The sequence below is a fragment of the Astyanax mexicanus genome, unplaced genomic scaffold (genome assembly GCF_023375975.1).
Source record: "Astyanax mexicanus isolate ESR-SI-001 unplaced genomic scaffold, AstMex3_surface scaffold_31, whole genome shotgun sequence".
Lineage (NCBI taxonomy): Eukaryota > Metazoa > Chordata > Actinopteri > Characiformes > Acestrorhamphidae > Astyanax > Astyanax mexicanus.
In genome coordinates, this window is record NW_026040041.1 from 3,841,533 (window position 1) to 3,913,621 (window position 72,089).

A 72,089-nucleotide genomic window follows, 5' to 3' on the forward strand; every position below is an offset into this window, starting at 1 on the left:
GAGGTAGATGTTTGTAATAAAGTGATGTGAGAGTTGAATATGAGGTAGATGTGTGTAATAAAGTGATCTGAGAGTTGAATATGAGGTAGATGTTTGTAATAAAGTGATCTGAGAGTTGAATATGAGGTAGATGTGTGTAATAAAGTGATCTGAGAGTTAAATATGAGGTAGATGTTTGTAATAAAGTGATCTGAGAGTTGAATATGAGGTAGATGTGTGTAATAAAGTGATCTGAGAGTTGAATATGAGGTAGATGTTTGTAATAAAGTGATCTGAGAGTTAATTATGAGGTAGATGTTTGTAATAAAGTGATCTGAGAGTTGAATATGAGGTAGATGTTTGTAATAAAGTGATCTGAGAGTTAAATATGAGGTAGATGTTTGTAATAAAGTGATATTAGAGTTGAATATGAGGTAGATGTTTGTAATAAAGTGATGTGAGAGTTGAATATGAGGTAGATGTGTGTAACAAAGTGATCTGAGAGTTGAATATGAGGTAGATGTTTGTAATAAAGTGATCTGAGAGTTGAATATGAGGTAGATGTTTGTAATAAAGTGATGTGAGAGTTGAATGTGAGGTAGATGTTTGTAATAAAGTGATCTGAGAGTTGAATATGAGGTAGATGTTTGTAATAAAGTGATCTGAGAGTTGAATATGAGGTAGATGTGTGTAATAAAGTGATCTGAGAGTTGAATATGAGGTAGATGTTTGTAATAAAGTGATCTGAGAGTTGAATATGAGGTAGATTTGTGTAATAAAGTGATCTGAGAGTTGAATGTGAGGTAGATGTGTGTAATAAAGTGATCTGAGAGTTGAATATGAGGTAGATGTTTGTAATAAAGTGATATGCGAGTTGAATATGAGGTAGATGTTTGTAATAAAGTGATCTGAGAGTTAAATATGAGGTAGATGTGTGTAATAAAGTGATCTGAGAGTTGAATATGAGGTAGATGTTTGTAATAAAGTGATCTGAGAGTTGAATATGAGGTAGATGTGTGTAATAAAGTGATCTGAGAGTTGAATATGAGGTAGATGTGTGTAATAAAGTGATGTGAGAGTTGAATGTGAGGTAGATGTGTGTAATAAAGTGATCTGAGAGTTGAATATGAGGTAGATGTGTGTAATAAAGTGATCTGAGAGTTGAATATGAGGTAGATGTGTGTAATGAAGTGATCTGAGAGTTGAATATGAGGTAGATGTGTGTAATAAAGTGATGTGAGAGTTGAATATGAGGTAGATGTTTGTAATAAAGTGATCTGAGAGTTGAATATGAGGTAGATGTTTGTAATAAAGTGATGTGAGGGTTGAATATGAGGTAGATGTGTGTAATAAAGTGATCTGAGAGTTGAATGTGAGGTAGATGTGTGTAATAAAGTGATCTGAGAGTTGAATATGAGGTAGATGTGTGTAATAAAGTGATATGAGAGTTGAATATGAGGTAGATGTGTGTAATAAAGTGATCTGAGAGTTGAATATGAGGTAGATGTGTGTAATAAAGTGATTTGAGAGTTAAATATGAGGTAGATGTTTGTAATAAAGTGATATTAGAGTTGAATATGAGGTAGATGTTTGTAATAAAGTGATGTGAGGGTTAAATATGAGGTAGATGTGTGTAATAAAGTGATCTGAGAGTTGAATATGAGGTAGATGTTTGTAATAAAGTGATCTGAGAGTTGAATATGAGGTAGATGTTTGTAATAAAGTGATGTGAGGGTTGAATATGAGGTAGATGTGTGTAATAAAGTGATCTGAGAGTTGAATATGAGGTAGATGTGTGTAATAAAGTGATCTGAGAGTTGAATATGAGGTAGATGTTTGTAATAAAGTGATCTGAGAGTTGAATATGAGGTAGATGTGTGTAATAAAGTGATCTGAGAGTTGAATATGAGGTAGATTTGTGTAATAAAGTGATCTGAGAGTTGAATATGAGGTAGATGTTTGTAATAAAGTGATCTGAGAGTTGAATGTGAGGTAGATGTTTGTAATAAAGTGATCTGAGAGTTGAATATGAGGTAGATGTTTGTAATAAAGTGATCTGAGAGTTGAATATGAGGTAGATGTTTGTAATAAAGTGATCTGAGAGTTGAATATGAGGTAGATGTTTGTAATAAAGTGATGTGAGAGTTGAATGTGAGGTAGATGTTTGTAATAAAGTGATCTGAGAGTTGAATATGAGGTAGATGTTTGTAATAAAGTGATCTGAGAGTTGAATATGAGGTAGATGTGTGTAATAAAGTGATCTGAGAGTTGAATATGAGGTAGATGTTTGTAATAAAGTGATCTGAGAGTTGAATATGAGGTAGATGTGTGTAATAAAGTGATCTGAGAGTTGAATATGAGGTAGATGTTTGTAATAAAGTGATATGCGAGTTGAATATGAGGTAGATGTTTGAAATAAAGTGATCTGAGAGTTAAATATGAGGTAGATGTGTGTAATAAAGTGATCTGAGAGTTGAATATGAGGTAGATGTTTGTAATAAAGTGATCTGAGAGTTGAGTATGAGGTAGATGTTTGTAATAAAGTGATCTGAGAGTTGAATATGAGGTAGATGTTTGTAATAAAGTGATCTGAGAGTTGAATATGAGGTAGATGTGTGTAATAAAGTGATCTGAGAGTTGAATATGAGGTAGATGTGTGTAATAAAGTGATGTGAGAGTTGAATGTGAGGTAGATGTGTGTAATAAAGTGATCTGAGAGTTGAATATGAGGTAGATGTGTGTAATAAAGTGATCTGAGAGTTGAATGTGAGGTAGATGTTTGTAATAAAGTGATCTGAGAGTTGAATGTGAGGTAGATGTTTGTAATTAAGTGATCTGAGGGTTGAATATGAGGTAGATGTGTGTAATAAAGTGATCTGAGAGTTGAATATGAGGTAGATGTGTGTAATAAAGTGATCTGAGAGTTGAATATGAGGTAGATGTGTGTAATAAAGTGATATGAGAGTTGAATATGAGGTAGATGTGTGTAATAAAGTGATCTGAGAGTTGAATATGAGGTAGATGTGTGTAATAAAGTGATCTGAGGGTTGAATATGAGGTATATGTGTGTAATAAAGTGATCTGAGAGTTGAATATGAGGTAGATGTTTGTAATAAAGTGATCTGAGAGTTGAATATGAGGTAGTTGTTTGTAATAAAGTGATCTGAGAGTTGAATATGAGGTAGATGTGTGTAATAAAGTGATTTGAGAGTTAAATATGAGGTAGATGTTTGTAATAAAGTGATATTAGAGTTGAATATGAGGTAGATGTGTGTAATAAAGTGATCTGAGAGTTGAATATGAGGTAGATGTTTGTAATAAAGTGATCTGAGAGTTGAATATGAGGTAGATGTGTGTAATAAAGTGATTTGAGAGTTAAATATGAGGTAGATGTTTGTAATAAAGTGATATTAGAGTTGAATATGAGGTAGATGTGTGTAATAAAGTGATTTGAGAGTTAAATATGAGGTAGATGTTTGTAATAAAGTGATATTAGAGTTGAATATGAGGTAGATGTGTGTAATAAAGTGATTTGAGAGTTAAATATGAGGTAGATGTTTGTAATAAAGTGATCTGAGAGTTGAATATGAGGTAGATGTGTGTAATAAAGTGATCTGAGAGTTGAATATGAGGTAGATGTTTGTAATAAAGTGATCTGAGAGTTGAATATAAGGTAGATGTGTGTAATAAAGTGATTTGAGAGTTAAATATGAGGTAGATGTTTGTAATAAAGTGATATTAGAGTTGAATATGAGGTAGATGTGTGTAATAAAGTGATCTGAGAGTTGAATATGAGGTAGATGTTTGTAATAAAGTGATCTGAGAGTTGAATATGAGGTAGATGTGTGTAATAAAGTGATCTGAGAGTTGAATATGAGGTAGATGTGTGTAATAAAGTGATATGCGAGTTGAATATGAGGTAGATGTTTGTAATAAAGTGATCTGAGAGTTGAATATGAGGTAGATGTTTGTACTAAAGTGATCTGACAGTTGAATATGAGGTAGATGTGTGTAATAAAGTGATCTGAGAGTTGAATATGAGGTAGATGTTTGTAATAAAGTGATATGCGAGTTGAATATGAGGTAGATGTTTGTAATAAAGTGATCTGAGAGTTAAATATGAGGTAGATGTGTGTAATAAAGTGATCTGAGAGTTGAATATGAGGTAGATGTTTGTAATAAAGTGATCTGAGAGTTGAGTATGAGGTAGATGTTTGTAATAAAGTGATCTGAGAGTTGAATATGAGGTAGATGTTTGTAATAAAGTGATCTGAGAGTTGAATATGAGGTAGATGTGTGTAATAAAGTGATCTGAGAGTTGAATATGAGGTAGATGTGTGTAATAAAGTGATGTGAGAGTTGAATGTGAGGTAGATGTGTGTAATAAAGTGATCTGAGAGTTGAATATGAGGTAGATGTGTGTAATAAAGTGATCTGAGAGTTGAATATGAGGTAGATGTGTGTAATAAAGTGATCTGAGAGTTGAATATGAGGTAGATGTTAGAGGTGTGCCAAAAAATCGATTCACATAAGAATCTTGATTCTCATTTACTACGATTCAGAATCGATTTAAAATGTCCCAAAATCGATTCTGAGGGGCGGGTTTTAGACTGATTTTGGGCTGGGTATTTTTGTTGGACCTGGCAACCCTGGGGATAGCGCTTGTCCTTTCAAACGGAGATCTTCCAGACACACACAGAGCGTAGGTGTTTGAGAATCACCGGTAAGATGGCAGAACAAGCACTATATTACATTAGATTAACGTGTAGTTTCAATGTTTTATGGCAGAATGCTTCATAACAAGCATAAAAAAGATCGCTAGTAGTTAGTTTCAGTAACTGTTAGCTAGCTAACTAGCTAACTTTCCAGTTCCACCTTAAATAACGCTACAGGTGGCAGCGGGCTGCAGCATTTAAGGCGGAACGGAAAAATACAATAAGCTAATCAGAGCTAATTTCAGCTCCTCATCACAGAGGAATTAAGGAATGGACCATATGAATTAATTTCTCCACCTCCTGCCCCCTTTCTGAAGAAATACAACGACCTTAAATTAACTAGTTAATCAGCAGCTGCTCCTGAACTTTAGCGCTCCACTGCTATCATCACATCAGCCCAGCAGCGTCACCTACACACCACCGCTAGTAGCCTGGTAATAAAGCAGTGTTATTTATTATTTATTTATTGTTCATTAACGTCATTGTGATATCCCAGTGATTCCTCTGTCACTGAGGACCCACATTCCTGCACATTTTATTGTTTTTGTAACACATTACCTGCTCCAGGACCAGTGTATATTATGGAGGGTTTTTTTTCAATAAGATTCATAAGCCAGAAGCAGAAATTTTTATAATTCAAATCGTTTTGAATCAAAAATCGATTTTGAATCGAATCGTGGCCCCCAAAATCGGAATCGAATCGAATCGTGAGATAGTAAACGATTCCCACCCCTAGTAGATGTGTGTAATAAAGTGATGTGAGAGTTGAATATGAGGTAGATGTTTGTAATAAAGTGATCTGAGAGTTGAATATGAGGTAGATGTTTGTAATAAAGTGATGTGAGGGTTGAATATGAGGTAGATGTGTGTAATAAAGTGATCTGAGAGTTGAATGTGAGGTAGATGTGTGTAATAAAGTGATCTGAGAGTTGAATATGAGGTAGATGTGTGTAATAAAGTGATATGAGAGTTGAATATGAGGTAGATGTGTGTAATAAAGTGATCTGAGAGTTGAATATGAGGTAGATGTGTGTAATAAAGTGATTTGAGAGTTAAATATGAGGTAGATGTTTGTAATAAAGTGATATTAGAGTTGAATATGAGGTAGATGTTTGTAATAAAGTGATGTGAGGGTTAAATATGAGGTAGATGTGTGTAATAAAGTGATCTGAGAGTTGAATATGAGGTAGATGTTTGTAATAAAGTGATCTGAGAGTTGAATATGAGGTAGATGTGTGTAATAAAGTTATATGCGAGTTGAATATGAGGTAGATGTTTGTAATAAAGTGATCTGTGAGTTAAATATGAGGTAGATGTTTGTAATAAAGTGATCTGAGAGTTGAATATGAGGTAGATGTTTGTAATAAAGTGATCTGAGAGTTGAATATGAGGTAGATGTGTGTAATAAAGTGATCTGAGAGTTGAATATGAGGTAGATTTGTGTAATAAAGTGATCTGAGAGTTGAATATGAGGTAGATGTTTGTAATAAAGTGATCTGAGAGTTGAATGTGAGGTAGATGTTTGTAATAAAGTGATCTGAGAGTTGAATATGAGGTAGATGTTTGTAATAAAGTGATCTGAGAGTTGAATATGAGGTAGATGTTTGTAATAAAGTGATGTGAGAGTTGAATATGAGGTAGATGTTTGTAATAAAGTGATTTGAGAGTTGAATATGAGGTAAATGTTTGTAATAAAGTGATCTGAGAGTTGAATATGAGGTAGATGTTTGTAATAAAGTGATGTGAGAGTTGAATGTGAGGTAGATGTTTGTAATAAAGTGATCTGAGAGTTGAATATGAGGTAGATGTTTGTAATAAAGTGATCTGAGAGTTGAATATGAGGTAGATGTGTGTAATAAAGTGATCTGAGAGTTGAATATGAGGTAGATGTTTGTAATAAAGTGATCTGAGAGTTGAATATGAGGTAGATGTGTGTAATAAAGTGATCTGAGAGTTGAATATGAGGTAGATGTTTGTAATAAAGTGATATGCGAGTTGAATATGAGGTAGATGTTTGAAATAAAGTGATCTGAGAGTTAAATATGAGGTAGATGTGTGTAATAAAGTGATCTGAGAGTTGAATATGAGGTAGATGTTTGTAATAAAGTGATCTCAGAGTTGAGTATGAGGTAGATGTTTGTAATAAAGTGATCTGAGAGTTGAATATGAGGTAGATGTTTGTAATAAAGTGATCTGAGAGTTGAATATGAGGTAGATGTGTGTAATAAAGTGATCTGAGAGTTGAATATGAGGTAGATGTGTGTAATAAAGTGATGTGAGAGTTGAATGTGAGGTAGATGTGTGTAATAAAGTGATCTGAGAGTTGAATATGAGGTAGATGTGTGTAATAAAGTGATCTGAGAGTTGAATGTGAGGTAGATGTTTGTAATAAAGTGATCTGAGAGTTGAATGTGAGGTAGATGTTTGTAATTAAGTGATCTGAGGGTTGAATATGAGGTAGATGTGTGTAATAAAGTGATCTGAGAGTTGAATATGAGGTAGATGTGTGTAATAAAGTGATCTGAGAGTTGAATATGAGGTAGATGTGTGTAATAAAGTGATATGAGAGTTGAATATGAGGTAGATGTGTGTAATAAAGTGATCTGAGAGTTGAATATGAGGTAGATGTGTGTAATAAAGTGATCTGAGGGTTGAATATGAGGTATATGTGTGTAATAAAGTGATCTGAGAGTTGAATATGAGGTAGATGTTTGTAATAAAGTGATCTGAGAGTTGAATATGAGGTAGTTGTTTGTAATAAAGTGATCTGAGAGTTGAATATGAGGTAGATGTGTGTAATAAAGTGATTTGAGAGTTAAATATGAGGTAGATGTTTGTAATAAAGTGATATTAGAGTTGAATATGAGGTAGATGTGTGTAATAAAGTGATCTGAGAGTTGAATATGAGGTAGATGTTTGTAATAAAGTGATCTGAGAGTTGAATATGAGGTAGATGTGTGTAATAAAGTGATTTGAGAGTTAAATATGAGGTAGATGTTTGTAATAAAGTGATATTAGAGTTGAATATGAGGTAGATGTGTGTAATAAAGTGATTTGAGAGTTAAATATGAGGTAGATGTTTGTAATAAAGTGATTTGAGAGTTAAATATGAGGTAGATGTTTGTAATAAAGTGATATTAGAGTTGAATATGAGGTAGATGTGTGTAATAAAGTGATTTGAGAGTTAAATATGAGGTAGATGTTTGTAATAAAGTGATCTGAGAGTTGAATATGAGGTAGATGTGTGTAATAAAGTGATCTGAGAGTTGAATATGAGGTAGATGTTTGTAATAAAGTGATCTGAGAGTTGAATATAAGGTAGATGTGTGTAATAAAGTGATTTGAGAGTTAAATATGAGGTAGATGTTTGTAATAAAGTGATATTAGAGTTGAATATGAGGTAGATGTGTGTAATAAAGTGATCTGAGAGTTGAATATGAGGTAGATGTTTGTAATAAAGTGATCTGAGAGTTGAATATGAGGTAGATGTGTGTAATAAAGTGATCTGAGAGTTGAATATGAGGTAGATGTGTGTAATAAAGTGATATGCGAGTTGAATATGAGGTAGATGTTTGTAATAAAGTGATCTGAGAGTTGAATATGAGGTAGATGTGTGTAATAAAGTGATATGCGAGTTGAATATGAGGTAGATGTTTGTAATAAAGTGATCTGAGAGTTGAATATGAGGTAGATGTTTGTAATAAAGTGATATTAGAGTTGAATATGAGGTAGATGTTTGTAATAAAGTGATGTGAGAGTTGAATATGAGGTAGATGTTTGTAATAAAGTGATATTAGAGTTGAATATGAGGTAGATGTTTGTAATAAAGTGATGTGAGAGTTGAATATGAGGTAGATGTGTGTAATAAAGTGATCTGAGAGTTGAATATGAGGTAGATGTTTGTAATAAAGTGATCTGAGAGTTGAATATGAGGTAGATGTGTGTAATAAAGTGATCTGAGAGTTAAATATGAGGTAGATGTTTGTAATAAAGTGATCTGAGAGTTGAATATGAGGTAGATGTGTGTAATAAAGTGATCTGAGAGTTGAATATGAGGTAGATGTTTGTAATAAAGTGATCTGAGAGTTAATTATGAGGTAGATGTTTGTAATAAAGTGATCTGAGAGTTGAATATGAGGTAGATGTTTGTAATAAAGTGATCTGAGAGTTAAATATGAGGTAGATGTTTGTAATAAAGTGATATTAGAGTTGAATATGAGGTAGATGTTTGTAATAAAGTGATGTGAGAGTTGAATATGAGGTAGATGTGTGTAATAAAGTGATCTGAGAGTTGAATATGAGGTAGATGTTTGTAATAAAGTGATCTGAGAGTTGAATATGAGGTAGATGTGTGTAATAAAGTGATCTGAGAGTTAAATATGAGGTAGATGTTTGTAATAAAGTGATCTGAGAGTTGAATATGAGGTAGATGTGTGTAATAAAGTGATCTGAGAGTTGAATATGAGGTATATGTTTGTAATAAAGTGATATGAGAGTTAAATATGAGGTAGATGTGTGTAATAAAGTGATCTGAGAGTTGAATATGAGGTAGATGTTTGTAATAAAGTGATCTGAGAGTTGAATATGAGGTAGATGTGTGTAATAAAGTAATCTGAGAGTTAAATATGAGGTAGATGTTTGTAATAAAGTGATCTTAGAGTTGAATATGAGGTAGATGTGTGTAATAAAGTGATCTGAGAGATGAATATGAGGTAGATGTTTGTAATAAAGTGATCTGAGAGTTGAATATGAGGTAGATGTTTGTAATAAAGTGATATTAGAGTTGAATATGAGGTAGATGTGTGTAATAAAGTGATGTGAGAGTTGAATATGAGGTAGATGTTTGTAATAAAGTGATGTGAGAGTTGAATATGAGGTAGATGTTTGTAATAAAGTGATGTGAGAGTTGAATATGAGGTAGATGTTTGTAATAAAGTGATGTGAGAGTTGAATATGAGGTAGATGTTTGTAATAAAGTGATGTGAGAGTTGAATATGAGGTAGATGTTTGTAATAAAGTGATCTGAGAGTTGAATATGAGGTAGATGTGTGTAATAAAGTGATCTGAGAGTTGAATATGAGGTAGATGTTTGTAATGAAGTGATCTGAGAGTTGAATATGAGGTAGATGTTTGTAATAAAGTGATCTGAGAGTTGAATATGAGGTAGATGTGTGTAATAAAGTGATCTGAGAGTTGAATATGAGGTAGATGTTTGTAATAAAGTGATCTGAGAGTTGAATATGAGGTAGATGTTTGTAATAAAGTGATCTGAGAGTTGAATATGAGGTAGATGTGTGTAATAAAGTGATCTGAGAGTTGAATATGAGGTAGATGTGTGTAATAAAGTGATCTGAGAGTTAAATATGAGGTAGATGTTTGTAATAAAGTGATCTGAGAGTTGAATATGAGGTAGATGTGTGTAATAAAGTGATATGCTAGTTGAATATGGGGTAGATGTTTGTAATAAAGTGATCTGAGAGTTGAATATGAGGTAGATGTTTGTAATAAAGTGATCTGAGAGTTGAATATGAGGTAGATGTTTGTAATAAAGTGATCTGAGAGTTGAATATGAGGTAGATGTGTGTAATAAAGTGATCTGAGAGTTGAATATGAGGTAGATGTTTGTAATAAAGTGATCTGAGAGTTGAATATGAGGTAGATGTTTGTAATAAAGTGATCTGAGAGTTGAATATGAGGTAGATGTGTGTAATAAAGTGATCTGAGAGTTGAATATGAGGTAGATGTGTGTAATAAAGTGATCTGAGAGTTAAATATGAGGTAGATGTTTGTAATAAAGTGATCTGAGAGTTGAATATGAGGTAGATGTGTGTAATAAAGTGATATGCTAGTTGAATATGGGGTAGATGTTTGTAATAAAGTGATCTGAGAGTTGAATATGAGGTAGATGTTTGTAATAAAGTGATCTGAGAGTTAAATATGAGGTAGATGTTTGTAATAAAGTGATATTAGAGTTGAATATGAGGTAGATGTTTGTAATAAAGTGATGTGAGAGTTGAATATGAGGTAGATGTGTGTAATAAAGTGATCTGAGAGTTGAATATGAGGTAGATGTTTGTAATAAAGTGATGTGAGAGTTGAATATGAGGTAGATGTGTGTAATAAAGTAATCTGAGAGTTAAATATGAGGTAGATGTTTGTAATAAAGTGATCTGAGAGTTGAATATGAGGTAGATGTGTGTAATAAAGTGATCTGAGAGTTGAATATGAGGTAGATGTTTGTAATAAAGTGATCTGAGAGTTGAATATGAGGTAGATGTTTGTAATAAAGTGATCTGAGAGTTGAATATGAGGTAGATGTTTGTAATAAAGTGATCTGAGAGTTGAATATGAGGTAGATGTTTGTAATAAAGTGATGTGAGTTGAATATGAGGTAGATGTGTGTAATAAAGTAATCTGAGAGTTAAATATGAGGTAGATGTTTGTAATAAAGTGATCTGAGAGTTGAATATGAGGTAGATGTTTGTAATAAAGTGATCTGAGAGTTGAATATGAGGTAGATGTTTGTAATAAAGTGATATTAGAGTTCAATATGAGGTAGATGTGTGTAATAAAGTGATCTGAGAGTTGAATATGAGGTAGATGTTTGTAATAAAGTGATCTGAGAGTTGAATATGAGGTAGATGTGGGTAATAAAGTGATCTGAGAGTTGAATATGAGGTAGATGTTTGTAATAAAGTGATCTGAGAGTTAAATATGAGGTAGATGTGTGTAATAAAGTGATCTGAGAGTTAAACATGAGGTAGATGTGTGTAATAAAGTGATCTGAGAGTTGAATATGAGGTGGATGTTTGTAATAAAGTGATCTGAGAGTTGAATATGAGGTAGATGTTTGTAATAAAGTGATCTGAGAGTTGAATATGAGGTAGATGTTTGTAATAAAGTGATCTGAGAGTTGAATGTGAGGTAGATGTGTGTAATAAAGTGATGTGAGAGTTGAATGTGAGGTAGATGTTTGTAATTAAGTGATCTGAGGGTTGAATATGAGGTAGATGTGTGTAATAAAGTGATCTGAGAGTTGAATATGAGGTAGATGTTTGTAATAAAGTGATCTGAGAGTTGAATATGAGGTAGATGTTTGTAATAAAGTGATCTGAGAGTTGAATGTGAGGTAGATGTGTGTAATAAAGTGATGTGAGAGTTGAATGTGAGGTAGATGTTTGTAATTAAGTGATCTGAGGGTTGAATATGAGGTAGATGTGTGTAATAAAGTGATCTGAGAGTTGAATATGAGGTAGATGTGTGTAATAAAGTGATCTGAGAGTTGAACATGAGGTAGATGTGTGTAATAAAGTGATATGAGAGTTAAATATGAGGTAGATGTTTGTAATAAAGTGATCTGAGAGTTGAATGTGAGGTAGATGTTTGTAATTAAGTGATCTGAGGGTTGAATATGAGGTAGATGTTTGTAATAAAGTGATCTGAGAGTTAAATATGAGGTAGATGTGTGTAATAAAGTGATCTGAGAGTTGAACATGAGGTAGATGTGTGTAATAAAGTGATCTGAGAGTTGAATGTGAGGTAGATGTTTGTAATAAAGTGATCTGAGAGTTAAATATGAGGTAGATGTTTGTAATAAAGTGATCTGAGAGTTAAATATGAGGTAGATGTGTGTAATAAAGTGATCTGAGAGTTGAATATGAGGTAGATGTTTGTAATAAAGTGATCTGAGAGTTGAATATGAGGTAGATTTGTGTAATAAAGTGATCTGAGAGTTGAATATGAGGTAGATGTTTGTAATAAAGTGATATGCGAGTTGAATATGAGGTAGATGTTTGTAATAAAGTGATCTGAGAGTTGAGTATGAGGTAGATGTTTGTAATAAAGTGATCTGAGAGTTGAATATGAGGTAGATGTTTGTAATAAAGTGATCTGAGAGTTGAATATGAGGTAGATTTTTGTAATAAAGTGATCTGAGAGTTGAATATGAGGTAGATGTTTGTAATAAAGTGATCTGAGAGTTGAATATGAGGTAGATGTGTGTAATAAAGTGATGTGAGAGTTGAATGTGAGGTAGATGTGTGTAATAAAGTGATCTGAGAGTTGAATATGAGGTAGATGTGTGTAATAAAGTGATCTGAGAGTTGAATATGAGGTAGATGTTTGTAATAAAGTGATCTGAGAGTTGAATATGAGGAAGATGTGTGTAATAAAGTGATCAGAGAGTTAAATATGAGGTAGATGTGTGTAATAAAGTGATCTGAGAGTTGAATATGAGGTAGATGTTTGTAATAAAGTGATCTGAGAGATAAATATGAGGTAGATGTTTGTAATAAAGTGATCTGAGAGTTGAATATGAGGTAGATGTTTGTAATAAAGTGATGTGAGAGTTGAATATGAGGTAGATGTTTGTAATAAAGTGATCTGAGAGTTGAATGTGAGGTAGATGTTTGTAATAAAGTGATCTGAGAGTTGAATATGAGGTAGATGTTTGTAATAAAGTGATATTAGAGTTCAATATGAGGTAGATGTGTGTAATAGAGTGATCTGAGAGTTGAATATGAGGTAGATGTTTGTAATAAAGTGATCTGAGAGTTGAATATGAGGTAGATGTGGGTAATAAAGTGATCTGAGAGTTGAATATGAGGTAGATGTTTGTAATAAAGTGATCTGAGAGTTGAATATGAGGTAGATGTTTGTAATTAAGTGATCTGAGGGTTGAATATGAGGTAGATGTGTGTAATAAAGTGATCTGAGAGTTGAATATGAGGTAGATGTGTGTAATAAAGTGATCTGAGGGTTGAATATGAGGTAGATGTGTGTAATAAAGTGATCTGAGAGTTGAATATGAGGTAGATGTGTGTAATAAAGTGATCTGAGAGTTGAACATGAGGTAGATGTGTGTAATAAAGTGATCTGAGAGTTGAACATGAGGTAGATGTGTGTAATAAAGTGATATGAGAGTTAAATATGAGGTAGATGTTTGTAATAAAGTGATCTGAGAGTTAAATATGAGGTAGATGTGTGTAATAAAGTGATCTGAGAGTTGAATATGAGGTAGATGTTTGTAATAAAGTGATCTGAGAGTTGAATATGAGGTAGATTTGTGTAATAAAGTGATCTGAGAGTTGAATGTGAGGTAGATGTTTGTAATAAAGTGATATGCGAGTTGAATATGAGGTAGATGTTTGTAATGAAGTGATCTGAGAGTTAAATATGAGGTAGATGTGTGTAATAAAGTGATCTGAGAGTTGAATATGAGGTAGATGTTTGTAATAAAGTGATCTGAGAGTTGAGTATGAGGTAGATGTTTGTAATAAAGTGATCTGAGAGTTGAATATGAGGTAGATGTTTGTAATAAAGTGATCTGAGAGTTGAATATGAGGTAGATTTTTGTAATAAAGTGATCTGAGAGTTTAATATGAGGTAGATGTTTGTAATAAAGTGATCTGAGAGTTGAATATGAGGTAGATGTGTGTAATAAAGTGATGTGAGAGTTGAATGTGAGGTAGATGTGTGTAATAAAGTGATCTGAGAGTTGAATATGAGGTAGATGTGTGTAATAAAGTGATCTGAGAGTTGAATATGAGGTAGATGTTTGTAATAAAGTGATCTGAGAGTTGAATGTGAGGTAGATGTTTGTAATTAAGTGATCTGAGGGTTGAATATGAGGTAGATGTGTGTAATAAAGTGATCTGAGAGTTGAATATGAGGTAGATGTGTGTAATAAAGTGATATGAGAGTTAAATATGAGGTAGATGTTTGTAATAAAGTGATTTGAGAGTTGAATATGAGGTAGATGTGTGTAATAAAGTGATCAGAGAGTTAAATATGAGGTAGATGTGTGTAATAAAGTGATCTGAGAGTTGAATATGAGGTAGATGTTTGTAATAAAGTGATCTGAGAGTTGAATATGAGGTAGATGTGTGTAATAAAGTGATTTGAGAGTTAAATATGAGGTAGATGTTTGTAATAAAGTGATATTAGAGTTGAATATGAGGTAGATGTGTGTAATAAAGTGATCTGAGAGTTGAATATGAGGTAGATGTTTGTAATAAAGTGATCTGAGAGTTGAATATGAGGTAGATGTGTGTAATAAAGTGATCTGAGAGTTGAATATGAGGTAGATGTGTGTAATAAAGTGATATGCGAGTTGAATATGAGGTAGATGTTTGTAATAAAGTGATCTGAGAGTTGAATATGAGGTAGATGTGTGTAATAAAGTGATCTGAGAGTTGAATATGAGGTAGATGTGTGTAATAAAGTGATATGCGAGTTGAATATGAGGTAGATGTTTGTAATAAAGTGATCTGAGAGTTGAATATGAGGTAGATGTTTGTAATAAAGTGATCTGAGAGTTGAATGTGAGGTAGATATTTGTAATAAAGTGATCTGAGAGTTGAATATGAGGTAGATGTTTGTAATTAAGTGATCTGAGAGTTGAATATGAGGTAGATGTGTGTAATAAAGTGATCTGAGAGTTGAATATGAGGTAGATGTTTGTAATAAAGTGATCTGAGAGTTGAATATGAGGTAGATGTGTGTAATAAAGTGATCTGAGAGTTGAATATGAGGTAGATGTTTGTAATGAAGTGATCTGAGAGTTGAATATGAGGTAGATGTTTGTAATAAAGTGATCTGAGAGTTGAATATGAGGTAGATGTGTGTAATAAAGTGATCTGAGAGTTGAATATGAGGTAGATGTGTGTAATAAAGTGATCTGAGAGTTGAATATGAGGTAGATGTTTGTAATAAAGTGATCTGAGAGTTGAATATGAGGTAGATGTTTGTAATAAAGTGATCTGAGAGTTGAATATGAGGTAGATGTGTGTAATAAAGTGATCTGAGAGTTGAATATGAGGTAGATGTGTGTAATAAAGTGATCTGAGAGTTAAATATGAGGTAGATGTTTGTAATAAAGTGATCTGAGAGTTGAATATGAGGTAGATGTGTGTAATAAAGTGATATGCGAGTTGAATATGAGGTAGATGTTTGTAATAAAGTGACCTGAGAGTTGAATATGAGGTAGATGTTTGTAATAAAGTGATCTGAGAGTTGAATATGAGGTAGATGTGTGTAATAAAGTGATCTGAGAGTTAAATATGAGGTAGATGTTTGTAATAAAGTGATCTGAGAGTTGAATATGAGGTAGATGTGTGTAATAAAGTGATATGCGAGTTGAATATGAGGTAGATGTTTGTAATAAAGTGACCTGAGAGTTGAATATGAGGTAGATGTTTGTAATAAAGTGATATTAGAGTTGAATATGAGGTAGATGTTTGTAATAAAGTGATGTGAGAGTTGAATATGAGGTAGATGTGTGTAATAAAGTGATCTGAGAGTTGAATATGAGGTAGATGTTTGTAATAAAGTGATCTGAGAGTTGAATATGAGGTAGATGTGTGTAATAAAGTAATCTGAGAGTTAAATATGAGGTAGATGTTTGTAATAAAGTGATCTGAGAGTTGAATATGAGGTAGATGTTTGTAATAAAGTGATGTGAGAGTTGAATATGAGGTAGATGTTTGTAATAAAGTGATGTGAGAGTTGAATATGAGGTAGATGTTTGTAATAAAGTGATCTTAGAGTTGAATATGAGGTAGATGTGTGTAATAAAGTGATCTGAGAGTTGAATATGAGGTAGATGTTTGTAATAAAGTGATCTGAGAGTTGAATATGAGGTAGATGTTTGTAATAAAGTGATGTGAGAGTTGAATATGAGGTAGATGTTTGTAATAAAGTGATGTGAGAGTTGAATATGAAGTAGAGGTGTGTAATAAAGTGATCTGAGAGTTGAATATGAGGTAGATGTTTGTAATAAAGTGATGTGAGAGTTGAATATGAGGTAGAGGTGTGTAATAAAGTGATCTGAGAGTTGAATATGAGGTAGATGTTTGTAATAAAGTGATCTGAGAGTTGAATATGAGGTAGATGTGTGTAATAAAGTGATCTGAGAGTTAAATATGAGGTAGATGTTTGTAATAAAGTGATCTGAGAGTTGAATATGAGGTAGATGTGTGTAATAAAGTGATCTGAGAGTTGAATATGAGGTAGATGTTTGTAATAAAGTGATGTGAGGGTTGAATATGAGGTGGATGTTTGTAATAAAGTGATCTGGGAGTTGAATATGAGGTAGATGTGTGTAATAAAGTGATCTGAGAGTTGAATATGAGGTAGATGTTTGTAATAAAGTGATCTGAGAGTTGAATATGAGGTAGATTTTTATAATTAAGTGATCTGAGATTTGAATATGAGGTAGATTTTTATAATAAAGTGATCTGAGAGTTGAATGTGAGGTAGATTTTTAAAATAAAGTGATCTGAGAGTTGAATATGAGGTAGATGTGTGTAATAAAGTGATCTGAGAGTTGAATATGAGGTAGATGTTTGTAATAAAGTGATGTGAGGGTTGAATATGAGGTGGATGTTTGTAATAAAGTGATCTGAGAGTTGAATGTAAGGTAGATGTTTGTAATAAAGTGATCTGAGAGTTGAATATGAGGTAGATGTTTGTAATAAAGTGATGTGAGGGTTGAATATGAGGTGGATGTTTGTAATAAAGTGATCTGAGAGTTGAATATGAGGTAGATGTTTGTAATAAAGTGATGTGAGGGTTGAATATGAGGTGGATGTTTGTAATAAAGTGATCTGAGAGTTGAATATGAGGTAGATGTGTGTAATAAAGTGATCTGAGAGTTGAATATGAGGTAGATGTGTGTAATAAAGTGATCTGAGAGTTGAATATGAGGTAGATGTTTGTAATAAAGTGATGTGAGGGTTGAATATGAGGTGGATGTTTGTAATAAAGTGATCTGAGAGTTGAATGTGAGGTAGATGTTTGTAATAAAGTGATCTGAGAGTTGAATATGAGGTAGATGTGTGTAATAAAGTGATCTGAGAGTTGAATATGCGGTAGATGTTTGTAATAAAGTGATGTGAGGGTTGAATATGAGGTGGATGTTTGTAATAAAGTGATCTGAGAGTTGAATGTGAGGTAGATGTTTGTAATAAAGTGATCTGAGAGTTGAATATGAGGTAGATGTGTGTAATAAAGTGATCTGAGAGTTGAATATGCGGTAGATGTTTGTAATAAAGTGATGTGAGGGTTGAATATGAGGTGGATGTTTGTAATAAAGTGATCTGAGAGTTGAATATGAGGTAGATGTTTGTAATAAAGTGATCTGAGAGTTGAATATGAGGTAGATGTGTGTAATAAAATGATCTGAGAGTTGAATATGAGGTAGATGTTTGTAATAAAGTGATGTGAGGGTTGAATATGAGGTGGATGTTTGTACTAAAGTGATCTGACAGTTGAATATGAGGTAGATGTGTGTAATAAAGTGATGTGAGAGTTGAATATGAGGTAGATGTTTGTAATAAAGTGATCTGAGAGTTGAATATGAGGTAGATGTTTGTAATAAAGTGATCTGAGAGTTGAATATGAGGTAGATGTGTGTAATAAAGTGATCTGAGAGTTGAATATGAGGTAGATGTGTGTAATAAAGTGATCTGAGAGTTAAATATGAGGTAGATGTTTGTAATAAAGTGATGTGAGGGTTGAATATGAGGTGGATGTTTGTAATAAAGTGATCTGAGAGTTGAATGTGAGGTAGATGTTTGTAATAAAGTGATCTGAGAGTTGAATATGCGGTAGATGTTTGTAATAAAGTGATGTGAGGGTTGAATATGAGGTGGATGTTTGTAATAAAGTGATCTGAGAGTTGAATATGAGGTAGATGTTTGTAATAAAGTGATCTGAGAGTTGAATATGAGGTAGATGTGTGTAATAAAATGATCTGAGAGTTGAATATGAGGTAGATGTTTGTAATAAAGTGATCTGAGAGTTAAATATGAGGTAGATGTTTGTAATAAAGTGATATTAGAGTTGAATATGAGGTAGATGTTTGTAATAAAGTGATGTGAGAGTTGAATATGAGGTAGATGTGTGTAATAAAGTGATCTGAGAGTTGAATATGAGGTAGATGTGTGTAATAAAGTAATCTGAGAGTTAAATATGAGGTAGATGTTTGTAATAAAGTGATCTTAGAGTTGAATATGAGGTAGATGTGTGTAATAAAGTGATCTGAGAGTTGAATATGAGGTAGATGTTTGTAATAAAGTGATCTTAGAGTTGAATATGAGGTAGATGTGTGTAATAAAGTGATCTGAGAGTTGAATATGAGGTAGATGTGTGTAATAAAGTGATCTGAGAGTTAAATATGAGGTAGATGTGTGTAATAAAGTGATATGCGAGTTGAATATGAGGTAGATGTTTGTAATAAAGTGATCTGAGAGTTAAATATGAGGTAGATGTTTGTAATAAAGTGATATTAGAGTTGAATATGAGGTAGATGTTTGTAATAAAGTGATGTGAGAGTTGAATATGAGGTAGATGTGTGTAATAAAGTGATCTGAGAGTTGAATATGAGGTAGATGTTTGTAATAAAGTGATCTGAGAGTTGAATATGAGGTAGATGTTTGTAATAAAGTGATCTGAGAGTTGAATATGAGGTAGATGTGTGTAATAAAGTGATCTGAGAGTTGAATATGAGGTAGATGTTTGTAATAAAGTGATCTGAGAGTTGAATATGAGGTAGATGTGTGTAATAAAGTGATCTGAGAGTTGAATATGAGGTAGATGTTTGTAATAAAGTGATCTGAGAGTTGAATATGAGGTAGATTTTTATAATAAAGTGATCTGAGAGTTTAATATGAGGTAGATGTGTGTAATAAAGTGATCTGAGAGTTGAATATGAGGTAGATGTGTGTAATAAAGTGATCTGAGAGTTGAATATGAGGTAGATGTTTGTAATAAAGTGATGTGAGGGTTGAATATGAGGTGGATGTTTGTAATAAAGTGATCTGAGAGTTGAATGTGAGGTAGATGTTTGTAATAAAGTGATCTGAGAGTTGAATATGCGGTAGATGTTTGTAATAAAGTGATGTGAGGGTTGAATATGAGGTGGATGTTTGTAATAAAGTGATCTGAGAGTTGAATATGAGGGAGATGTTTGTAATAAAGTGATCTGAGAGTTGAATATGAGGTAGATGTGTGTAATAAAATGATCTGAGAGTTGAATATGAGGTAGATGTTTGTAATAAAGTGATGTGAGGGTTGAATATGAGGTGGATGTTTGTACTAAAGTGATCTGACAGTTGAATATGAGGTAGATGTGTGTAATAAAGTGATGTGAGAGTTGAATATGAGGTAGATGTTTGTAATAAAGTGATCTGAGAGTTGAATATGAGGTAGATGTTTGTAATAAAGTGATCTGAGAGTTGAATATGAGGTAGATGTGTGTAATAAAGTGATCTGAGAGTTGAATATGAGGTAGATGTGTGTAATAAAGTGATCTGAGAGTTAAATATGAGGTAGATGTTTGTAATAAAGTGATGTGAGGGTTGAATATGAGGTGGATGTTTGTAATGAAGTGATCTGAGAGTTGAATGTGAGGTAGATGTTTGTAATAAAGTGATCTGAGAGTTGAATATGCGGTAGATGTTTGTAATAAAGTGATGTGAGGGTTGAATATGAGGTGGATGTTTGTAATAAAGTGATCTGAGAGTTGAATATGAGGTAGATGTTTGTAATAAAGTGATCTGAGAGTTGAATATGAGGTAGATGTGTGTAATAAAATGATCTGAGAGTTGAATATGAGGTAGATATGTGTAATAAAGTGATATGCGAGTTGAATATGAGGTAGATGTTTGTAATAAAGTGATCTGAGAGTTGAATATGAGGTAGATGTTTGTAATAAAGTGATCTGAGAGTTAAATATGAGGTAGATGTTTGTAATAAAGTGATATTAGAGTTGAATATGAGGTAGATGTTTGTAATAAAGTGATGTGAGAGTTGAATATGAGGTAGATGTGTGTAATAAAGTGATCTGAGAGTTGAATATGAGGTAGATGTTTGTAATAAAGTGATCTGAGAGTTGAATATGAGGTAGATGTGTGTAATAAAGTAATCTGAGAGTTAAATATGAGGTAGATGTTTGTAATAAAGTGATCTTAGAGTTGAATATGAGGTAGATGTGTGTAATAAAGTGATCTGAGAGTTGAATATGAGGTAGATGTTTGTAATAAAGTGATCTGAGAGTTGAATATGAGGTAGATGTTTGTAATAAAGTGATGTGAGAGTTGAATATGAGGTAGATGTTTGTAATAAAGTGATCTGAGAGTTGAATATGAGGTAGATGTTTGTAATAAAGTGATGTGAGAGTTGAATATGAGGTAAAGGTGTGTAATAAAGTGATCTGAGAGTTGAATATGAGGTAGATGTTTGTAATAAAGTGATCTGAGAGTTAAATATGAGGTAGATGTTTGTAATAAAGTGATCTGAGAGTTGAATATGAGGTAGATGTGTGTAATAAAGTGATCTGAGAGTTGAATATGAGGTAGATGTTTGTAATAAAGTGATGTGAGGGTTGAATATGAGGTGGATGTTTGTAATAAAGTGATCTGGGAGTTGAATATGAGGTAGATGTGTGTAATAAAGTGATCTGAGAGTTGAATATGAGGTAGATGTTTGTAATAAAGTGATCTGAGAGTTGAATATGAGGTAGATTTTTATAATAAAGTGATCTGAGATTTGAATATGAGGTAGATTTTTATAATAAAGTGATCTGAGAGTTGAATATGAGGTAGATGTGTGTAATAAAGTGATCTGAGAGTTGAATATGAGGTAGATGTTTGTAATAAAGTGATCTGAGGGTTGAATATGAGGTGGACGTTTGTAATAAAGTGATCTGAGAGTTGAATATGAGGTAGATGTTTGTAATAAAGTGATCTGAGAGTTGAATATGAGGTAGATGTTTGTAATAAAGTGATGTGAGGGTTGAATATGAGGTGGATGTTTGTAATAAAGTGATCTGAGAGTTGAATATGAGGTAGATGTGTGTAATAAAGTGATCTGAGAGTTGAATATGAGGTAGATGTGTGTAATAAAGTGATCTGAGAGTTGAATATGAGGTAGATGTTTGTAATAAAGTGATCTGAGAGTTGAATATGAGGTAGATTTTTATAATAAAGTGATCTGAGAGTTTAATATGAGGTAGATGTGTGTAATAAAGTGATCTGAGAGTTGAATATGAGGTAGATGTTTGTAATAAAGTGATCTGAGAGTTGAATATGAGGTAGATGTGTGTAATAAAGTAATCTGAGAGTTAAATATGAGGTAGATGTTTGTAATAAAGTGATCTTAGAGTTGAATATGAGGTAGATGTGTGTAATAAAGTGATCTGAGAGTTGAATATGAGGTAGATGTTTGTAATAAAGTGATCTGAGAGTTGAATATGAGGTAGATGTTTGTAATAAAGTGATGTGAGAGTTGAATATGAGGTAGATGTTTGTAATAAAGTGATCTGAGAGTTGAATATGAGGTAGATGTTTGTAATAAAGTGATCTGAGAGTTGAATATGAGGTAAAGGTGTGTAATAAAGTGATCTGAGAGTTGAATATGAGGTAGATGTTTGTAATAAAGTGATCTGAGAGTTGAATATGAGGTAGATGTGTGTAATAAAGTGATCTGAGAGTTAAATATGAGGTAGATGTTTGTAATAAAGTGATCTGAGAGTTGAATATGAGGTAGATGTTTGTAATAAAGTGATCTGAGAGTTGAATATGAGGTAGATGTGTGTAATAAAGTGATCTGAGAGTTAAATATGAGGTAGATGTTTGTAATAAAGTGATCTGAGAGTTGAATATGAGGTAGATGTGTGTAATAAAGTGATCTGAGAGTTGAATATGAGGTAGATGTTTGTAATAAAGTGATGTGAGGGTTGAATATGAGGTGGATGTTTGTAATAAAGTGATCTGGGAGTTGAATATGAGGTAGATGTGTGTAATAAAGTGATCTGAGAGTTGAATATGAGGTAGATGTTTGTAATAAAGTGATCTGAGAGTTGAATATGAGGTAGATTTTTATAATTAAGTGATCTGAGATTTGAATATGAGGTAGATTTTTATAATAAAGTGATCTGAGAGTTGAATGTGAGGTAGATTTTTATAATAAAGTGATCTGAGAGTTGAATATGAGGTAGATGTGTGTAATAAAGTGATCTGAGAGTTGAATATGAGGTAGATGTTTGTAATAAAGTGATGTGAGGGTTGAATATGAGGTGGATGTTTGTAATAAAGTGATCTGAGAGTTGAATGTGAGGTAGATGTTTGTAATAAAGTGATCTGAGAGTTGAATATGAGGTAGATGTTTGTAATAAAGTGATGTGAGGGTTGAATATGAGGTGGATGTTTGTAATAAAGTGATCTGAGAGTTGAATATGAGGTAGATGTTTGTAATAAAGTGATGTGAGGGTTGAATATGAGGTGGATGTTTGTAATAAAGTGATCTGAGAGTTGAATATGAGGTAGATGTGTGTAATAAAGTGATCTGAGAGTTGAATATGAGGTAGATGTATGTAATAAAGTGATCTGAGAGTTGAATATGAGGTAGATGTTTGTAATAAAGTGATCTGAGAGTTGAATATGAGGTAGATTTTTATAATAAAGTGATCTGAGAGTTTAATATGAGGTAGATGTGTGTAATAAAGTGATCTGAGAGTTGAATATGAGGTAGATGTGTGTAATAAAGTGATCTGAGAGTTGAATATGAGGTAGATGTTTGTAATAAAGTGATGTGAGGGTTGAATATGAGGTGGATGTTTGTAATAAAGTGATCTGAGAGTTGAATGTGAGGTAGATGTTTGTAATAAAGTGATCTGAGAGTTGAATATGCGGTAGATGTTTGTAATAAAGTGATGTGAGGGTTGAATATGAGGTGGATGTTTGTAATAAAGTGATCTGAGAGTTGAATATGAGGGAGATGTTTGTAATAAAGTGATCTGAGAGTTGAATATGAGGTAGATGTGTGTAATAAAATGATCTGAGAGTTGAATATGAGGTAGATGTTTGTAATAAAGTGATGTGAGGGTTGAATATGAGGTGGATGTTTGTACTAAAGTGATCTGACAGTTGAATATGAGGTAGATGTGTGTAATAAAGTGATGTGAGAGTTGAATATGAGGTAGATGTTTGTAATAAAGTGATCTGAGAGTTGAATATGAGGTAGATGTTTGTAATAAAGTGATCTGAGAGTTGAATATGAGGTAGATGTGTGTAATAAAGTGATCTGAGAGTTGAATATGAGGTAGATGTGTGTAATAAAGTGATCTGAGAGTTAAATATGAGGTAGATGTTTGTAATAAAGTGATGTGAGGGTTGAATATGAGGTGGATGTTTGTAATAAAGTGATCTGAGAGTTGAATGTGAGGTAGATGTTTGTAATAAAGTGATCTGAGAGTTGAATATGAGGTAGATGTTTGTAATAAAGTGATCTGAGAGTTGAATATGAGGTAGATGTGTGTAATAAAGTAATCTGAGAGTTAAATATGAGGTAGATGTTTGTAATAAAGTGATCTTAGAGTTGAATATGAGGTAGATGTGTGTAATAAAGTGATCTGAGAGTTGAATATGAGGTAGATGTTTGTAATAAAGTGATCTGAGAGTTGAATATGAGGTAGATGTTTGTAATAAAGTGATGTGAGAGTTGAATATGAGGTAGATGTTTGTAATAAAGTGATCTGAGAGTTGAATATGAGGTAGATGTTTGTAATAAAGTGATGTGAGAGTTGAATATGAGGTAAAGGTGTGTAATAAAGTGATCTGAGAGTTGAATATGAGGTAGATGTTTGTAATAAAGTGATCTGAGAGTTAAATATGAGGTAGATGTTTGTAATAAAGTGATCTGAGAGTTGAATATGAGGTAGATGTGTGTAATAAAGTGATCTGAGAGTTGAATATGAGGTAGATGTTTGTAATAAAGTGATGTGAGGGTTGAATATGAGGTGGATGTTTGTAATAAAGTGATCTGGGAGTTGAATATGAGGTAGATGTGTGTAATAAAGTGATCTGAGAGTTGAATTTGAGGTAGATGTTTGTAATAAAGTGATCTGAGAGTTGAATATGAGGTAGATTTTTATAATAAAGTGATCTGAGATTTGAATATGAGGTAGATTTTTATAATAAAGTGATCTGAGAGTTGAATATGAGGTAGATGTGTGTAATAAAGTGATCTGAGAGTTGAATATGAGGTAGATGTTTGTAATAAAGTGATGTGAGGGTTGAATATGAGGTGGATGTTTGTAATAAAGTGATCTGAGAGTTGAATGTGAGGTAGATGTTTGTAATAAAGTGATCTGAGAGTTGAATATGAGGTAGATGTTTGTAATAAAGTGATCTGAGGGTTGAATATGAGGTGGATGTTTGTAATAAAGTGATCTGAGAGTTGAATATGAGGTAGATGTGTGTAATAAAGTGATCTGAGAGTTGAATATGAGGTAGATGTTTGTAATAAAGTGATCTGAGAGTTGAATATGAGGTAGATGTTTGTAATAAAGTGATGTGAGGGTTGAATATGAGGTGGATGTTTGTAATAAAGTGATCTGAGAGTTGAATATGAGGTAGATGTGTGTAATAAAGTGATCTGAGAGTTGAATATGAGGTAGATGTGTGTAATAAAGTGATCTGAGAGTTGAATATGAGGTAGATGTTTGTAATAAAGTGATCTGAGAGTTGAATATGAGGTAGATTTTTATAATAAAGTGATCTGAGAGTTTAATATGAGGTAGATGTGTGTAATAAAGTGATCTGAGAGTTGAATATGAGGTAGATGTTTGTAATAAAGTGATCTGAGAGTTGAATATGAGGTAGATGTGTGTAATAAAGTAATCTGAGAGTTAAATATGAGGTAGATGTTTGTAATAAAGTGATCTTAGAGTTGAATATGAGGTAGATGTGTGTAATAAAGTGATCTGAGAGTTGAATATGAGGTAGATGTTTGTAATAAAGTGATCTGAGAGTTGAATATGAGGTAGATGTTTGTAATAAAGTGATGTGAGAGTTGAATATGAGGTAGATGTTTGTAATAAAGTGATCTGAGAGTTGAATATGAGGTAGATGTTTGTAATAAAGTGATCTGAGAGTTGAATATGAGGTAAAGGTGTGTAATAAAGTGATCTGAGAGTTGAATATGAGGTAGATGTTTGTAATAAAGTGATCTGAGAGTTGAATATGAGGTAGATGTGTGTAATAAAGTGATCTGAGAGTTAAATATGAGGTAGATGTTTGTAATAAAGTGATCTGAGAGTTGAATATGAGGTAGAGGTGTGTAATAAAGTGATCTGAGAGTTGAATATGAGGTAGATGTTTGTAATAAAGTGATCTGAGAGTTGAATATGAGGTAGATGTGTGTAATAAAGTGATCTGAGAGTTAAATATGAGGTAGATGTTTGTAATAAAGTGATCTGAGAGTTGAATATGAGGTAGATGTGTGTAATAAAGTGATCTGAGAGTTGAATATGAGGTAGATGTTTGTAATAAAGTGATGTGAGGGTTGAATATGAGGTGGATGTTTGTAATAAAGTGATCTGGGAGTTGAATATGAGGTAGATGTGTGTAATAAAGTGATCTGAGAGTTGAATATGAGGTAGATGTTTGTAATAAAGTGATCTGAGAGTTGAATATGAGGTAGATTTTTATAATTAAGTGATCTGAGATTTGAATATGAGGTAGATTTTTATAATAAAGTGATCTGAGAGTTGAATGTGAGGTAGATTTTTATAATAAAGTGATCTGAGAGTTGAATATGAGGTAGATGTGTGTAATAAAGTGATCTGAGAGTTGAATATGAGGTAGATGTTTGTAATAAAGTGATGTGAGGGTTGAATATGAGGTGGATGTTTGTAATAAAGTGATCTGAGAGTTGAATGTGAGGTAGATGTTTGTAATAAAGTGATCTGAGAGTTGAATATGAGGTAGATGTTTGTAATAAAGTGATGTGAGGGTTGAATATGAGGTGGATGTTTGTAATAAAGTGATCTGAGAGTTGAATATGAGGTAGATGTTTGTAATAAAGTGATGTGAGGGTTGAATATGAGGTGGATGTTTGTAATAAAGTGATGTGAGAGTTGAATGTGAGGTAGATGTGTGTAATAAAGTGATCTGAGAGTTGAATATGAGGTAGATTTTTATAATAAAGTGATCTGAGAGTTTAATATGAGGTAGATGTGTGTAATAAAGTGATCTGAGAGTTGAATATGAGGTAGATGTGTGTAATAAAGTGATCTGAGAGTTGAATATGAGGTAGATGTTTGTAATAAAGTGATGTGAGGGTTGAATATGAGGTGGATGTTTGTAATAAAGTGATCTGAGAGTTGAATGTGAGGTAGATGTTTGTAATAAAGTGATCTGAGAGTTGAATATGCGGTAGATGTTTGTAATAAAGTGATGTGAGGGTTGAATATGAGGTGGATGTTTGTAATAAAGTGATCTGAGAGTTGAATATGAGGGAGATGTTTGTAATAAAGTGATCTGAGAGTTGAATATGAGGTAGATGTGTGTAATAAAATGATCTGAGAGTTGAATATGAGGTAGATGTTTGTAATAAAGTGATGTGAGGGTTGAATATGAGGTGGATGTTTGTACTAAAGTGATCTGACAGTTGAATATGAGGTAGATGTGTGTAATAAAGTGATGTGAGAGTTGAATATGAGGTAGATGTTTGTAATAAAGTGATCTGAGAGTTGAATATGAGGTAGATGTTTGTAATAAAGTGATCTGAGAGTTGAATATGAGGTAGATGTGTGTAATAAAGTGATCTGAGAGTTGAATATGAGGTAGATGTGTGTAATAAAGTGATCTGAGAGTTAAATATGAGGTAGATGTTTGTAATAAAGTGATGTGAGGGTTGAATATGAGGTGGATGTTTGTAATAAAGTGATCTGAGAGTTGAATGTGAGGTAGATGTTTGTAATAAAGTGATCTGAGAGTTGAATATGCGGTAGATGTTTGTAATAAAGTGATGTGAGGGTTGAATATGAGGTGGATGTTTGTAATAAAGTGATCTGAGAGTTGAATATGAGGTAGATGTTTGTAATAAAGTGATCTGAGAGTTGAATATGAGGTAGATGTGTGTAATAAAATGATCTGAGAGTTGAATATGAGGTAGATGTGTGTAATAAAGTGATATGCGAGTTGAATATGAGGTAGATGTTTGTAATAAAGTGATCTGAGAGTTGAATATGAGGTAGATGTTTGTAATAAAGTGATCTGAGAGTTAAATATGAGGTAGATGTTTGTAATAAAGTGATATTAGAGTTGAATATGAGGTAGATGTTTGTAATAAAGTGATGTGAGAGTTGAATATGAGGTAGATGTGTGTAATAAAGTGATCTGAGAGTTGAATATGAGGTAGATGTTTGTAATAAAGTGATCTGAGAGTTGAATATGAGGTAGATGTGTGTAATAAAGTAATCTGAGAGTTAAATATGAGGTAGATGTTTGTAATAAAGTGATCTTAGAGTTGAATATGAGGTAGATGTGTGTAATAAAGTGATCTGAGAGTTGAATATGAGGTAGATGTTTGTAATAAAGTGATCTGAGAGTTGAATATGAGGTAGATGTTTGTAATAAAGTGATGTGAGAGTTGAATATGAGGTAGATGTTTGTAATAAAGTGATCTGAGAGTTGAATATGAGGTAGATGTTTGTAATAAAGTGATGTGAGAGTTGAATATGAGGTAAAGGTGTGTAATAAAGTGATCTGAGAGTTGAATATGAGGTAGATGTTTGTAATAAAGTGATCTGAGAGTTAAATATGAGGTAGATGTTTGTAATAAAGTGATCTGAGAGTTGAATATGAGGTAGATGTGTGTAATAAAGTGATCTGAGAGTTGAATATGAGGTAGATGTTTGTAATAAAGTGATGTGAGGGTTGAATATGAGGTGGATGTTTGTAATAAAGTGATCTGGGAGTTGAATATGAGGTAGATGTGTGTAATAAAGTGATCTGAGAGTTGAATATGAGGTAGATGTTTGTAATAAAGTGATCTGAGAGTTGAATATGAGGTAGATTTTTATAATAAAGTGATCTGAGATTTGAATATGAGGTAGATTTTTATAATAAAGTGATCTGAGAGTTGAATATGAGGTAGATGTGTGTAATAAAGTGATCTGAGAGTTGAATATGAGGTAGATGTTTGTAATAAAGTGATGTGAGGGTTGAATATGAGGTGGATGTTTGTAATAAAGTGATCTGAGAGTTGAATGTGAGGTAGATGTTTGTAATAAAGTGATCTGAGAGTTGAATATGAGGTAGATGTTTGTAATAAAGTGATCTGAGGGTTGAATATGAGGTGGATGTTTGTAATAAAGTGATCTGAGAGTTGAATATGAGGTAGATGTTTGTAATAAAGTGATCTGAGAGTTGAATATGAGGTAGATGTTTGTAATAAAGTGATGTGAGGGTTGAATATGAGGTGGATGTTTGTAATAAAGTGATCTGAGAGTTGAATATGAGGTAGATGTGTGTAATAAAGTGATCTGAGAGTTGAATATGAGGTAGATGTGTGTAATAAAGTGATCTGAGAGTTGAATATGAGGTAGATGTTTGTAATAAAGTGATCTGAGAGTTGAATATGAGGTAGATTTTTATAATAAAGTGATCTGAGAGTTTAATATGAGGTAGATGTGTGTAATAAAGTGATCTGAGAGTTGAATATGAGGTAGATGTTTGTAATAAAGTGATCTGAGAGTTGAATATGAGGTAGATGTGTGTAATAAAGTAATCTGAGAGTTAAATATGAGGTAGATGTTTGTAATAAAGTGATCTTAGAGTTGAATATGAGGTAGATGTGTGTAATAAAGTGATCTGAGAGTTGAATATGAGGTAGATGTTTGTAATAAAGTGATCTGAGAGTTGAATATGAGGTAGATGTTTGTAATAAAGTGATGTGAGAGTTGAATATGAGGTAGATGTTTGTAATAAAGTGATCTGAGAGTTGAATATGAGGTAGATGTTTGTAATAAAGTGATCTGAGAGTTGAATATGAGGTAAAGGTGTGTAATAAAGTGATCTGAGAGTTGAATATGAGGTAGATGTTTGTAATAAAGTGATCTGAGAGTTGAATATGAGGTAGATGTGTGTAATAAAGTGATCTGAGAGTTAAATATGAGGTAGATGTTTGTAATAAAGTGATCTGAGAGTTGAATATGAGGTAGATGTGTGTAATAAAGTGATCTGAGAGTTGAATATGAGGTAGATGTTTGTAATAAAGTGATGTGAGGGTTGAATATGAGGTGGATGTTTGTAATAAAGTGATCTGGGAGTTGAATATGAGGTAGATGTGTGTAATAAAGTGATCTGAGAGTTGAATATGAGGTAGATGTTTGTAATAAAGTGATCTGAGAGTTGAATATGAGGTAGATTTTTATAATAAAGTGATCTGAGATTTGAATATGAGGTAGATTTTTATAATAAAGTGATCTGAGAGTTGAATATGAGGTAGATGTGTGTAATAAAGTGATCTGAGAGTTGAATATGAGGTAGATGTTTGTAATAAAGTGATGTGAGGGTTGAATATGAGGTGGATGTTTGTAATAAAGTGATCTGAGAGTTGAATGTGAGGTAGATGTTTGTAATAAAGTGATCTGAGAGTTGAATATGAGGTAGATGTTTGTAATAAAGTGATCTGAGGGTTGAATATGAGGTGGATGTTTGTAATAAAGTGATCTGAGAGTTGAATATGAGGTAGATGTTTGTAATAAAGTGATCTGAGGGTTGAATATGAGGTGGATGTTTGTAATAAAGTGATCTGAGAGTTGAATATGAGGTAGATGTTTGTAATAAAGTGATGTGAGGGTTGAATATGAGGTGGATGTTTGTAATAAAGTGATCTGAGAGTTGAATATGAGGTAGATGTGTGTAATAAAGTGATCTGAGAGTTGAATATGAGGTAGATGTGTGTAATAAAGTGATCTGAGAGTTGAATATGAGGTAGATGTTTGTAATAAAGTGATCTGAGAGTTGAATATGAGGTAGATTTTTATAATAAAGTGATCTGAGAGTTTAATATGAGGTAGATGTGTGTAATAAAGTGATCTGACAGTTGAATATGAGGTAGATGTGTGTAATAAAGTGATGTGAGAGTTGAATATGAGGTAGATGTTTGTAATAAAGTGATCTGAGAGTTGAATTTGAGGTAGATGTTTGTAATAAAGTGATCTGAGAGTTGAATATGAGGTAGATGTTTGTAATAAAGTGATCTGAGAGTTGAATATGAGGTAGATGTGTGTAATAAAGTGATCTGAGAGTTGAATATGAGGTAGATGTTTGTAATAAAGTGATGTGAGGGTTGAATATGAGGTGGATGTTTGTAATAAAGTGATCTGAGAGTTAAATATGAGGTAGATGTTTGTAATAAAGTGATGTGAGGGTTGAATATGAGGTAGATGTGTGTAATAAAGTGATCTGAGAGTTGAATATGAGGTAGATGTTTGTAATAAAGTGATCTGAGAGTTGAATATGAGGTAGATGTTTGTAATAAAGTGATCTGAGAGTTGAATATGAGGTAGATGTGTGTAATAAAGTGATCTGAGAGTTGAATATGAGGTAGATGTTTGTAATAAAGTGATCTGAGAGTTGAATATGAGGTAGATGTTTGTAATAAAGTGATCTGAGAGTTGAATATGAGGTAGATGTGTGTAATAAAGTGATCTGAGAGTTGAATATGAGGTAGATGTTTGTAATAAAGTGATCTGAGAGTTGAATATGAGGTAGATGTTTGTAATAAAGTGATCTGAGAGTTGAATATGAGGTAGATGTGTGTAATAAAGTGATCTGAGAGTTGAATATGAGGTAGATGTTTGTAATAAAGTGATCTGAGAGTTGAATATGAGGTAGATGTTTGTAATAAAGTGATGTGAGAGTTGAATATGAGGTAGATGTTTGTAATAAAGTGATCTGAGAGTTGAATATGAGGTAGATGTTTGTAATAAAGTGATGTGAGAGTTGAATATGAGGTAAAGGTGTGTAATAAAGTGATCTGAGAGTTGAATATGAGGTAGATGTTTGTAATAAAGTGATCTGAGAGTTGAATATGAGGTAGATGTGTGTAATAAAGTGATCTGAGAGTTAAATATGAGGTAGATGTTTGTAATAAAGTGATCTGAGAGTTGAATATGAGGTAGATGTGTGTAATAAAGTGATCTGAGAGTTGAATATGAGGTAGATGTTTGTAATAAAGTGATGTGAGGGTTGAATATGAGGTGGATGTTTGTAATAAAGTGATCTGGGAGTTGAATATGAGGTAGATGTGTGTAATAAAGTGATCTGAGAGTTGAATATGAGGTAGATGTTTGTAATAAAGTGATCTGAGAGTTGAATATGAGGTAGATTTTTATAATAAAGTGATCTGAGATTTGAATATGAGGTAGATTTTTATAATAAAGTGATCTGAGAGTTGAATATGAGGTAGATGTGTGTAATAAAGTGATCTGAGAGTTGAATATGAGGTAGATGTTTGTAATAAAGTGATCTGAGAGTTGAATATGAGGTAGATGTTTGTAATAAAGTGATGTGAGGGTTGAATATGAGGTGGATGTTTGTAATAAAGTGATCTGAGAGTTGAATATGAGGTAGATGTGTGTAATAAAGTGATCTGAGAGTTGAATATGAGGTAGATGTGTGTAATAAAGTGATCTGAGAGTTGAATATGAGGTAGATGTTTGTAATAAAGTGATCTGAGAGTTGAATATGAGGTAGATTTTTATAATAAAGTGATCTGAGAGTTTAATATGAGGTAGATGTGTGTAATAAAGTGATCTGACAGTTGAATATGAGGTAGATGTGTGTAATAAAGTGATGTGAGAGTTGAATATGAGGTAGATGTTTGTAATAAAGTGATCTGAGAGTTGAATTTGAGGTAGATGTTTGTAATAAAGTGATCTGAGAGTTGAATATGAGGTAGATGTTTGTAATAAAGTGATCTGAGAGTTGAATATGAGGTAGATGTTTGTAATAAAGTGATCTGAGAGTTGAATATGAGGTAGATGTTTGTAATAAAGTGATCTGAGAGTTGAATATGAGGTAGATGTTTGTAATAAAGTGATGTGAGGGTTGAATATGAGGTGGATGTTTGTAATAAAGTGATCTGAGAGTTAAATATGAGGTAGATGTTTGTAATAAAGTGATGTGAGGGTTGAATATGAGGTAGATGTGTGTAATAAAGTGATCTGAGAGTTGAATATGAGGTAGATGTTTGTAATAAAGTGATCTGAGAGTTGAATATGAGGTAGATGTTTGTAATAAAGTGATCTGAGAGTTGAATATGAGGTAGATGTGTGTAATAAAGTGATCTGAGAGTTGAATATGAGGTAGATGTTTGTAATAAAATGATCTGAGAGTTGAATATGAGGTAGATGTTTGTAATAAAGTGATCTGAGAGTTGAATATGAGGTAGATGTGTGTAATAAAGTGATCTGAGAGTTGAATATGAGGTAGATGTTTGTAATAAAGTGATCTGAGAGTTGAATATGAGGTAGATGTTTGTAATAAAGTGATGTGAGAGTTGAATATGAGGTAGATGTTTGTAATAAAGTGATCTGAGAGTTGAATATGAGGTAGATGTTTGTAATAAAGTGATGTGAGAGTTGAATATGAGGTAAAGGTGTGTAATAAAGTGATCTGAGAGTTGAATATGAGGTAGATGTTTGTAATAAAGTGATCTGAGAGTTGAATATGAGGTAGATGTGTGTAATAAAGTGATCTGACAGTTGAATATGAGGTAGATGTGTGTAATAAAGTGATGTGAGAGTTGAATATGAGGTAGATGTTTGTAATAAAGTGATCTGAGAGTTGAATTTGAGGTAGATGTTTGTAATAAAGTGATCTGAGAGTTGAATATGAGGTAGATGTTTGTAATAAAGTGATCTGAGAGTTGAATATGAGGTAGATGTTTGTAATAAAGTGATCTGAGAGTTGAATATGAGGTAGATGTTTGTAATAAAGTGATCTGAGAGTTGAATATGAGGTAGATGTTTGTAATAAAGTGATGTGAGGGTTGAATATGAGGTGGATGTTTGTAATAAAGTGATCTGAGAGTTAAATATGAGGTAGATGTTTGTAATAAAGTGATGTGAGGGTTGAATATGAGGTAGATGTGTGTAATAAAGTGATCTGAGAGTTGAATATGAGGTAGATGTTTGTAATAAAGTGATCTGAGAGTTGAATATGAGGTAGATGTTTGTAATAAAGTGATCTGAGAGTTGAATATGAGGTAGATGTGTGTAATAAAGTGATCTGAGAGTTGAATATGAGGTAGATGTTTGTAATAAAATGATCTGAGAGTTGAATATGAGGTAGATGTTTGTAATAAAGTGATCTGAGAGTTGAATATGAGGTAGATGTGTGTAATAAAGTGATCTGAGAGTTGAATATGAGGTAGATGTTTGTAATAAAGTGATCTGAGAGTTGAATATGAGGTAGATGTTTGTAATAAAGTGATGTGAGAGTTGAATATGAGGTAGATGTTTGTAATAAAGTGATCTGAGAGTTGAATATGAGGTAGATGTTTGTAATAAAGTGATGTGAGAGTTGAATATGAGGTAAAGGTGTGTAATAAAGTGATCTGAGAGTTGAATATGAGGTAGATGTTTGTAATAAAGTGATCTGAGAGTTGAATATGAGGTAGATGTGTGTAATAAAGTGATCTGAGAGTTAAATATGAGGTAGATGTTTGTAATAAAGTGATCTGAGAGTTGAATATGAGGTAGATGTGTGTAATAAAGTGATCTGAGAGTTGAATATGAGGTAGATGTTTGTAATAAAGTGATGTGAGGGTTGAATATGAGGTGGATGTTTGTAATAAAGTGATCTGGGAGTTGAATATGAGGTAGATGTGTGTAATAAAGTGATCTGAGAGTTGAATATGAGGTAGATGTTTGTAATAAAGTGATCTGAGAGTTGAATATGAGGTAGATTTTTATAATAAAGTGATCTGAGATTTGAATATGAGGTAGATTTTTATAATAAAGTGATCTGAGAGTTGAATATGAGGTAGATGTGTGTAATAAAGTGATCTGAGAGTTGAATATGAGGTAGATGTTTGTAATAAAGTGATGTGAGGGTTGAATATGAGGTGGATGTTTGTAATAAAGTGATCTGAGAGTTGAATGTGAGGTAGATGTTTGTAATAAAGTGATCTGAGAGTTGAATATGAGGTAGATGTTTGTAATAAAGTGATCTGAGGGTTGAATATGAGGTGGATGTTTGTAATAAAGTGATCTGAGAGTTGAATATGAGGTAGATGTTTGTAATAAAGTGATCTGAGAGTTGAATATGAGGTAGATGTTTGTAATAAAGTGATGTGAGGGTTGAATATGAGGTGGATGTTTGTAATAAAGTGATCTGAGAGTTGAATATGAGGTAGATGTGTGTAATAAAGTGATCTGAGAGTTGAATATGAGGTAGATGTGTGTAATAAAGTGATCTGAGAGTTGAATATGAGGTAGATGTTTGTAATAAAGTGATCTGAGAGTTGAATATGAGGTAGATTTTTATAATAAAGTGATCTGAGAGTTTAATATGAGGTAGATGTGTGTAATAAAGTGATCTGAGAGTTGAATATGAGGTAGATGTTTGTAATAAAGTGATCTGAGAGTTGAATATGAGGTAGATGTGTGTAATAAAGTAATCTGAGAGTTAAATATGAGGTAGATGTTTGTAATAAAGTGATCTTAGAGTTGAATATGAGGTAGATGTGTGTAATAAAGTGATCTGAGAGTTGAATATGAGGTAGATGTTTGTAATAAAGTGATCTGAGAGTTGAATATGAGGTAGATGTTTGTAATAAAGTGATGTGAGAGTTGAATATGAGGTAGATGTTTGTAATAAAGTGATCTGAGAGTTGAATATGAGGTAGATGTTTGTAATAAAGTGATGTGAGAGTTGAATATGAGGTAAAGGTGTGTAATAAAGTGATCTGAGAGTTGAATATGAGGTAGATGTTTGTAATAAAGTGATCTGAGAGTTGAATATGAGGTAGATGTGTGTAATAAAGTGATCTGAGAGTTAAATATGAGGTAGATGTTTGTAATAAAGTGATCTGAGAGTTGAATATGAGGTAGATGTGTGTAATAAAGTGATCTGAGAGTTGAATATGAGGTAGATGTTTGTAATAAAGTGATGTGAGGGTTGAATATGAGGTGGATGTTTGTAATAAAGTGATCTGGGAGTTGAATATGAGGTAGATGTGTGTAATAAAGTGATCTGAGAGTTGAATATGAGGTAGATGTTTGTAATAAAGTGATCTGAGAGTTGAATATGAGGTAGATTTTTATAATAAAGTGATCTGAGATTTGAATATGAGGTAGATTTTTATAATAAAGTGATCTGAGAGTTGAATATGAGGTAGATGTGTGTAATAAAGTGATCTGAGAGTTGAATATGAGGTAGATGTTTGTAATAAAGTGATGTGAGGGTTGAATATGAGGTGGATGTTTGTAATAAAGTGATCTGAGAGTTGAATGTGAGGTAGATGTTTGTAATAAAGTGATCTGAGAGTTGAATATGAGGTAGATGTTTGTAATAAAGTGATCTGAGGGTTGAATATGAGGTGGATGTTTGTAATAAAGTGATCTGAGAGTTGAATATGAGGTAGATGTTTGTAATAAAGTGATCTGAGGGTTGAATATGAGGTGGATGTTTGTAATAAAGTGATCTGAGAGTTGAATATGAGGTAGATGTTTGTAATAAAGTGATGTGAGGGTTGAATATGAGGTGGATGTTTGTAATAAAGTGATCTGAGAGTTGAATATGAGGTAGATGTGTGTAATAAAGTGATCTGAGAGTTGAATATGAGGTAGATGTGTGTAATAAAGTGATCTGAGAGTTGAATATGAGGTAGATGTTTGTAATAAAGTGATCTGAGAGTTGAATATGAGGTAGATTTTTATAATAAAGTGATCTGAGAGTTTAATATGAGGTAGATGTGTGTAATAAAGTGATCTGACAGTTGAATATGAGGTAGATGTGTGTAATAAAGTGATGTGAGAGTTGAATATGAGGTAGATGTTTGTAATAAAGTGATCTGAGAGTTGAATTTGAGGTAGATGTTTGTAATAAAGTGATCTGAGAGTTGAATATGAGGTAGATGTTTGTAATAAAGTGATCTGAGAGTTGAATATGAGGTAGATGTGTGTAATAAAGTGATCTGAGAGTTGAATATGAGGTAGATGTTTGTAATAAAGTGATGTGAGGGTTGAATATGAGGTGGATGTTTGTAATAAAGTGATCTGAGAGTTGAATATGAGGTAGATGTTTGTAATAAAGTGATCTGAGAGTTGAATATGAGGTAGATGTTTGTAATAAAGTGATCTGAGAGTTGAATATGAGGTAGATGTGTGTAATAAAGTGATCTGAGAGTTGAATATGAGGTAGATGTTTGTAATAAAGTGATCTGAGAGTTGAATATGAGGTAGATGTTTGTAATAAAGTGATCTGAGAGTTGAATATGAGGTAGATGATTGTAATAAAGTGATCTGAGAGTTGAATATGAGGTAGATGTTTGTAATAAAGTGATGTGAGGGTTGAATATGAGGTGGATGTTTGTACTAAAGTGATCTGAGAGTTGAATATGAGGTAGATGTTTGTAATAAAGTGATCTGAGAGTTGAATATGAGGTAGATGTTTGTAATAAAGTGATCTGAGAGTTGAATATGCGGTAGATGTTTGTAATAAAGTGATGTGAGAGTTGAATATGATGTAGATGTGTGTAATAAAGTGATGTGAGAGTTGAATATGAGGTGGATGTTTGTAATAAAGTGATCTGAGAGTTGAATATGAGGTAGATGTTTGTAATAAAGTGATATGAGAGTTGAATATGAGGTAGATGTGTGTAATAAAGTGATGTGAGAGTTGAATATGAGGTGGATGTTTGTAATAAAGTGATCTGAGAGTTGAATATGAGGTAGATGTTTGTAATAAAGTGATGTGAGAGTTGAATATGAGGTGGATGTTTGTAATAAAGTGATCTGAGAGTTGAATATGAGGTAGATGTGTGTAATAAAGTGATCTGAGAGTTGAATATGAGGTAGATGTTTGTAATAAAGTGATCTGAGAGTTGAATATGAGGTAGATGTGTGTAATAAAGTGATCTGAGGGTTGAATATGAGGTAGATGTTTGTAATAAAGTGATCTGAGAGTTGAATATGAGGTAGATGTTTGTAATAAAGTGATCTGAGGGTTGAATATGAGGTAGATGTTTGTAATAAAGTGATGTGAGAGTTGAAAACCACGCGCTTCTCTTAGCGGTACATCTAGATGTACTGTGTTTATTGGATTATGGTCAGGATCACACTCTATTGTCCAGTATGAACTGAATCTTTACACTGTGTTCCAAATTATTATGCAAATTATACCTGTTAGAGTATAAATCGAGTTTTGTTGAACAAACCTCCCGATGATAACAGTATATTCTTCAAAAATAAAAAAACTGGTTAGAGGTGGCTGAATAGTAGCTTTATGCACCACTGCAAGTCTTTGAAGGATCCTCCAGAGGCACCAGCAGCTTTAAATACCTGTTTGCTGGTTTGTAATGACATTTTAGCAGCTGCTCTCTTAATCTGATGAACTAGCCTAGCAGAAACCTTCCTCATTTTGCCTTAATCTGCATGAACCCGTCTGAAAATATACCTAAAACATACCTGAAAAAGATCTGTAATTTTCCTAAAACATGCCTGAAATATACCTTAAATATACCCGAAACAGACCTAAAATATTCCTAAAACATACCTGAAATATTCCTGAAACATTCCTGAATCAGATCTGTAATATTCCTAAAACATACCTTAAATAACAGACCTAAAACAGACCTAAAATATTCCTAAAACAAACCTGAAATATACCTGAAATATTTCTAAAACAGACCTGAAATATTCCTGAAACTTTGCTGAAATATACCTGAAATATATCTGAAATATACCTGAAGTATTCCTGAAATATTTCTAAAACAGACCTGGAACATAACTGAAACAAACTTGAAATATACCTGAAGTTTTCCTGATACATACCTAATATATACCAGAAATATCCCTGAAATATACCAGGAACATACCTGAAACAGACCATAATCTACCCAAAACATACCTAAAACAGACCTGAAATATTCCTGAAACAGATCTGTAATATTCCTAAAACAGACCTGAAATATTCCTGAAATATACCTGAACTGTACTGGAGCAATGTTTTAAAGTTTTTAATTTAAAATAAACTGAAATATATTATATATTAATGAGGAACTACAGCAGCATCACACCATCCATCTCAGAGCTCTCAGTCATCTGATGGAGGTACGGCAGCAGCAGAGGGACAAAATGTTTTAAATAAAAACTTTAACTTGTTACATGTTTGTAATAATGGAGCTATTTTGGTTTATCTGTTTAATTTAAGCTCTGTCATATATATTTAATCTTAACAGTTTTTATATGTTAATTCTTTATGCGACCTAAAAATAAATTACACATTATTAAACATTAATAAAAAATGAACATTTATGTCTCATTATGATAAATTAATGAGCATTGAGTATTTATTTATTGAATTGTTTATAAGTGTGTGTTATTTAGAACAGTATATATGATGAATTTAGGCAGTGCTTTTATATACTTTAGATACAATAGATAGGTGAAGTCTTTGTGTGTGTTTTTCATTTAATCACATTTAATATAAAATGAACATTTTATGCATAATCAGTAATCAGGACTTTTATGATGCAAAATGCAGAGAGATGGAGGAGTTACCCTCCACTAGCTGTTTTATATATTATATATATATATATATATATATATATATATATATATATATATATATATATAATATAATAATATAATATTTATAATTATAATATTATATACCTGCAATTATAATATTATATACCTGCATTTATAATTTATATAATATAATATTTTATATACACTACCGTTCAAAAGTTTGGGGTCACATTGAAACGTCCTTATTTTTGAAGGAAAAGCACTGTACTTTTCAATGAAGAAAACTTTAAACTAGTCCTAACTTTAAACAAATACACTCTGTACATTGCTAATGTGGTAAATGACTATTCTAGCTGCAAATGTCTGGTTTTGGTGCAATATCTACATAGGTGTATAGAGGCCCATTTCCAGCAACTATCACTCCAGTGTTCTAATGGTACAATGTGTTTGCTCATTGGCTCAGAAGGCTGATTGATGATTAGAAAACCCTTGTGCAATCATGTTCACACACCTGAAAACAGTCTAGCTCATTACAGAAGCTACAAAACTGACCTTCCTTTGAGCAGGTCACAGGTCCCCAACTGGCATCTTCATTAAATAGTACCCGCAAAACACCAGTGTCAACATTTACAGTGAAGAGGCGGCTGCGGGATTTTGGGCTTCAGGGCAGAGTGGCAAAGAAAAAGCCATATCTGAGACTGGCTAATAAAAGAAAAAGATTAAGATGGGCAAAAGAACACAGACATTGGACAGAGGAAGACTGGAAAAAAGTGTTGAGGACGGATGAATCCAAGTTTGAGGTGTTTGGATCACAAAGAAGAACGTTTGTGAGACGCAGAACAAATGAAAAGATGCTGGAAGAATGCCTGACGCCATCTGTTAAGCATGGTGGAGGTAATGTGATGGTCTGGGGTTGCTTTGGTGCTGGTAAGGTGGGAGATTTGTACAGGGTAAAAGGGATTCTGAATAAGGAAGGCTATCACTCCATTTTGCAACGCCATGTCATACCCAGTGGACAGCACCTGATCTGAGCCAATTTCGTCCTACAACAGGACAATGACCCTAAACACACCTCCAAATTGTGCAAGAACTATTTACAGCAGAAGCAGGCAGCTGGTATTCTATTGGTAATGGAGTGGCCAGCGCAGTCACCAGATCTGAACCCCATTGAGCTGTTGTGGGAGCAGCTTGACCGTATGGTACGCCAGAAGTGCCCAATCCAACCAATCCAACTTGTGGGAGCTGCTTCTAGAAGCGTGGGGTGCAATTTCTCCAGCTTACCTCAACAAATTAACAGCTAGAATGCCAAAGGTCTACAATGCTGTAATTGCTGCAAATGGAGGATTCTTTGATGAAAGCAAAGTTTGATGTAAAAACAATGTTATTTCAAATACAAATCATTATTTCTAACCTTGTCAATGTCTTGACTCTATTTTCTATTCATTTCACAACGTATGGTGGTGAATAAGTGTGACTTTTCATGGAAAACACAAAATTGTTTGAGTGACCCCAAACTTTTGAACGGTAGTGTATCTGCAGCTGTTATTGCAGTGAATAGTGGCTCTACTTAGTATTGATTAAGTATTGGGGCTGAATACTGCATGTCACATTTTTCAGATTTTTTTTTTGGTAAAAATTCTGAAAATCATGTATCGTTTTCGTTCCACTTCGCACTTATGCAATACTTTGTGTTTGTCTATCACTTAAAATCTCAATAAAATACATTTAAGTTTGTGGTTGTAAGGTGACAAAATGTGGAAAATTTCAAGGGGTATGAACACTTTTGCAAGCCACTGTATATATGGTAAAAGTTATATCATCATAGTTCTATCACCCACTGCCTGAGGGTTTTGGTGTATAGTTTAACTAATATATTTTTGTGTTCTTTAATCTAACACATGCAGTAAAGTCCCAGGGCGTGATGTTAAGAACAGAATGAATTCTTAACAGTTGTGAATAAACATGCACTCTGTAAAAGGCTGAGGTTTTTATGATAGGTTGAGCCCCTGGTTTACTGGTGAAATCTCCTCATTGCTTAAACAGAGAAATAAAGCTTGGAGTGTTGCAAGATGCACAAAGACTAAAGAGAACTGGCTAGCTTTTAAACAACTGAGAAATAAATGTACTTCTGTAATTAGAAATGCCAAATCCAATTATTATCTCAGTCTGTTCACTAACTCCTCCAGCACCAAAAAATTCTGCAAAAAAGTAAACTCACTCAAAAACAATACTTCCAACATACCATCCAAAATCCTAGCTGATGACCACGAAATATCTGACCAGAAAGAGCTCTGTCATGTTTTTAATGTACATTTTGGTACAGCTGGTCATGTATTTAAGAATGCAAACATAAAAATGCCTATGATTGAGTGTGACCTTACCTCTACTGCTAACCAGAATCATGGTGTTTTCACACTCCAAACCATCTCCCGGGCGGCACGGTGGTGCAGTGGGTAGCACTTCCGCCTCACAGCAAGACGGCCTGGGTTCGATTCCCGGCTGGGGCGACCCGGGTCTTTCTGTGTGGAGTTTGCACGTTCTCCCCGTGTCTGCGTGGGTTTCCTCCGGGTTCTCCGGTTTCCTCCCGCAGTCCAAAGACGGCACGTTCAGGCTAATTGGAACTTGATTGAAATTGCCCCTTAGGTGTGAATGTGTCTGTGTGTCTGTCTGTGTCTGTCTGCCTTGCGATGGCTTAGATCGTAGAACCTTGTGAATAAACAGTACCTATCCTGCCACGAAATAGCCGACGAGCTGATGTGGCGTTAAGCTCGACTACCCAACCCAACCCAGCCCAAACCATCTCCCCATGCATAGTGTCTAATGCTCTTGCTACTATTAACCCTGGGAAAATGACGGGTGCGGATGGTTTGGATCCCTACTTCTTGCGTCTTGCAACTTCTGTTATTTTAGAGCATATTACATACATTTTTAATCATTCTATTTTATCTGGCAGAATTCCCAGTATCTGGAAAACTAATAACTAAGCTAATGTTATTCCTCTGCATAAAGGTGGAGAGGTGGCAGATATAAATAATTATAGATCTCAAAACTATCAAAATTACCTTTTTGATAAAAAACAATGTGTGATTCTGGGTAACCAAAAATCATTTTTTTCTGCCATTGACAAAGGAGTACCACAAGGCTCAGTCCTGGGTCCAGTTTTATTTAACATATATAAATTATCTTGCTGCCTCTTCCTTAGACTGGAAAGTGCAGATGATACAATTTTATACTGTCCAGCTGATTCTGTTCATGCAGCAACTGAAAAGCTTCAGTGTTCATTTAATGCTTTGCAGACTGCTTTATGCAATCATAAATTAGTGTTTACCAAATCAGCATTTTATCATCTCAAGAACATAAATAAGATCAGAGATTGTCTGTCTAAATCAGACCTGGAGAAACTCATCCACGCCTTTATTTCTAGTAGAATTGATTACTGTAATGGACTCCTAACTGGACTTCCAAAAAAGACCATCAAACAGCTAACAGCAAATTAATGTTTTTTAATTTGACTTCTTTGTGTATTTTCTTATTTGTAAAGCACTTTGAATGACCGTTGTGTATGAAATGTGCTATATAAATAAACTTGCCTTGCCTAAATGCTAAGAAAACTAAGTTTATGCTGTTCTCCAGATCTCCAAATAATATTTTTTTTATACCTTGACTATTAGAACCCTGACAGGTCCAACACTGAGCGAGACATATATAAATAATTTAGTTATTAAGTGCAGACAGAGACTGGGTTTTCTTTATGGCAATAAATCTTGTCTGCCTATGTTTGCTCGAAAAAGAGTGGTAAAGGTGACTTTACTGTTAGTATTGGACTACGCTGATGTAATTTATAGGCAGGCGTCCGCCAGTGCCCTGAAACCTCTGGACTCAGTCTATCATTCTGCTCTAAGGTTCATTACTGGTGACCCTTACACTACTCACCACTGCAGACTGCACCATAAAGTAGACTGGTCCTCACTAGCAGCTCGACGAGAAACACACTGGCTATATATATTTATAATTCGCTCTCCGGCCACATGCCATCTTATATCTCATCCATGATTTCTATAAACACCAGTAATTATCAGACCCGCTCTAGTGACTGGATCACCTGTCAGATACTGAGAGTTTTTACTGAACTGGGAAAATCTGCTTTTAGCTACAGATCAGCACCAGCGAGCTGGAATTCACTACAGGAAACTCTAAATCTCTAAGGCTAACTGGTGTCACTAAATCATTTTAAAATATCTAACCACCCTCAGACAGCCTGTAACTGTTTTAGTTGAGTTTTTCTTTTACCTTGTTATTTATTTTAATTATTTTGTTTTTATTTATTTATCTAATTTTATGTTTTACCATTTAGCCTTTTACTTTTTTATTTTATTTATTTTCTTCTTTTATTTTTTTATATATTTTTTACCTATTTTTTATCATTATTATTATTATTATTATTATTATTATTATTATTATTATTATTATTATTATTATTTTAGTTCCATCATTTTTTATAATTGTGGTTATTTTACTTCTTTATTTTTTTAACTGTGTTTATATTTTATTATTTTACATATTTATCTCTTGATTTATTGCTTTAAATTTTAGCCTGTTTGCATATCCTTTTTTATTAAATATTGTTTGCTTGCTTTTATAATTTAAACTTAAGTTTCAATCCCTTTAATTTTATGTAAGCTCGGCTACATTGAAAATGAGGGTTACCCTCAATGTATTTACTGAGTGATTGATTGATGTATTGTGTAAATTTTACAGATAGGAGCAAAAACGTTCAATACCTTAAAACCAGCAAGGAACAGGCTGAAGTTATTGTTAAGTGGGATTGTATTTCCAACTTTATGATGTACTGAAAAACACTGAGGTATTATAAATACCTACAGTAGTGTTTGTGTGTGATTTTTTTTATCACATCTGAAGAAAATCTTAAGTTTGATCTTACTGCAGTTACGTTCAATGGGTTTTGTGATTTGGAGACTGTAAACCTTTACAAAACTTCAGTTACATTCAAAATAATGAAAGATGCAGTAACAGCACAGTGTCACTGTTTAGAAGTGTCTGTTGTTTAGAACAGATGAATTACAGGAGAACTCTGATGTTAAATAGACATTAGTATAGTAAAACATGATAAAGAGTACTAACCTTCCTGTGAACGCTGTGGGAGAGCGGAGGTGTGCTATTCATCAAAGATAAGAACTTTTTATCATGTTTTACTACAACAAAAGTCAATTTTACACCAGAGTTCCCCTTTAATAAATGTTAATGTGATTTGGTGCATTACTGTAATATAGTGTGTATTTTATCAGATAAGGGGACAGATTAAACATCATGTTTAACTAACAAAGTTTATGTTTCTACAGGTAAGTGGGAATGTGTGTGGGCATTAATTATACATTATATACATAATTATACATAGTACTGTGTATCACACACCTGGAAGTGTGTTTGGTATTTCTGTGTGGTGTTTTTGTTTTTAAAGATGGAAGATATAATGACTGCACTAACAGTGTTAATGTGTAGAAGTGTGTGATGTTTAGAACAGGATTAATAAGTGTTAATATAATTTAGTGAATTACTGTATTATTGTGTGAAATTTACAGATGGGGGAAGAAATAGACAATCTCATCCAACCAGCAGTGTACAGATTAATGATCCTAACGGTAGGTGGGACTGTATTTATAACTTTATCATGAACTGAGAAATAAAAACTTATTATAAATATCTACAGTAGTGTTTGTGTGTGATTTTCATCACATCTGAAGTGAAATATAAATTTCTTGAGTTCTAAAACTGGGGATGAGTAATTATCTTCCACTCTTCTTCTCTTTTCTAGGGGACAGTATTGAACCACTTCTTCAACATGAAGGTAAAATGTTCTTCCTTACATCCAAAATAATGTAGAGTTGCTTGCAAAAGTATTTATACCCTTTGAACATTTTTTAAAAACTATTTTGTCATCGTATATCCACAAACTTAAATGTAATGGATTTTAAGTGATAGATCAACACAAAGTAGCACATAGGGCTCTTTTTTAGCGATCTGTAGTGCACCAGTCTTTTGCGCATTGCATGGATTGATTAAGGGCGTGTTGGTGTGTCTTTGGTATTATGAGGGTGGAAAAAATATGTCTTGCACAGCTCCGAATGCGAAAAAAACGTGTACTAATTCTCTTAATTAATCATGGGTGTGTTTTGGGCGCAATGTGAAATAAACCAATCACTGTGTCAGTTGTCATTCCCTTTAAGAGGCAGGTGAGCTCTGACTTTGGCGTGTTCGTATCTTAACAGCGAGGCGCTTTTGTGTGTCTCCGTAGAGGAAACTGACCTGCAGGTTTATTCTGTGAAGATACACCAGCAGCTCATTTAAAGGAACAGTAATGTTTATTGGAGACTTTAATTAGTTATTTAATTAATTTCAATCATTTTCGTTCCAGTTCACAACTATGTGATACTTTGTGTTGGTCCATCAATTGAAATCTCTATAAATTTAAATTTATTGAATTTATTCTCATTTCAATTTGTGGTTGTAACATAACAAAATATGAAAATGTTCAAGGGGTATCAATATTTTTGCAAGCCATTGTAAACAGTGTTCATATTTTTACTTTGAAGCTTTGATTGAAAAAGTGCCACAAGTTATACATGAAAAACATATAGATTTTTTTATTATAACTTAAGTTCTCATGGCTGAAATACAGTGGGGTAAAAAGTATTCGCCCGCTACAGATTTATTTGTTTTGGCTTTTTTGTCATATTGATTTTTTTCTGAATTAAAACAATGCTGTAAAAAAGAGCAGAACTAAATTCCCCACAGAGATGTGAAAGACGGTTTTCTCTGTAAAACTTATAAAACTCCATTTATAATGGAGTAATCCAGATCAAATCCAGACCAATCACACGAATGTATTTAAACATTCGGTTCCTGTGGTTGAATAAAATCTGATCATCATTTAATCAGAAGAAAGGAGGAGCTTATTCCATCCTATGGAAGATCTCCAAATACAGTATTAAAGATCTGTTCTGTTTCTATTATTGTGGTGTTTTCTGTTCACCTTCTGCTGCTCTGCTGTTTTACATATTAAAATATAATTTAATTATATTTCTGCCAATCCACCTGAAGGTCCTGCTGCCAGTCCACCTGAAGGTCCTGCTACCAATGTACCTGAAGGTCCTACTGCCAGTCCACCTGAAAGTCCTGCTACCCATCCACCTAAAGGTCTTGCTACCCATCCTTCTAAAGGTCTTGCTGCCAGTCCACCTGAAAGTCCTGCTACCCATCCACCTAAAGGTCTTGCTGCCAGTCCATCTAAAAATCCTGCTTCCCATCCTTCTAAAGGTCTTGCTGCCAGTCCACCTGAAGGTCCTGCTACCAATGTACCTGAAGGTCCTACTGCCAGTCCACCTGAAAGTCCTGCTACCCATCCACCTAAAGGTCTTGCTACCCATCCTTCTAAAGGTCTTGCTGCCAGTCCACCTGAAAGTCCTGCTACCCATCCACCTAAAGGTCTTGCTGCCAGTCCATCTAAAAATCCTGCTACCCATCCTTCTAAAGGTCTTGCTGCCAGTCCACCTGAAGGTCCTGCTACCAGTGTACCTGAAGGTCCTACTGCCAGTCCACCTGAAAGTCCTGCTACCCATCCACCTAAAGGTCTTGCTACCCATCCTTCTAAAGGTCTTGCTGCCAGTCCACCTGAAAGTCCTGCTACCCATCCACCTAAAGGTCTTGCTGCCAGTCCATCTAAAAATCCTGCTACCCATCCTTCTAAAGGTCTTGCTGCCAGTCCACCTGAAGGTCCTGCTACCAATGTACCTGAAGGTCCTACTGCCAGTCCACCTGAAAGTCCTGCTACCCATCCACCTAAAGGTCTTGCTGCCAGTCCATCTAAAAATCCTGCTACCCATCCTTCTAAAGGTCTTGCTGCCAGTCCACCTGAAGGTCCTGCTACCAATGTACCTGAAGGTCCTACTGCCAGTCCACCTGAAAGTCCTGCTACCCATCCTTCTAAAGGTCTTGCTGCCAGTCCACCCGAAAGTCCTGCTACCCATCCACCTGAAGGTCCTGCTGCCAGTCCAACTGAAGGTTCTGCTATTAGTCAACCTGATGGTCCTGCTACCCATCCACCTGAAGGTCCTGCTGCCATTCCACCTGAAAGTCCTGCTACCCATCCACCTGAAGGTCCTGCTACCCATCCTCCTAAAGGTCTTGCTGCCAGTCCACCTGAAAGTCCTGCTACCCATCCACCTGAAGGTCCTGCTGCCAGTCCAACTGAAGGTCCTGCTATCAGTCAACTTGATGGTCCTGCTACCCATCCACCCGAAGGTCCTGCTGCCAGTCCACCTGAAAGTCCTGCTACCCATCCACCTGAAGGTTCTGCTGCCAGTCCAACTGAAGGTCCTGCTATCAGTCATCCTGATGGTCCTGCTACCCATCCACCTGAAGGTCCTGCTGCCAGTCAACCTGAAAGTTCTGTTACCAATTCGCCTAAAGGTCCTCCTACCAATCCATCTAAAGGTCTTGCTGCCAGTTCACCTGAAGGTCCTGCTACCAATGTACCTGAAGGTCCTACTGCCAGTCCACCTGAAAGTCCTGCTACCCATCCACCTGAAGGTCCTGCTACCCATCCTTCTAAAGGTCTTGCTGCCAGTCCCCCTGAAGGTCCTGCTGCCAGTCCAACTGAAGGTCCTGCTATCAGTCAACCTGATGGTCCTGCTACCCATCCACCTGAAGGTCCTGCTGCCAGTCCACCTGATGGTCCTGCTACCCATCCACCTGAAAGTCCTGCTGCCAGTCCACCTGAAAGTCCTGCTACCCATCCACCTGAAGGTTCTGCTGCCAGTCCAACTGAAGGTCCTGCTATCAGTCAACCTGATGGTCCTGCTACCCATCCACCTGAAGGTCCTGCTGCCAGTCCACCTGAAAGTTCTGTTACCAATTCGCCTAAAGGTCCTCCTACCAATCCATCTAAAAAGTCCTGCTACCAATCCACCTGAAGGCCCTGTTACCAATCCATCTAAAAAGTCCTGCTACCAATCCACCTGAAGGTCCTGTTACCAATACTTGGTGATGCAGAGAAGAGACACGTGACTCTCAGAATCTCTGTAGTTCTGGGACTGAGGCTGCTGGGAAATTGAGTCTTTTTGCTAAAAGGCTTCAGGAGCAGGCAGATGAGCTCCTTGCACTCACGGCTCTGACGCATTTCCGTTTTCAAATAATACGGCTCGGACGTTTCCGGTTGTATTGTTTACATTCGCCTGTATAGGCAAAACGTACATTTTTTACTAGCGAGAGCTCAAAATGAGTATCCAGCGTGAAGTTTTCAAGCCGTTTTAAGCACTGCTGTGTTCCTTTTTGCACGGCGTCTGCTAAGATTTATGGAAGCTTTAGGCTTTCATAGCTTCCCTGCTCAGAGTGATCTAATAAACAGTGGCTAATGAACATTAGTCGGCACCACTTTACCATTTCGCCGTATGAAAGGTCTGTAGCAAACATTTAATACCAGACTACCTGGTTAAATCAAAAACGTCAGAAGCTTGGAGACGACTGGCAAAGCATGCAGTGCCACTGCTTGGAATAATTGGAATATGGAATAATTAACGTGACAGCACCCAGGCTCCACGTGTTTGGGAGAGGAGATCAGCTAAAGGTACTTGCCTGAATGATCCACCACCTAGCATTTATTATTATTATTATTATTATTATTATTATTATTATTATTATTATTATTATTATTATTATTATTATTATAGCTGGCATTTTTATTATTATTATTATAGCTAGATATTATTATTATCATTATTATAGCTAGCATTATTATTATTATAGCTAGCATTTGTATTCTTATCTTTACTATTATTATAGCTAGCATTTTTATTATTATAGCTAGCATTATTATTATTATAGCTAGATATTATTATTATAGCTGGCATTTGTATTATTATAATTATAGCTAGATATTATTATTATTATTATTATTATTATTATTATTATAGCTGGCATTTTTATTATTATTATAGCTAGATATTATTATTATTATTATTATTATTATTATTATTATTATTATTATTATTATTATCATTATTATTATTATAGCTAGCATTTTTATTATTATTATTATTATAGCTAGCATTTGTATTCTTATTTTTTACTATTATAGCTAGCATGATTATTATTATTATTATTATTATTATTATTATTATTATTATAGTTAGATATTATTATTTTTACTACTACTACTATTATTATTATTATTATTATTATTATTATTATAGCTAAATATTATTATTTTTACTATTATTATTATTATTATAGCTAGCATTTGTCTAATTATTTTTATGATGATCATTATAGTTAGAACTATTATTATTACTAGCATTTTATTAGACTTCCATTTGATAACAGAAGAAACTAACAACAATCAATAATGCACCTAGCAAGCTAGTTAGCTGTACTAGCTAATGCTGAGCTGTGTGGGCTAGCGTAAAATATAAGAAAAAAATCTTCGTAGTTGTGTAGGTATGAAGATGCATATAGTTTAAAGCCTTTCTCTAGTTTTCTAGTGGTAGGCTTTACTGGTCTCCTCCACGTTGAGGTTAATTTTTAGAAGCTCTTGTAAACACCAGCTGAAAACACTGCCATAACGAGTGTACTGGAAAAGCCAAACAGGAAACGCTGGAGCAGCACTGATGAGAATGCGGAAGTAGTTGTGCAAAGAGCGCATTGACAGCATCAGGCGTGACTCTAAGCTGCCAGTTTTGGGCATGGGCGTGGTGGTGGGGGGAAAAGTGGACCTGACTACCCAGGGCCCGAGCAGGTAGAGGGGCCCATGAAAATCTTAATTTTTTTTTTTTTTTGTGATGTTTTTATTTCAAATGAATTGGGCCCTCCAATTAATTATTAGTTGATTTATATTTAAAATATTGATAACATCAACTGAAACTGGGAATTAACTTTAGTCACAGTCCTCTTAACATATTGAACATTCTGGGGGCCCCCTCCTGGAATCGCAAAATGGTTTAGTCCGCCTGGCAGCGACCGGCTGAAAGTGTACGGTCAGTGAACACAGGTTGAAAGACCAGGGGATGAGACATCATGCTGCCCAAAAAGCAGAAATCTGGCAATCAAAAGAGGAAAGAAAGAAAGGAAAAGGAGAAAAGGCAGGATGAGGGGAGGCAGCTTTTGACAGCTTTCTTTCACAAAGGTGAACCGAGTTTGCTTGTTATGCAAAGTTCAGTTAAAGTTAAGCTGCTGCTAATGTTTTTATGCTCACGTGAAGTCGTTAGCTTAGCTAGCTGCCAAACAGGCTGCTCGCGGCTGTAAGAATGAAGACAATTATAAGCCCGCTAACGTTATTGACGTTAACCAGTTTCAGAAACAAACAGTGGCGCTGGAGCAGCAGCAGCAGCAGAAGCAGCTGGAGCAGCAGTGGCCAGTCCTGCCGGCTCTTCTGAAGATGAGACTGAGGTTATAGATGAGCAAAGACAAGGTGAGATAGTTGTTCAGAGCTCCGACCCCCCCTTAGGTATGTTGGTTTGAGAGAGAGAGAGAGAGAGAGAGCCGCTGCCTATATGCGAGTTGTTAACCCTCCTGTTATGTTCTGGGTCAAATTGACCCGTTTTAAAGTTTGAAGATCTAGGAAAATAGTTAAAAGTCGTTTTTTTCAGTATGAAACTTCTGCTTGCCTTTTAATTATTCTAATCGACATATAATATGAAAATAGTTGATCTCACATCTTTATAATCACCCCCTGCAAAACTAAAACTAAAACAAAATTGCAGTGTTATGTTTTAATGTTATGTAAAACTATTATGTTTTATATGTTGGTCTTTTAAAAGTTATAATGTATTGAAACATTAAAAAAAGTTTGAACATGTATTCTTTTTATAAAAAATGAGTGCATTATCCTAATTGAAGCATTACCTGTTAGAAGTAAGGAACACCATTGCACTAAATATTGATAAAATAATCAGTAATGGAAGTAGTGATGATATATTTACACTGATTTTTATTATTTATTTTTTTTACACATATTTTGCACATTTAAACATGCACCGATCAAACTGATCAGAGAACACCATTTCTGCTCCTGACAAATGAACATAAGAGGAGGGTTAAGCTTAAGTAGTTATTATGTTGGTTCAGTGCGTGTGCTATAGCCTATTGTCTAATAACACAGCAAAACTGAGAGTGAAACCCTGTGCTGAGACTTAATAAATTATCCGCCTAGCAATATTTCTGCTGCATATATCAACATGTAAATAACCTACGAATATCACTGTAGGCTCAAGTGCACACCAGTAATATATTAAGCAATAAAGCAATTTATTATTTTTGTCAGGTAAAAAGCCTTAGCATTGCAGTGCAGTGCTGTGCTTAAAAGCTGTTGTCAATGCTCAATAAATTCATGATGTTACCAAAGCCAATGGATAATCATGTTAAATAACTGTGATCTCAATATTAATCAAAAATAATTGTGATTATGATTTTTGCCATGCATTTTTGCCAGAGAGAATAAAAGAAAGACAGAGATGTAGGTGGTGAGAACAAAAAACAATTATCCATTCCTCTCCTATGCTTGTAGATGTGTTTGAGAGTAGTGAGGAGGCTGGGGAGAGAGAAAAGGAAAGGCCAGGTGAGGGAAATACAGAGCAGTTGTTGTCAGAGGATCCAGGACTGTGGCCAGACAAGCTAACTGCTCAACAGAGAGAGACTCTAGTTTGCAGACTGGCTAGTGAAAGAGTAGACCTGACCAAAGTGGCACCCAAAGACAAGGAAGGCAAAGCATTCCCTGACTATCTTCAATATGTAAAGTCAGCCAATATGCGTGAGAAGATTAGGAGGGACTGGTTGATCCACAGTGACAGTGCAAAGGCTCTGTTCTGCATCCCATGCCTTCTGTTCTCACATGAGCAGACAAGGCCATCAAAAAGTGCACTGAACAGCAAGGATGGACTTAAGTTATCAGACATTAAGTGGCAAAAAATGTATAGAAAGTTCCCAGAACATGAGAAACACACTCCCCATAAGCAGTGCTATGTAAAATGGAAAAGCCTTCAGCACTCATTATTAGTAGCCACAGGAGTTGATGGGCACCTTCAAAAACAGTTGCAGACAGAAGCAGAGAAACATACAAAGATCTTAGAGAGGCTTTTGGATGTAACTCTTCATTTGGCTTCGAGAAATCTTGCATTCAGAGGCAAAACCTCAAATTTGGATGATGTCCATAATGGCAATTTTCTTGGAACTCTTGAATTGTTGGCCGATTATGATCCCTTTATACACGAGCACTTGTGAAAAGTGAAGCAAAAGAAGAAAGGGTCACGTTTAACCCACTACCTAAGTCCAGACACACAGAATGAGTTCATTGAGCTCTGTGGCAAAAGAGTGCTCAGCACTATCCTGAAAGAAAGAGAAGATGCAATATATTACTCTGTCATATGTGACTCAACACCAGACATATCTCATACAGAGCAGAATGTGATATTGGTAAGATATGTACATCAAGACAAAGAAGACAGTGGTGTTTGGAAGATAGTTGAAAGGTTTATCGAATTTAAAGATTTTCACAAAAAGACAGGCCAGGAAATTTCCGAAATGATTATAGAAGCGTTGCAGTCCAATGGCATACCTTTACAAGAATGTAGAGGACAAGGATATGATAATGGAGCCAACATGTCTGGGAAGGTGAAAGGAGTACAAGCTCAGATTTTAAAAGCCAATCCACTTGCTACATTCTCCCCCTGTGCTACCCACACCCTCAATCTGGTTGGTGTCCATGCGGCTGAGTCATGTCCAGAGGTTGCAACATTTTTTGGCTCTGTAAACCGTCTTTATAATCTCTTCAGTGCTAGCCCAGAGCGATGGGCAATCTTGAAAGAAAAGACGGGATGCTCTCTTCATCGTCTCTCTGACACTCGATGGAGTGCTACAGGAGGAAATGCAGGCTCTTCGTAATAGATGGGACTCGCTGCTTGCAGAGGCCACCTTAGTAGCACATGCAATGGATGTCCCTGATCATTTTCGAAGTGAAGAGAGACGAAAGCGGAAAAGGAAATGCATGCCTGATGAGATGAGACAAGAAGATGCAACTACTGAAGACAGTGTCAAAAATGCATTCAGGAACAACATATTTTTTGTTGCAATGGATAGCATCATCAGTGCCTTGAGTGCAAGGTTCCAGACCACAGCAAACATATGTGAAACATTTGCACCTATTCTGAAGCTCTCTGATATGACTGAAGCACAGATAAAAACAACATGCCGGGCACTGGCAAAAATATATCACATGGATCTCTCACAAGAATTTGAAAATGAAGTGCTACATTTCTGCACCATATATGATGCTACATTTCCGAAAAATCTGTCCTCTCTTGAGCTCCTTAATGCCATCTGGGAGATGCAGCTACAGAGCATGTTTGGAGAAATTTGTATTGCTTTGAGAATTTTCTGCACACTTCCTATCACAGTTCCAGGGGGTGAACGGGCTTTCAGCAAGCTGAAGTTGGTTAAGAACTACCTGAGATCAACAATGGGCCAGGATAGACTGAACAGCCTAGCCATTCTGTCGATTGAAAGCCAATTAGCCAAACAATTGGACTTTACTGATCTTATTAGTGACTTTGCAAACAAAAAGACCCGTCAGTGGGCATTTACTGGGATGTAATTTACATATATTTTCATCTCGTGTAAATATTTTTGACTGATGACATTTTGTATTATCGCTGGCTCTATTGATAGACCTTTGATGTAAAAAGCAGAAACCAGTCTCTTTTTTTCACATTGAAACAGTATTTTTCTGTTCATTTCTACTGTACCCTCTCATTACAAAAGTAATTTATTAGTTTATTTGATTCAATTCTGAGTGTACAGTTGTTTCCTGTTTTCATGTTCAAGAATAAATGTTTTTGGTCCCACTTTATAATAAGTGTCCCTAAGTACTATGTAGTTACACGGTAACAATCCATGTAACTACAGTGTAACTACTGATGAAGTACACATTGTTACAGATTAACTACAGAGGTACAGGTTATGTAATTACACATGTGTATTAAGGTTAATTTTGACTTGTGTAAGTACACATGTGTACCAGGGGGAGTGTACTTACACAAGTAATAGAGCACATGTACTTACACTTGTGTAACAATGTGTGTGTACTTACACATGTGTAATAGTGTGTGTGATAAGTTGAGTGTAAACTTATCCAACAGATATTGTCTGATATGTAATTAGGGCTGATTGAGTGTTTTGAAAACTAAAATAATTTTTAAGATTTGATCATGGGAAGAAAAGGATGTCAGCATATCATCCCCTCAGGGGGAAAGTACTCATTGATATCCAGCACATTACCTTACTTTGTTAGCTCACCTAAAGACTCCACTTATGTTCATTCAGAACAAAAACCTACAGGTTTCCATCTTATAAATCAAATCATTAAACACTCCTTCTTTTAATATTTAATGTAATGTTTAACTATACTTAAAATGTAATATAATTAAAATGTTTCTAACCTTTATCTAGTTTTAATGGTATGATTATGTTGCCATCACATTATCAGGGATCAACCCCTCTATAACCTTGCAGATCTATAACAGCAAGTTTCAGCAAACTGAATTGTAAAGATAAAACTCCTAAATATCCTATTTATTACACTATCCCAAAAGCAGTACTCTGATTAACAACCTGTAATTTACCAGTACTTACATAATAACTACACAGGAACATTTTAAAGTGTAACATTAAAATGCTATATAATAAATATTTTTAACTTTGGTACATGTATATCATATTTAACAGCAATGTACATACACAGTACTTACACAATAACTACACAGGAACATTTTAAATTGTAACATTAAAATCCTATATAATAAATGTTTAACTTTGGTACACATATTTCATATGTAACAACAATGTACTTACACAGTACTTACACAATAACTACACAGGAACTGTCCACTTATTTTAAAGTGTAACATTTAATGTACTTACTGTGGGATATATATTTTTAACTTTGGTACACATATTTCATATGTAACAGCAATGTACTTACACAGTACTTACACAATAACTACACAGGAACGGTCCACTTATTTTAAAGTGTAACATTTAAAATACTTATTTTCGAATAAATGTATTTAGGTTTGGTACACATATATCATATGTAACAGCAATGTACTTACACAGTACTTACACAATAACTACACAGGAACTGTCCACTTATTTTAAAGTGTAACACTTACTCTGACAGATCTGCGTTGGATTATAGTATCCTAAATAGTAATTTAACAGTCACTACCTAATAGATCACTTTATGAAAGTACACAATCGCAAACATACAGAACACAATAGAAATGTTTATCCAATGTTTTAACAATAAAATTATCATGATAAAATAAAACATTTCCAATGAACCTCTATTTCCCTACAGCAAAAACAAACAAAAAAAAAGCTCATGAATTCATGAGGCATGAATAAAAGTTCAGCATCCCTGCTTGAAGAAGCTATCTTATCATTGGAGACAATACACCTCCCACTTGTCCAACATCTGTAACACAAAGGAAAAGAGAAGTTAGAGATGATGCAAAAAAAATAAACATTTTTTGGACAATAATGCACAATTATTCATGAATTTTACGGATCAGTAAACTCAAGTGGTGTACAGCGTTACAAAGGAGTTTATAAAGGAGCAGTATTAGCATTAGCTAACTGTAGCACTAGTTTTTTCGCTGTGCAAAGGTGCGTCATTGCTGTTTTAAAACAAGCTACATGAGATGACCTGGTAACTAATATCGGCCCGGCCTACCGAAACACTCAGCAGTCGTTAGTAGCGCTTAGTGCTAGTAAATGTTAGAACCTACGTTTAAAAAACAAATTTCAGGAGAGAAATCTGTGTAGATTAACATCCAGCACTCGTTTGACTTTAAAAGAAAATGCTTTTTTTAAGAATTAATTATTAATAATGCTGAATAAATAAAATAAATAATAATAAATAATGCTGAACCATGCTTTGTTTTCTGAAAGCCCTGAAAATGTAATTTTTTCATTTAGTTCTACTCACTCACACAATCTGAGCTCCAATTCATCCCAAACCACTTGGGTTGAGTTTTTGTATCAAGCGTTTGTGAAAACCAAACACTTTTTTGTCTAATAACTACCTGCAAACGTGTTTGATATTAATCTAAAACGCAGTAAATCGTTCAAATAAAGAACAAACATTAATGAGAATGTGTGTCCAAACGTTTGACTGGTACTATATACAGCTCTGGAAAGAAATAAGAGAAAGAAAATGAAAACCTATGGAATATAATCAATTGCTTGATTTTTTGCAGCAGGAGTGGCATAAAGTTATCCAAAAGCAGTGTAAGACTGGTGGAGGAGAACATGCCAAGATGCATAAAAACTGTAATTAAAAGTAAGGGTTATTCCACCAAATATTGATTTCTGAACTCTTAAAACTTTATGAATATGAACTTGTTTTCTTTGCATTATTTGAGGTCTGAAAGCTCTGCATCTTTTTTTTTTATTTCAGCCATTTCTCATTTTCTGTAAATAAATGCTCTAAATGATAATATTTTTGTTTGGAATTTGGGAGAAATGTTGTCTGTAGTTTATAGAATAAAACAACAATGTTCATTTTACTCAGAAACTGATTCAGAATTTTTTTATTATTATTAAATTCATTTTTTATTTTATTCCAGAGCTCTATATACATATAGGTTTGCACACCCATTCTCATTTATATTAATATACACTCTTTTCTGTATTTTATATTTTTGTCCAGATAGCTGTCCAGATAGCTGTCAGGTTTTTCTATTGGAGAAAGAGAACTTTGCTTTAGACATTAAACTTTATGCAAGAACATGGCATAAAGAACTTTAGTGTAAAATAACCCCTTATAATGCCTTGTCCCGTATACGGGCTAAAGGTGTAGGTGATTTTTGCAGTGAAGTAAGTTATTTATATTGTGAAAATGTGAGGGTTTGTTTTCTCTCTACTCAACTTAATAATTCCAAATCAGTAACAGGAATCAACCCAATTTCTGCAGGTTTAAAAATAGACAAAAAAACTACACAAATAAAACTAATACAACTAAAGGTTTGGAGGACATGACCTGTTTGATTTGTATTCAGGAACATGTTGATTTTAAAATGAAGTTCAGGAAATAGACAATTTTATAATTTTATTTGTTATATTTTGACATTAGCAGATTTACTTTTATGGAGGAAATCTTTAGTAGTTAGAAAGTTAGTTAGAGCCATTTAGTACAGTGCATTGTTCATGGAAAATGTGACTGTTGTTGCCTTTTTTGTTTCCATAAAAATGTAATAATAAAACAATATAATAATAATAATAATAATAATAATAATAATAATAATACGCTGTACCTTTATAACTTTGTAACTTTAAATGTATACACTTTCATTCAGTCAATATATTAACTATGTTATAGCATAATTTAGCCAGTAAAAAAAAGAAGAAGACATCTTGCAGTTCTAAAAGCAGTATTTTGTGTAGAATGCTGTAATATGTAATTGTGATAGTGTATGAAAGATCTTACCGTTTAAGCCCGTCTGATCTGCAGTGTGCTGAAGCTTCATCTTCCTCCCACAGCAGCAGCAGGAGCAGGAGCAGGGCGGATCTCTGTACAGCAGTCCTTACTTACAAAACCAATTAATTAGTCGTCTGTTTACTTTACCGTTTTTAAAGCAGTGAATTAAACAAACCATCGTATGCTGTAAAATATATCAGCATTATCCGCGTTAACTCTGTTATTTTCGCTTTTTTCTGACGATCCGCGCGCCTTAGTGGAGGACTTGGATTTTGAATTTCCCGGTATTTTCCACTGATTGGATGAGCACGGACGGATTTGATTGGCTGTTGAGACAACGCGATATTTCCCCGGTTTTTGCGAGCAGAGCCGCGCGCGGGCGCGCTTGTGTGTGTGTTTGTGTGTGTGTGTGTGTGTGTGTGTGTGTGTGTGTGTGTGTTTGTGTGTGTGTGTGTGTGTGTGTGGGGGTGTGTGTTTGTGTGTGTGTGTGTGTGTGTGTGTGTGTGTGTGTGTGTGTGTGTGTGTGTGTGTGTGTGTGTGTGTGTGTGTGTGCGCGTGTGTGTGCACGCGCGCTGACGGTGGAGGAGAGAAGCTGCAGTGTTTGAGTCTGGAACTTTGTCTGAAATAAGAGTAAATGTTCCTGCATGTTTACATTAGATTGCTGCTGCTAATGCTTCATAAAATGGCCCCTCCAAGACCAGCAAGGAAAAAGATGCCTGCCAGAGCAGCTGAGGAAAAAGGTGAGTTAATCAGCCCACACAAAACATTAAAACACTGGACTAGTTGGCTGGTGTAATATAACCCCAAACATTTTTTTAAATATATAATGTTTTCATAAAACACTCGCTATATATTAATTTTGTGGACATTAATTCTAATGAATGTAATTAGCTACTTCATTGCTGGCACACACACACACAAGGGCATAGGAGCGGGCTTGATTTTTTTTTTTTTGGGGGGGGGGGGGGTTGGGTTTGGCAGATACCCAATTACTTTGAATCACAAAAAATATTTTTTTTTCTGTATTCTGTTTAGTATTAGTTACATGCAAGTAAAGGTGACTTAACAACCTAAGTTACTCTATGTTACTCCACATTACATTTACATAGAAAAAAATATGTTTATATTAATATTATTAAAATTGATCAGTTATCACCTAATATTTAAAATAATATAACAATATATGTTGTATATTTACATTTTCTTCACTCTTAAAAAATACTTAGAAGCATTGGGTCCTGTGCTTTTAATTTGTTTATTCTAAGTGCACTTCTTACGATGGTGTCCTTTTATGTAAAAGAAAGTAACTTTTCGTTTCATAGAGATTTTTGGCAGAAGTCAGGACATGTGGTCTTACTGTGAACTACTAATGAACAGAAGTCAGATTACAGCATTGTATTATACAACATATTATAGAGCTTTCTATAAATGCACTTAATAAGGTAAGTGGTGGTATGATGTGTCTAACACACTGCTGGAGAAACATGAAGCTCCATAGGGGGCTAAGGGATAACATGTAAACTCAGTAAAGGACTGTTTTTTTTAGCTAATCAGTTTAGGGCAGTGTCCAGGGTTTAAAAACTGCTTTAAACTACCAACATACAGTGTTGTACTAAATTATGGCTATCCACTACATCCAGCTTCTAGCTAACTAGTTAGCTAAATTAATTTTCGTTCATTATAGATCACAGTCCTGCAATCCCAAATTAACAAATGTAGTTGTTAGACTGAAAACCTCCGTTGGAGCTCAGTGTGGAAGGAACAGAAGCGCCTACAGCACCAGATGTGACATTTCTCTACTTCAAGTGATCTCTCCTTTATCAAATTGATCTAATTAATGTGCACAAAAGATGATGTGAGATGTAGTTCATGTAGATTAACAGGCCGGGATTTTTGTTAATTGTTTGCCTAGCATTACACCACTAAATCTCGTGGATTTCTATTTAGTCATTACATAAAAAGCTTTAATGTTTGATAAGGAACATTACTGAAAAATGTAATTGTAATTGTAATAGAAAATAAAAAAAAAAAAAATCTGCTAATGTCAAAATATAACAAATAAAATTATAAAATTGTCTCTTTCCTGAACTTCATTTTAAAATCCACATGTTCCTGAATACAAATCAAACAGGTCATGTCCTCCAAACCTTTAGTTTCATTAGTTTTATTTGTCTAGTTTTTTTAATGTCACCTTTACTTGCATGTTTCGGTAGGCCGGGCCGATATTAGTTACCAGGTCATCTCATGTAGCTTGTTTTAAAACAGCAATGACGCACCTTTGCACAGCGAAAAAACTAGTGCTACAGTTAGCTAATGCTAATACTGCTCCTTTATAAACTCCTTTGTAACGCTGTACACCACTTGAGTTTACTGATCCTTAATACCTGACAGGTAAAATTCATGAATAATTGTGCATTATTGTCCAAAAAATGTTTATTTTTTTTGCATCATCTCTAACTTCTCTTTTCCTTTGTGTTACAGATGTTGGACAAGTGGGAGGTGTATTGTCTCCAATGATAAGATAGCTTCTTCAAGCAGGGATGCTGAACTTTTATTCATGCCTCATGAATTCATGAGCTTTTTTTTGTTTGTTTTTGCTGTAGGGAAATAGAGGTTCATTGGAAATGTTTTATTTTATCATGATAATTTTATTGTTAAAACATTGGATAAACATTTCTATTGTGTTCTGTATGTTTGTGATTGTGTACTTTCATAAAGTGATCTATTAGGTAGTGACTGTTAAATTACTATTTAGGATACTATAATCCAACGCAGATCTGTCAGAGTAAGTGTTACACTTTAAAATAAGTGGACAGTTCCTGTGTATTTATTGTGTAAGTACTGTGTAAGTACATTGCTGTTACATATGAAATATGTGTACCAAACCTAAATACATTTATTCGAAAATAAGTATTTTAAATGTTACACTTTAAAATAAGTGGACAGTTCCTGTGTAGTTATTGTGTAAGTACAGTGTAAGTACATTGCTGTTACATATGAAATATGTGTACCAAAGTTAAAAATATATATCCCACAGTAAGTACATTAAATGTTACACTTTAAAATAAGTGGACAGTTCCTGTGTAGTTATTGTGTAAGTACTGTGTAAGTACATTGCTGTTACATATGAAATATGTGTACCGAAGTTAAACATATTTATTATATAGGATTTTAATGTTACAATTTAAAATGTTCCTGTGTAGTTACTGTGTAAGTACATTGCTGTTACATATGATATATGTGTACCAAAGTTAAACATATATATCCCACAGTAAGTACATTAAATGTTACACTTTAAAATAAGTGGACCGTTCCTGTGTAGTTATTGTGTAAGTACTGTGTAAGTACATTGTTGTTACATATGAAATATGTGTACCAAAGTTAAACATTTATTATATAGGATTTTAATGTTACAATTTAAAATGTTCCTGTGTAGTTATTGTGTAAGTACTGTGTATGTACATTGTTGTTACATATGAAATATGTGTACCAAAGTTAAACATTTATTATATAGCATTTTAATGTTACACTTTAAAATGTTCCTGTGTAGTTATTATGTAAGTACTGGTAAATTACAGGTTGTTAATCAGAGTACTGCTTTTGGGATAGTGTAATAAATAGGATATTTAGGAGTTTTATCTTTACAATTCAGTTTGCTGAAACTTGCTGTTATAGATCTGCAAGGTTATAGAGGGGTTGATCCCTGATAATGTGATGGCAACATAATCATACCATTAAAACTAGATAAAGGTTAGAAACATTTTAATTATATTACATTTTAAGTATAGTTAAACATTACATTAAATATTAAAAGAAGGAGTGTTTAATGATTTGATTTATAAGATGGAAACCTGTAGGTTTTTGTTCTGAATGAACATAAGTGGAGTCTTTAGGTGAGCTAACAAAGTAAGGTAATGTGCTGGATATCAATGAGTACTTTCCCCCTGAGGGGATGATATGCTGACATCCTTTTCTTCCCATGATCAAATCTTAAAAATTATTTTAGTTTTCAAAACACTCAATCAGCCCTAATTACATATCAGACAATATCTGTTGGATAAGTTTACACTCAACTTATCACACACACTATTACACATGTGTAAGTACACACACATTGTTACACAAGTGTAAGTACATGTGCTCTATTACTTGTGTAAGTACACTCCCCCTGGTACACATGTGTACTTACACAAGTCAAAATTAACCTTAATACACATGTGTAATTACATAACCTGTACCTCTGTAGTTAATCTGTAACAGTGTGTACTTCATCAGTAGTTACACTGTAGTTACATGGATTGTTACCATGTAACTACATAGTACTTAGGGACACTTATTATAAAGTGGGACCATGTTTTTAAACTAAAACTGCTCGAGTGTCATGTATTAAAACGTTTACAAACCAGATGTAGCCTAATGTTTTAGGTATTTGAGCACAAGTTGGCCAAATGCATCAATACAGGTGGTGAATGAAAGAACCACTCATCAATATAATCTGATCCGGTTGAATATATTTTATTTTAAATAAATACCTCTTTTTTCTTTTTTTGCTCACATTCCTCGTGTACTGGCATGGATAGGGGCCCACTGACATTGAGAGTGTACAGGGCCCAGCATTTGGTGCTACGCCCCTGGCTCCAGCTTAAGAGATTTAGAGATGCCACTTTAATTTAGAAATTTTAGCTATGAAAACAAGTAAATGATGCTAAATGTTGAGTAAAAAGAACTTAATGTAATGTGTAATAGTTACTTTAACTTAAACTTAAGTTTGAGTTTGTATATACTTGTGGTTTGTCTTTTAAATGTATAGATGAACATTTGTATTGATGCTTATTGACATTGAAGGCTGGGGTTATTGTTTATAAAACTGGGTAATAATTACTACTTTAACTTTTTAAACTATTTTACTTTCGTTTTCTATAACGGCGCAGACACACACACGCGCGCACACACAAACACACACCTGCGAGTGTAGAGATGAATACTGCGTTCAGTAGAAGAACACACACTGCTGTAGAGACCCCCATCTCCTCCTTCTGATCTTTAATTCAGTTTAAATTACTTAAAAACAGATTTCAGTAACTAAACTCCAGCAGATCAGCGCTGCGCTTCTTAAAAAGACTATCTTTAGTGATTTATAAACAACTCTATAAACAACAGCTCTGCTCCTGTGTACCAGAAGCCCCCGGGCGGGTCTATCTCAAATAATAACAAAAAAACAAACAAATTTTGTATTATAATATTAGATTTTATTCCATTTTTATTTAGGTTTTAAATATAATATTACATTCTTCCTTTGTGTGCACTGCAGACAGAAAACAGCATTCTCATTATTATTATTATTATTTTATAAACACAGGCTCATAATTCAGGTCTGATAGGGTTAAATGCTTGCTGCAGTCACACGCGGCCACCTGTAGATTTTAACAGTAAAAAGTCGTATTTAAAGCACAGCGCCGCGCAAACGCTCTGAATAAAAAGGAAAACAGAAAATATAAGATGATAAAAAAAAAAACATAAAAATAATGGATTAATCCCCCAGGGGGAATAACACTGAACTTATATACAAACACACACAAGTACACACATATGTCAGAAAAACAGAATAATAACAAAAAACAAACGAATTTGATATTATAATGTTCGATTTTATTCGATTTTCTATTTAGATTATAAATTATAATATTACATTCTTCCTTTTTGTGCATTGCAGACAGAAAACAGCATAATCATTATTATTATTAATATTTTTTAAGCACAGGCTCATAATTCAGGTCTGAAGGGGTTAAATGCTTGCTGCAGTCACACCTGTAGATTTTAACTGTAAAAATCCGCATTTAAAAAACAGCGCTGTGAAAACGCTCTGGATATAAAGGAAAACAGAAAAAAATAAGATGATTAAAAAAAGAACATAATAAATAATGTATTAATCCCCCAGGGATTAATAACACTAAACTTATGTACAGACACACAAAAACAGAATAATAACAAAAAAACAAACGAAAAAACTTGGCTACGTTTTCACCAGCGTTTTATTCGGATTCAAATGTTTTGAGGTCTGTTTTTAATCAGAATAGACTATAAACGAGACAAAGAAAAAGTTTATACATTAGTGAAACAATAGCTTAGCCACGCCCACTGCACTGGAAAAAACATCACTAGAGCCAAAAAGAGCCAAAAAAACTATTTATAACGTTTATTTTAGCGTTTAGGGATGGCTTGTGAATAATAAGATCAAATTTAAATCTAAAATAAAAATGTTAAGCATTAATTATTAATATTTTTTTAAACACAGAAGCCTATTTTAACTGTGAAAATCCGCATTTAAAAAACAGCGCTACGCAAACGCTCTGAATAAAAAGAAAAACACAGAAAAACGCTCCCAGATTAATTTAGACCTGAATAAAATGTAAATAAAATAAGATAATAAAAGAGAACATAACATTAAAAAGGGTGGTGGAGGTGGAGAGAAGTAAAGTCGGACAGTCTCCACCTGCAGCAGAACTACAGCAGATCTCGCGGTGTGGCTCTAAATAAAATAATAAAAGTAGAACTTTCTCTAATATTATAGAATTAAACTGCATAGATAGGAGAGAACAGCTAGTTTACTATCAGGACATATTCTAAATTATAAACACAGAGTACTGTGTATTATTTATGAGAGAAAATTATATTATATCAAAACGATTTAATATTTTTTATTCAACCCTGCCTGGCCTATACCTAATATTGAGGTGGAGGTGCATCTCTTAATCACCTGTGTCTCTCACCTGTATGACTGTGATACAGGTAAAACCTGTAAAGGACACAGAGACCTCAATCAATTAGCAGAGGGAATGCCCCATATACTGAAACATTATATATATAATTTATATAAACTGTATATACCTACTACTCTACTGTTCAGTGAAGTATCCAGCTCATCCCATCTTAAAGTACTGTGTGGAGCTCCATCATTTCAGAGAACACAGTTCCACTGTTCATCAGGCATGATGTAAATACCAGCTTCATGTTAGATTATCAGCTCCAGAGATTCCTATTCTATCAGCAGTTCTTCTTCTTCTACAGGGATTAGATACGCTGTGTGTGTTTCTGTGAATTTGCACATTTATATCAGCAATAAGTGAAAGTTATAGTAGTAACGAAGTAAGTAAGAAAGTGTCCACAAACATTTGGACATATAGTGTTAGTTGCGTATTCAGGACACAAGGTGGAGCTACAGGACTTTAGATAGCACTGCTGATCTCAGATTAAAAAAACAGTATAAAACAGAGGAATGTGGAGGAACTGAACTGTAGAGAGAGGAGAGGGGGTGAGAGTGTTCAGAAGAACAGGATCAGGACTATAACCAGCCTGAATCTGAACTTCAATCAGAGAAACACTGTTTAAAGAGAATATCTGCCGATACAAACCATCCTCAATATTTTATATTATAACTCAGTTCAAACTGTTAAGACCTGAATTATGTTTCAGTGAAAAATACTATATATATATTTATTATATAATTATAAGAATTCTGTTTTATAACAGACTAAATGCTGTTAATTAAAATATATAAAAAAAATATAAAATGTCTGTTTGTTTAATTTTAATTCTCTTTAGTAGTAAACAGGTATTGGTAAGGAATTAAGCATCTCTTTTTCCAGTGAATGTCTTTAATAAACTGATTAACATGAGATGCCTTACAATATAGTTTTAAAACAAAGTTCTGATGGGTGTTTATCAAACAGTTGAAAAATAAAATCACAGAAAACACAGATGTGATGTTTTTCCAGACACTAGGCAGGATTACCTTCATTTGCTGCATCCAGAAACTTTTGCTAATCCTCCTCCTCTTTAGCGACTCCTCCTCTGCTACTAATTTATTAAATGTATTTGTATTTTTTTTATGTACGGTGGAGATTGTATTATTTTCAGTTCATAAAGGCAGTAGTTAAAAGAAACAAAAAAATAATAATAACAATCCATTACATACATTAAGACATTAATTATAAAACAACAGATCTAACTAATATATTATATTAATGTAATACAACATAATGGTCCTTCAACAATGTCCTCTAAAAGAACAATATCATAAACACCTCTCAGGTCGTTGTAGAATACTCTAAAGTTTGGAATTGGTTTCATGGCTCTGGATTTTTGTAATTAGAATTTATACACAATAAAGAGATCAGTTTTTCAGTTTCATAGCCTAATTTATTTAATTTTATTTAGTATCATAGTTTAGGAACAGGGCCATCATATACATAAATATAATTAAGGAGATCTCCTTCCAGAATTAAAACTTTTGAGCATGACTAGATTAGAAGAATAAAATGTAGACACCTCTTTTGAAAGAGAGGGAAAATCATTTTTCCATTTATAAATTGTAATGGGGACTATTGTCCTTTATTATACTCTATTTTCTGATATTGTAATTGCCATCACAGATTTTCTCTAACAGCTTTATTTATACCCATATAGCAAGCTTTAGAGTCATCACTGCTTTAAACCCAGAATACAGAGTTAACATCATCTTCATACCGTCCTACAGCCGCACAGAGGAACCCCTGGCTGCACCTTTACTACCACTGAACTATAATAATCAATGGGCATGCGCAAATATGAAAAAAAAAAGAAAAAGGATCCGATTCAAAGAGTCGACTCATACGGGATGAAAGACACATCTCCCGTGTTGATGAACACAGGGCGGAAAGATGAGACGCTTCGCTTTAGGCCTGTTGTGTTTTTTTGTGTGAAAATGAGAATTTTATTAGTAGTTTTCGACACAAATTGGCGACGATGGAGAGTGTCATTAGTTTTATTTCTGGTTCTCGGATTTCCGGCGGTGACTGGAGGTAAGTTTTCAGATTATTTGTGTGGAAATTGGGGAAGTTATTTTCGGATTTGAGAAGGTTAAATATCAGGATTTTGCAGTTCGTTGTTTAGTTTAATCTTTTTATATAGTTGCGCTTAATTTACCGCTTATAATTCGCAACATTACCGCGAATAAAACACAGAAACAACCCATAAATACAGCAAGATTAAACACAATTTAAACAACAGGGAACGGGGAAGTTGAGGGCGGGTGTTGTGTCGAGTCGTGCTACTTTGTCAAATCGTGCTACCATAGTGTGTATTTAATTGTACAAATACAAAAGAAGCACTATATTACGGCATGTACCCAGTAAAAGTCCCATTAGATGTTGGTTGGTATATTTGGCTAGCATAAATCACTGTATCATGGTAAAGTTATGGCAGATTTATATATATGTATGTATATTTTTTAATAATAATAGATGTTGTATTAATTCATATTTATTTCCATTTACACTTTTCTGCAATGAGTCCATGTTGTTTAATGCAAATAAACCACCCCAAAAAACAGGTTTATTATAAAAAAATACGAGAAACAATGAAATAGTGTAGATCAGCGCATGCGCAGTTCCCTTTAGGAAGCACCTAGCGATGGGTAACATAACTCGACAGAACACCCCCTGTTACCGCTTCCGGTGGTGCAGGAGAGAAAACGAAAGTAAAGAAGTAGAAACGCAGAACTATTTAGTAAATAAAAAGTGTTAAATAAACCAGATTCTGTTTTCTACTTTAGATTCTTTTAAGCAGCACATTTATCTTTAAGGACAGATCTGCACACTCTTAGTATTTTAATCTCAGTTTTAGGCTGAAATTCGCTTTTTATTTAACAGCGTATTATCGTATGATTTCAGTTTCTGCGCAGTGACACGCGGCCACCCCAGCAAACATGCCCACACTGGGCCAATGAGGGCCCAATGTGGGCCAACACATCGGCCCCGTATGGGCAGCCCACATCGGGCCATTGGGGATTTGCACATCGGTGCGGTATCGGCCCCACGCCATCGGCCCCATATGGGCAGCCCACATCGGGCCATTGGGGACTTGCACGTTGGTGCGGTATCGGCCCCACGCCATCGGCCCCATATGGGCAGCCCACATCGGGCCATTGGGGATTTGCACATCGGTGCGGTATCGGCCCCACGCCATCGGCCCCATATGGGCAGCCCAAATCGGACCATTGGGGATTTGCACGTCGGTGCAGTATCGCCCCCATATGGGCAGCCCACTCTGGGCCAACGGAGATTTGCTCATTGGGACGGCACCAGCACCATGGCGTCGGCCCATTTCAGGCAGCCCACATTGGGCCAATGGAGATTTGCTCACCAGTATAGCGTCGGCCCCGCGGCGTGGGCCCTTTTCAGGCAGCCCACATTTGGCCAGCGAAGATTTACTCCTCTATGCAAAATCAACACCAAAGCATTGGCTCATTGGGCCAACAGAGATTTGCAGAGCTCTAACACACACACACACACACACACACACACACTGACTCATGCCCTCAGTGGAAAACCAATTGTGGCCCCAAATTTTTAGAACTGTGCAATATTGAACAGAGAACACTTTTCAAGGAAGAAAATTTAAAGCTGTGCTATTGGCACTTTGACATTTTTTGCAACTGGCTGTAAAACAATTAAATAAATAACACAATTTAAAGTGTATAGTAAATTAATTAATTTATTACAAAGTATCATGTATGAAATATAAACAACACACAACATTATTTAAGTAAATTACTTAATAATAAATCCCAAATTTATATTTTAGCATGTAGATAAACATGTACTGCATAAATATCTCCATTTGCAAAAACAGTATTTATAATAAACAGTATGATATAAATATCAAACATAATACAAAATAACAAAGAATTATACAACTTAAATTAATATATATATAAACATCAATAAAAACAGCAAATCATATTCTTGAATAAATACTTAAATGCACTAGACTGATGTAGTAGATGAATAATAAACTGATACTATTATTGCTACTGGAACAAAGCCTCTGGGGTGGGTTTCCCGAAAACAGTCAACCTTAGCCAATAACAAATGACGTGAGTAAAGAACGAGCCAGTTCTGCGAGAGTTTCCCAAAGAGCTTCGCAACGTGAAAATTAACAAAGGAGGTTAAAGAACATCTTTGTTGACTCCTCCCCCGAAACAGCGCGCTCAATCGATCCACAAATATCGATTATTATGCAGTATTTATTCAGTATTACACCCTAAAAATGTAAAAAGGTGTTGTAATCATCAATATTATACATATTTTGAAATTTAAATTACAAAAGGATGTACTTTGGCATTAATAAAATACTCCTAAAGATACATATGACTAAATAAATAAGTCATATGTTTATATATAAATGTTTAATAAAAATTAAACTTTTTTTTACTTTTTTAAAACTATTATTGTTAATATATATATATATATATATTATATTAATAGATATTGTACTAATATTATTAATAGTAATATTGATAATATTAATTTATTATTATTATAATTATTAATAATATAAAAATAATATAATAATACATATACGTATGTTCCGGTGTGTGTGTATATATATATATATATATATATATATATATATATATATATATACACACACACACACACACACACACACACTCTGTAAAGCTCCAGCTCATCCTAAATCACCATCTCAGTTGGGTTTAGGTCAGGGGATTGTAAAGACCATGCACCTTTTTGTTAACTTTTGTTAATTCCATATGTGTCAATTAATTATTTTCATAGTTTTAATATTAATCGACAATGTAAAAAAAAAAAAACATTAAATGAGACGTGTCAACTGACTGGTATTTATATATTTGCGAGCTGACACACCCCAGAGTTTGCCCAGATGAACGGCCACAATGTTGGTTAGAAGCACCTGATTAATGAATAATATTAAATATTACCTGCACATTCACCGATACCCTTTACAATACGTGTAGGTGTGATTAAAGACACCGCAGGCGTCCCTGCACCGGACCTACAGTACCAGGAATTTTCCCAATAGCATGGAAATATATAGTGTTGTGCTGTAATTCCCGGGCTGGTGGGACGTGTATATAAGTGTGTATTCCACAGTAACAGCCTGATTACAGAATCCACGGACTTGGTGACTTTGCAGCTTTGCTTAGACCGTGAGCATCATCTGCAGGAATCTGGATTTTAATAATTTATGGGTTTGATTGGTCAATTCCAGTATGCCCAGTCAGACTACAAGCCACAGACAAAGTTGGCATTATAATATAATATAATATAATATAATATAACTCATTCACTCACTGGCTGGAGTCTATACCAGCCGGGATCGGGCTGAAGGCAGAATACACCCTGGACAGGCCGCCAATCCATCGCAGGGCAGACAGACACACAGACACATCCACTCACACACTCACACCTAAGGGGCAATTTTTATCCGACATCCAATTAGCTTTGGACTGTGGGAGGAAACCGGAGCACCCGCAGACACGTCAAATAATATAATATAATATAATATAATATAATATAATATTAATTATTATAATAATTATATATATATATATATATATATATATATATATATATATATATATATATATATATATATATATATATATATATATATAATATAATTTGTTATAATTAATAGTAACAAAATATAATTGCTTCAACAAGGGAAATTATAATTTTTCTCCCTCAAAATTGGCGGTCCCTGGTGTTTAAGGTGCTGAACTGCAAGTAGAGATCCCTTAAAGAAGCTCTTAAGAATAACGACTGGGTGAGGGCACTCGTTAATCTGCGAGCGAGTTTACGTAGTACTTTAGTTACGCACGGGTTTGGGAAACACTCTTTAATTAACGATCAATCTTAAGTACGAGTTAACGAAGTTCTTAGCGTTACGAAGCTTTCAGGAAACCCACCCCTGATCTCTATTATTAATTTTATTCCTCTTGCTTGTAGACTTGGAACCAAAATGTCATCCCAATCAAACCAGTAAAAAAAAATTCTAATTGAATATAACATTAGTTTTTGCATTAAGTTTTTTATCTCACAGCAATAATAATGAAGGAGAAAATAGACACATGTATTTTACATAAATAGAACAGATATAGTTAATCATAATATCAAAAATGAATATTGTTTATGCATTAATATAGCATAGATCATAAATTAACTATTTTTTTGAAGAGACTGCATGAGACGATGCTTCCGTCCACCTGAACGGTCCCGTGAATTCCAAAGCCAAACCTTTGCAACCTGCTCGATCTCTGCATCCTTTGGTGGTGGCATGATTGATCTTCTCACGGCCTCTTAAAATAATAATATAAGTTAGAGATATGAGAATGCAGTCAGGTAAATACTACATCTGTTAGTGTCTTTTCATGTACAATGCTTAATTTTAGAGTATATTTAGAGTGTATTTGATTACAGTGATTCTTATATAGTGATTTGAATTTGAATTTGAATTTCTTCAGGCTATTCATGGTGAAACATAAATAGCCTTTACAGTCACTGTGTGTGACTGGTAGTTACATTCTATAAACATGTGAGGTGGCCGATATCAGGATATCAGGTTCACAAAAATACCAAAACTTTTTAAAATGATATCTTTCCCTTAGCTTAACTGGCTAGCTTTCCCTTAGCTTAGCTGGATATCTTTCCCTTAGCTTAACTGGCTATATTTCCGTTAGCTTAGCTGGATATCTTTCCCTTAGCTTAACTGGCTATATTTCCGTTAGCTTAGCTGGCTAGCTTTCCGTTAGCTTAACTGGCTATCTTTCCCTTAGCTTAACTGGCTATCTTTCCCTTAGCTTTACTGGCTATCTTTCCCTTAGCTTAGCTGGATATCTTTCCCTTAGCTTAGCTGGATATCTTTCCCTTAGCTTAGCTGGATATCTTTCCCTTAGCTTAAGTGGCTATCTTTCCCTTAGCTTAGCTGGATATCTTTCCCTTAGCTTAGCTGGATATCTTTCCCTTAGCTTAAGTGGCTATCTTTACCTTAGCTTAGCTGGATATCTTTCCCTTAGCTTAAGTGGATATCTTTCCATTTTCCATTTCCCTTAATATTTCCCTTAGCAAGCCATTGTTCCCTTAGCTGGTTATTGTTGACATACTTGGATATAAAGTTAACTTACTTAACAGCAGTCTTTCTCCAAGAGCCGAGATAAGCTGCCAACTTGGGAGCCCCTTGTGTTATTTAAATGTGAGGTAAATTCTCATTCTAACTTAGCACAATGCTAACTTTTTTTAGCACAATGCTAACTTCGACATAGCTACCCTTATAATGCTACAATAACCTGAGAGTGGTAACTGCATTAGCACCACATTAGCATACATTAGCAAAAAATAGAAAAGCGGATAGTAGAACAGAAATTATAACTTACCTTTCAGTCACTTTGACAGACCAAAGTCACTCACTGACTTTGCCTTTAAGCTTGATCGTT

General features: G+C 34.1%; 1 long non-coding RNA gene across 2 annotated transcripts; it reads right to left on the reverse strand.

Moving 5' to 3' along the window:
- Positions 1–46,362: 46,362 nt before the first annotated feature.
- Positions 46,363–47,992, reverse strand: LOC125788896 (uncharacterized). Of its 2 annotated transcripts, none has more exons than XR_007429866.1 (4): positions 47,779–47,992; positions 47,035–47,106; positions 46,603–46,674; positions 46,363–46,458 (listed from the first exon to the last, which is right to left on the reverse strand). It is a non-coding gene; the product is annotated as an uncharacterized LOC125788896 (long non-coding RNA). The 2 variants fall into 2 exon arrangements; XR_007429867.1 differs by lacking the exon at positions 47,779–47,992 and adding an exon at positions 47,179–47,240.
- Positions 47,993–72,089: the final 24,097 nt, after the last annotated feature.